The sequence below is a fragment of the Ornithodoros turicata genome, chromosome 1 (genome assembly GCF_037126465.1).
Source record: "Ornithodoros turicata isolate Travis chromosome 1, ASM3712646v1, whole genome shotgun sequence".
Lineage (NCBI taxonomy): Eukaryota > Metazoa > Arthropoda > Arachnida > Ixodida > Argasidae > Ornithodoros > Ornithodoros turicata.
Genome location: NC_088201.1, coordinates 133917771 through 133989859, shown reverse-complemented (window position 1 = coordinate 133989859; position 72089 = coordinate 133917771). Strand labels below are relative to the sequence as shown.

Here is a 72089-nt window from a genome sequence, read left to right as displayed (position 1 = left end):
GAGGTATGCCCTGTCACCACGATTAAAGGGGCTTCGCACGTTTTAAAGGGCTCGATCTGCTGCCGAACGTTTGCGGTTGCCTCTGTTATAATCTGAGTACAAGCCGTTCATAGTATCTTTTTGGCACCATGATACAAATCATTTGAGCCATTGTAAAGGGCCCTGCTGCCGCCTTTTCCAAATTTTGCGGTGGTTTCCGGTGCAATCACAGGAGAGGGGCATAACATAAGCCGCGGCGTCTTTATATGTGTGTAAAATGTCTGCCACTATGATTAAAGGGGCTTATGTCCGTTTTAAAGGGCTCTGCTGCAGCCTTTTATGGAGTTTGCTGCCGCATCTGTTATAATTCCAGTAGAATGGCAATGGCATAAGACGTTGCGAATACGTACATGACTTTGGAACTATGATAAAAGGGGTATCGACCGTTTTAAAGGGCGCTGCTGCCGCAGTTTCTGTATTTTGCGGTAGTCTCTGTTACAATCCCAGTAGAAGGGCATAACAGAAGCCATTGATGCCATGTCATTGGCAGCGTGATACAAGGAGTCTCGCCCGTTTTGAAGGGCTCTTCTGCATCCTTATCCGATATTTGCGGTCGCCTGTGTTATGCTCTCGGTAGAATGGCATAGTATAAGTTGTTGATAATAAGTCTTTGGCAGCATGACACAAGGGGTTTTGCTCGTTTAAGAGGGCTATGCTGCCACGTTTTCCAAATTTGGCGATAGCCTGTGTTATAACTCCAGCAGAATAGCATTGCACCCCCAAGCCACTGATAACTTTCTTTCTTTCGCTCCACGATACAGGGAGTGTCGCCCGTTTTAAAAGGCCTTGCCGCCGCCGTATCCGAATTTTGCGGTCCCCTCTTGCGCAATCCCGGTAGAAAGGCATAGCATAAGCCGTCATGAATATGCCTTTGATACCATGAGACAAGGGGTTTCGTACGTTTTAAAGGACTCTGCTGCTGCCTTTTCCGAATTTTGTGGTCGCTTCTGTTGCAATCCCAGTAGAAGAGCATCATAAGCCGTTAATAATATATGTTTGGAACCATGATTAAAGAGGCTTCAACCGTTCTAAAGGGCTCTGCTGCGGTCTTTTATGGATTTTGCGGTCGCCTTCGTTACAATCCCAGTGCGAAGGGCAATAGCATAAGCCGTCTCGAATATGCCTTTGGCACCATGATACAAAGGGTTTTGCCCCTTTTTAAAGGGCTCTGCAGGCGCCTTTTCCAAATTTTGCGGTCACCAGTGTTCCCAGTACAAGAGCCTAGTATAAGTATAGTTGATGCAGAATACACCAGTGGCTCTTTGTGGTGTATTCCTTGGGTGCCCCTGCCATCAGTGGAGTTGCAGAAAGGTTACTTTTTACTTTTCTCAAAGAAGTTGGCAAGTGATGCAATGTTTCAGAAGGAGACTGTGGCTCATTTCTTGCAGGTAGACGTGTAAGCGAATCATGGACTTCTCTATGCTTGCTGCACTTCGAGAAAAATTGGTTAATTACCATGAACAGTGAAATTCAAACGGCTTCGTAACGGATATGTATTTTCATCTATGATGTCTTTTCCCCAGACTTAGGCACCAGTGCTCGTAAGTGTCTGCTGCCGTGTAAATGTTCGAACTGCCGGCGATTTGCCGTGCAAGTTCACTTGTGCCATCTTGGCAAGGTTTTTTTCCCTTGCCATATCTTCGCGGCTCTCTCATGCTGAATTCAAAAGGAAGGTATCAAATTTTAGTCCGTTGCGCAGCTCGTATCAGCACCGAAGAGCAACGACAATTTCTTCTTTGTCATTTTTGTTGCGGCTGGCACTATCATGAATGCATATAGAAGCCAAGATGCGGTACCCGGCGTGATAAGATGTCTGCGTGATTTCGAGTGGAGCGAACCATAGGGGGTATATCTTTATGGATACATATCTATGGGTATGTGCATTGGTGGCCAAGCTGTATCAGGAAATCTCGTGAACTACAGGGCGGTGGTTGGAAAAATTCAGCGGGAGTGTACACCTCCCTGGGGGATGGGGGTGATGAAACCTCTGGAAAGGACCGCAATTATAGCAAAGCACCTTAGCGTAAACAGCTGAGCAGTATAGTCATTAGGCATTCGCATATACGTCTATGAAAAACTTCACTTGACACAAAACAAATGAGCTTGTATTGCAAATGAGACACTGAAAATTTGAAAGACGTTTCAAGTTCTTCGTACATAGTTCTTCACGAACGATTATCCCAACGTTCAGGAGCACTGAAATTGTCGGTTTACACACTGTATTGTTGATTTTGCTTGCATTTTCAAAGTGAAAAAGACAAAAAAGCAGGGAAAGAGAAATAATTAAAAATTTTCACACGATGACCCTCGTACATAACTACTCCATCTCTATTTTTTTTTTTTTCCTTTGCGCCTCTCTGTGCTCCGTATAGTTTTTCGCGCATGATATCCGGAGGGGCTGCTGCTATGCTGCAAGTATGCAACTTAGTGTAATAATTAAGATGATGTCATTCTCTGCACTTGTCTCCACTATATTTCTCAATTATCATCATAGGTGGGCATTTTCCTGCGGCCTCACTCATCCTCACCTCACGAAGCACGGACTTTATCAGCCTCACTCAGCCTCACCAAATTTTCCTCACCAGTAACTTAACCTCAGTCGCCCTCACCCTCACATTCCATTTCAAATTTTTCCCTCACGAACCTCACTTCAGGGCATCGGGATCCCGAAAGGCCTCACCATCCTCATCCTCACATGCCTTCACCTCATGAGGCTATTCACGACCCTCATGGCCTCACGTATCTTCACTTCATGAGGGTCCTCATCCTCACTTGTCCTCACCTCATGAGGGCTCTCATGGCCTCAGGAGTCCTCATCCTCACGTGCCCTCACCTCATGAGGGCCCTCATGTCCTCACGGCGCCTCACGTACATTCGTCAACTGGCCCCACATGAGACCCACATAAGGACCCACATGGCCTCTCGTGTCCTCATCCTCACGTGCCCTCACCTCATGAGGGCCCTCATGGCCTCATGTGTCTTCAAGTCACTAGGAGACACGTACGTGAGCCTCAAAAGAACTTTCCGTCATGTTCACATGAGACGTCGGCGTTTATCTACTGTGTCGGTAGTTGGTACTAATGATACTGCGCGGCATTAAACTGTTTACAGGGTTTCGTGCTGTGCTTGGATAAATGTGCTGACAGTTGTTACTGTCACAGTGAGGTTTAACGTTAGTGTTTGGCGTCAGTAAAGTGGAGCCCGAAATACTACAGTGCAGATGTACCGTTACGGAAATGATCGGGTGGTGGCGGGGAATAGTGCTTGAAGAGATCCTGCACTCGATTCTCAGAACCGTATGACGCTGCTGCCAGAATCGGAGGATACGCTCACAGCTGAAGTGTTTGGGCGCAACGATGGTACTTAATCGCACCTGCAATCAGGTCGTGCCTTTTTATTGTTGTTTTTTCTTCCCCTTCTTTTACATTTCAAAGGCGAGCTACAGTCACGGGGATTCCAGTTTTCCTGGCTTCGTTTTGAAGAGACAAAGAAAGATTTTGAAAATTCTTACAACTCCATGATGAAAAACCCGAGACTGGGGAAAAGACGAAAAACAGACGACGCACACAAACTCTCAATTTCATCGTCTGTTTTTCGTCTCTTCCCCAGTCTCGGGTTTTTCATCATAGATCTTTTTGATTGTTATTTGTTTGTTCTGCTTTGTTAGTTCCTTCTTTAGTACTTCCTTCATTATTGCTGTCGCACAGACTTTGTGGAGCCCGGTAACGGCTGCTTCATATTCAGCTTTATGCTGTTAAGAACAAGAGATGTCAAAATAAAAAGAAAGCCTCGTTACATTCCCAGCAGCGGTAACATTTGTTTAACATGAAAATACAAAAACACAGCACATGGCACCTTTGGCACAACACAGGACGCGTGTGTCCAGTTGCAACCATTCGAATTTAGCGGGGGAAAGCAGCTGCACGCGCTTTCAGAAACGCGGTACAGGGCCTCTCCAAACGAGGCTGCTATTCCAGTAAACAGGCAGAAAAACGAATCCACAAGAGGTAGTGGTGCGCTCAAAACACGACTTCGAAATCGTGTTCCCTATTCTCAGGGTTTTATCTTATGCAACAAGATAACGCGACCGCCTAAGAGAGTCATGACTTATCTGTAAGGTCACTAATGAAAAAGTCGCATGCCCCTTTGAAGTGAGATTCTTCATGGTAGCCTTCATACAGGGTGGTCCACCAACCCTGATAGAAATTCATAGTAAAAACGTAGGCCCTGGAGAGACATGCGGTGAAGGGATTTTTTCTGCCAGTAACTTTTGTCACATATTTGTAATTATTTTATTTTATTTGAATTGACGGAAAGTTAATTTCTTGAATCGAACTCCGAAATTTCCCAAGGCAATCTAACGTATTCTTAGCGGAAATGGGTACCCCGTCGTCATTTTACTCAGTACAGCGCATAACCCCACTCGTAATGCAATGGCAATTGCCGAAATAAATTCGCCGAAAATCGTGGAAATGAGAGCCCTTGGCACCGCCTCTTTTTTGACGGCTCTAAGTTTGAGCGCAAAGCTGCGAAGAAAGGAGGTTACATTGACACGCCACACGAGGGGGAAAGGGTTACAAACCCAACCCACAGAAGAGTTCCGCTGCCAGGTATCAGCTTTGCCCACGTCAGTTTCAGGGTCGCGCTCTTTTTCCTTTAAGGGCGAAACGCATTGGACGTTTTCTCAGCGTCAAAACGTCGCGCTTACGCCATGGCCTCGCACACGCAGCCAAGAAACGCCAGCGAAGCGACCACCCGAAACGCATGGGACGCGTACGGAGCGAGTGACGCATGCCACTGTTTCTCTATTCGTCGACCCCAAATATCTGTTACAACGGGCAGATGCTCTTCTTTCCTGTGGTTCCTGCGTTCCTTCATTCCAGATACCATTGAAATGTTCACGTAAATTTAGTGTGATGGATAATGTCCCAAAAATTTATGCGAGCTGCTCATACGCCACCTTGTCTGCCGCACGACGGCCATGGTTCTGTCTACTTCTCGAAAAACGCGCCCAGACGCGCGCGAATATCTGTAGTCGACAGATTCCGGCGTACGCCCTCCGCGCGCGTTGAAAAACTGGTTTTTACGAGGTCACACGCACGCCGAGCGCGCGCGCGTCTTGAAAACGTCGGAAAAACGCTCCATGCGTTTAGCCCTTTATTCGTGTTTTGCTCAGTGTGTTAGTCAGGGCTGGGCAGGAATTTGTATTATAATACAAATACATAATACTTGCTAAAAAATTGTATTATAATACTAATACATTTTATTTTCAAGTATTATAATACATAATACTATTACTTCCCTGTATTACTCAAGTAATACTAGTAATACTTTTGTGCCGTGGCAGACAGTTATTAGAAAAGGAATCCCAGACATATTTCTGAAGCCACCGGTCCGGTCACCGCATGTTTATTTCAGTTGATTGCACTTAAGAAGAAGCATCTTTTCAAATACGCCATCTTCTAACGATCGTCTGTTTGGTCTGAGTAGCAGGTTCGCAAACGTTCAACCGGCGCGGACGAACATAAATTAGTGTTGAACTTTAAGAAAACACTCTTAACTGATGGGTAGTCGTCCAACATGGACAAGTTCACGCGCTTAAAAATGTTCCCCGGAACGGGGGTTTTATCACTTTTAAAGTAGTCTACGCGCTTGTCATCGATGTACTTGAGGACTTCCAACTTCGCACGGCACAGTGGCGGCACTTGGTGTAGTGAAGCCGAAGAACGTGTCAGATTCCGTATGTCCAGGGGACGGCGGTGCCTGAGCAACTTCGGGTTCCCTTGCATCTTCGACGGCCTCCAGCAGCAATCTTTCCAAATCGCATTGCGTCTCAGCAGGTGTACACGTGTACGACCCATCACCTCAGACAGGACAGGTCATAAGTATTACGAGTTTTGCAGTAATACAATGCAAGTAATACTCAATTTTTTTGTATTATAATACGTAATACAAATACTAACGGTAATAGTAACGGTATTATAATACAATGTATTTGTAATACTGCCCAGCCCTGGTGTTTGTTTCCTTTTGGCTGCGTACGCGGCTGTTTTCACTATGACCGCTGATATAGCGGTCTCGTAGTTTTTCTGCACCACCTTATTGTCATGAACCTGTGTATGTGTGTGTGAGAGAGAGAGTTGTATGCGCGAACGCCTGTCAGCTCTCTTCTTTTTTCAATTGGTTTGTTTCAACCATGCTACGGATTTCTTCATATTCAACACACTTCCTGTGTACTTTGATTAGGTTATCATTAGCGTAAAAGCGTTCGAAGCGTTCGCCATCTGCTGCAATGCACAGGTGGGCTCTCCGAATTGTATCTTCCACGGTCCTTTTTATTTCGGATCTGGAAAGCGACGAGCAAAAAGCAGTGATTTTCCCCTGCTGGTCATCCGGCGATCGTGGTTCGCTTTTGTATACCTCGTCTTTGATGCGACCCCAGAGGTAAAAGTCTATCGGCGTTAAGTCAGGAGACCTGGCGGGCCATGACACTGGACCAAATCGGCCAGCCCACTTCTCCCGGAACATGTGACGGAGCAGCTGTACTGCACGCCGCGCGTTGTGAGGTGGAGCCCTATCGTGCTTAAACCACACGCGGGTCTGTACAGCAAGAGGCAGGTCATCAATAAAGCTGAACACGGCATCTAAAATTTCGCTACAGTAGCGGTTTGCATCTAGGAGTCCCGTGAAAAAGATTGGCCTCCGTGGCTCCGTTATAAATCCCGGCCCATACATTCAATCCCCACTCGTACTGATGTTTGCAGTTCCGTAGCCAGTGTGGGTTTGTCTGGCTGGCTCCAATAATGCGCGTTGTGTCGATTCACTTGAGCGCTATGGCAGAAGTGGGCCTCATCAGCCCAAATGACCCTGTTCACAAAGTTTCTGCTTTCCTGGGTCCGACATCCGATCCAGTTACAGAAGTCCAGCCGTTTCTGGTTGTCGCCCGGCTGGAAATGTTGATGAAGGCTCACGTGGTATGGGTAGAGTTTGTGCTTGTGTAGTATCCTCAACACACTTGATTTTGATGCCTGTACTCACTTTGCCAGGGTGCGCAGACTTCACGTGGAGATCATCTCCTACTTCTTTCGGGGCCTGGTCTGTTTGTGTCGACTCACTGGCAGAGATTGGGTGTAACAGGCTCTGGGTACCGGAATGGAAACTTCCTGTTGTGGACAGTCTCACAAATGCACGCCTTATGGTACAAGAGCTCACCACCCTAGTTCCTAGAAGCATTTCATTGTATTTGAGGTCTGCTCTGTCACAGTCCATACCTGCAGCCCCCAGAGCAATGATCATTCTTGTTTTTTCTTGGTTGGAATACACGGTGCTTGCCACCGCTGCCGTTTACTTGTTCACTGCATTCACTGAGACCGGAGTGCAAAACGGTCCAAAAATGTATTTCCTTCCCTACCTGTCAATACGTAAGGTGACCTCATTTTTGATCAGATAGCTCTGACTCCCGCACTCACCGCGGGTGTTTGTTCCGTGGGTAAGGCTTGTAACCCTTTCCCCACTCGTGTGGCCTGTCAATATAACCTCCTTTCTTCGCAGCTTTGCGCTCAAACTTACAGCCGTCAAAAAAGAGGCGGAGCCAAGGGCTCATCTCCACGAATTTTCGACGAATTTATTTCGGCAATTGCCATTGCATTACGAGTGGGATTATGTGCTATACTGAGAAAAATGACCACGGGGAACCCATTTCCGCAAAGAAAACGTCAGGTTGCCTTGGAAAATTTCGGAGTTTAATTCAAGAAATTAACTTTCCATCAATTAAAATGAAATAAAGATGTTACCAATATGTGGCAAAAGTTATTGGCAGAAAAAAAATCCATTGACCGCAGTCCCTCCGGGGCCAACGTCTTTCACTATGAATTTCTATCATCGTTGGTGGACCACCCTCTATAAGGAGGAATGAAACCTAAGAACGGAACATGGCGGTCCTCGAAGATTTTCGAATTTCCATTGGCCCTTCGCGCAGAGTGATGTCATCTGACGCACGCCTTCTCCGAGCGAGGGGATACAGTGGCTTCCCCTTCATCCGTGAGGCTCTTCACGAATCGACCCATGACCTCATCCATGAGGTTCCTCACGAAAGGCCTCACGGCCTCATTTGTGAGGTTCCTCACAAAGGGCCTCACGGCCTCAACCGTGAGGTTCCTCACAAAGGGCCTCACGGCCTCATCGGTGAGGTTCCTCACAAAAGGCCTCACGGCCTCATCGGTGAGGCTCCTCACAAAGGGCCTCACGGCCTCATCTGTGAGGCTCCTCACGGAATACTTTGTACCCTCACGTATTGATGGCCTCACGACGACTGGCCTCATGAGGGCCCTCACGGTGGGCCTCATGAGGGACAATGCCTCACGACTGTCCTCATGAGGAACTTTCAGCGTGGTCTGGCCTCACTCACCCTCACCTCATCGTCGTGAGGTGAGGGTGAGGCGTCCTCATGAGGGTCCTCATGAGTGAGGCCGCCCAGCTATGATTATCATATTACTTACAGTGTAGTTCCTAATGTATGAATGTACTTCCTAACGTCGACAGGAGCAGCACTACATCGAGCAAGGGTAAAAACAATGCCTGAAAACCTGGTTTCATTCCGAATTCTTCATTATTCGGGGGGGGGGGGGGAGGAGGTGTCAAGAGCCCTCTGGGCACAGAATAGCTGACTGCAAGCCATGCACATGCAGCCCGCGTGTGTGAGAGCCCTGGTTACCCTGATCTAAGCATTGCTTCATCTTTAGCGAGAAATAAATAATGTACTTGATAATGCACTTGTTTAGCGTTATCTCAAAATCAGCTAATGAACAACTTTATTTTTGATGTTGGGGTGTCTAATCGCCACCGGCGATATTCTACCCTGTTCCAGTTTCTACTCCCCTATACAGGCTATACTCAATCCCATCCCAGTCATCATACCATGGATTCATACAACTGGTTATTGGAAAATCTACAATAAACATTGGAGATCAAGTTCAAAGCTATAGGCTGGGATTGAAGGAACGCGTCGCACCATCAAACCGCGTTATCGTTGTTTAGTTTCAAGCTGATCTAAACTCGCTGATTGCAATGCAATTTATTTTTGGAGCACCTTACATTTTCTACGCATAACTATACTATGAATACAACAGACATCTGTCGACGTCTGTACGCCGCTCATAGCCGCAGTTACTTCGCGTCGCTAACACGCAAAAAAAAAGAAAAAAAAAGAAAAAACTGAACACAACAAGATCCGTACTGTGCATCCGATGCACCCTACATTAGTAGTTGTAAAGGACGAATGTCGCCCCGGTATAAATACCTTCACCCGCTGGATCACGTTACGGAAATGTTTCCTTTCCAGGCGGGGGGCTGTAGACGTGCAGTGTCATTTAGAGATGCGATAACACACCACCGAACGCGTTTCAAAATGAACCCCCAGAAAAAAAGGTCATTTTATGTTGTTTTGGTTTCATCACTGATTTGTCTTTCCCACACTTCAGCCAATCAAATTTTCCTACCTGCGGAAGGCAATATCTGACATGGGACTTTAAGTGAGAAACTGCAACATCTGTTGTAATTGTCTGTTGTTGTGGTGTTGTAAATTGCCGTGTGACCTATCCACCTGCGACTATACCTCCAAGTATGGGTAAACAGTATTGTAAATACACTAAAATAAAATTCACTCAGTGCTCTCTACTTCTTCACTGCCTCATGTGTCGGTGACCTTCTGTATTCCTATCCACAGTGCTGGAATTTGGGAATATACACACGTTCGATTCTGGTATTTAGTTCTGCTCCAAAATCTCTGGTCCAACGAAGTCGCGCTTGATCAAATCATTGCCACTCGCAGACGCCACCACTCGCATCGCCACAGCACTCGCAGACGCCAAATTGTCCATATCTTACATTTCATTTAGTAATAACTCTGGACATAAACGTGATATCACAGATGTCATCATTTAATTACGTAGTCTGTATATCCATGCTTAATGAGTCCGCGGCCCACACCTGTTTCCCTTGCTACAGCCTGCGAAGTAGCGTTTGGTCAAATCGTTCAGTTTCAAAGGACCGAAGAACAAGCAAGAGACAAGATCACACACAAGTCGCTCTGTTGTTGTTTCGTGTTTGTTCTTTGGTCGCCTGTGGATTTACACGAACCGGCCCAATCTATATACTTCAGACCTTTTGCCAAATCGTCGCCCAAATGACACTCACTGGCGCCAAATTGTCAGTTTCGTCTATTTTAGCTCGTAATAAGTCTTGATACCAACTTGATACTGACGGTCATCATATTACGTAGTCTGTGTATCGTGTGCAGACCGTAGCTGTTGTTCTTGCTGCACCCTTAGAACTCGCATTTAGTCAATCTGTCGTCAGAAGGCTATCACAGGTGCCCACCTGCCAATTTTATCCGACAATCTCCCGATATCTGGAAAGCCTCATGCTCGTTCCCACAGTTATACATCATTCTTATTCTTTTTCTTACGCGAAAGCTCCCTGGCGTGTCATCGGTGTTGTTATCAGGTCAGGGCGCGAAAAGGGAATCGTTCGCCCCCAGATATGTCCTCCTCTCCTTGCCCAAATCTGTTCCTCCTCCCGTACTCAGGCACCACCCTGTAAACTTAGCTTCCATGCGTAGTCCTCTGTTATCAGATGAAGCCGGGTTTCAGAGAGGGTGTCCCTGAATGCTGCTCTTAGGATGTAAAAGGGTGTATACGGTGAGTGAACATAGAGGGTGCAGAATGCTATCGTGACGTTGCACCTGAAATGCAGATCTGTAACACACAGCGTTGCTGTGACCCACTGGTGTGCCAACAGCAACAACAACAAAGTACATTTGTGTTGCTTGAGAATCGTAAGGATGTGCTTGCTTTTAACCCATGCTAATCTTCTCAAAATCCGCTTCACTGAACCGATATTTTGCGCTGTCGTGGAGCTGAACCCGAACCAAACAAAAAAAAAAGAGAAAAGAAAGAAAATAAAGGTTTAAATTCATCATTCATGACGAGTGCTAATTCTCTTGTCACACTCTTTTGGCTGATACGTCCTCAGGTCACTACATTCAACGAGAGATTACACCCGACGTGACTCGGTGACTGCACGTCCAACGAGTGTGCGTATACGTCGAAACCCTCTTGTATGTGAAAAAGTAAACGGCAGCACGTGGGTACAGGTTTGCAGCAGAATAAATACATAAATGGTACCGAAAAAACGTGGCCGATCTATTGGTGGATCCGACGGAAATGCGTTAGCATCAAAACCGTTTGGTAACTCCCCTTCACAACGGTGCACAACCTTTCGACGACTCCTCACAAACACCACACAACGTTTCAACGACCCCTCACAAACTCACTACCCGTCACACGTCCCTACGCAACGCTAACGCATGGTCTTTTCGGCCTTTGCTCCAAAAGGAACAGGCGTCTTTCTGTTGTACACATGACGCCGTGAACAAGCTCTCTGTTTTGTTTTGTCCTTTGGCACACACATTTCTTCCCCCATTGGAAGACAGTTTAGTTGTACACCCGAGGACTCATCAAATGCTATGTTTGACATCTTTATTCGATGGTTTCGTTTACGGTATTGCTCCAGCAGCATTGGTGCGGCAGAGGGTAAACGGACTGCACAAACTTTTGCACCTGCTTCGTGAGGTCAACCTCGGTTACGGGGAAACCATGGCGAGCGTAAATGGCTCCACCGGCTGCTCTGTTCCGCTCCCGCTTTGTCCCACACACGTACGCGAAGCCAAGTATCTGTAAGGTGTCACAAGGGTCCATTCAGGTCTCCGAGAGTAAGGACGCCTTCCTTAGGCAGGGGTCTTTAGTCACATCGCGCCAGTGTGCTTTCAAAGAAAGTACATCGACGACCGCTACCACAACCCCGTCGTCAGCCATCATGGTTAGGAACTCTGGCGTGAAGGTCTGTAAGCGATGGTTTTCTAGGCGCACGAACTCTTTCGCTGAGTTCCTGTTGAGATTGTCCTTTCTGTGGTGGAATTTCATGTCACCTTCCTTGTTGGTTATGAAGAGGCCGCTGATGCTCGTCAAGCGGCCTAGTACGACGTACACTAACTTTTGCGGGTGTGTTTTGGCGTAGTGGTACATAGCCTCGTGGTACGTTCCTCTTTGCGATTTGTGAATCGTAATGTCATTCGCCTGAACCACAGGGAGCTGTTTTCGCTTAAGGAACACGTGTTTCAGAATAATCTAATGGAGCTGTGTCGATATGTGTTGCAGTTATGCGGTGATCCAGGAGCTGTGCATGTTAGGTTGTACAATTCTAACTGGTCTGTCTTTTACTTTGATCTGGACTCCAATAGTTGGGGGCACAGCTTTCATAACCCATGGCGCGCCCACGCGGACACGTCTGAACACCACAGCAGCACTGCCAGCGCGCCGCGTCGCGCTCTTCACGTGCTATATCTCCTTCCCTCTCTGCTCACCTCGCATGCGCGCCTTGCAGTCCACCTCTCACCTGTTACCCACTTCCGCGCGCGCTCCACCTGTGCTCTCGCTCTCCGCAGCTACTCTCTCCATTTCTGTGGTTGCAGACAGACCACGCCGCGATTCTTTCGTAGCGAGGACTCTTATGCTAACATATAAACAATGGTTCTTTCTGAACTGGAAGAGAACCGAACCAAAACTATGTTATCGGTTCGCGAAATGATTCAGGTGTAATTACCGCTAAGATGAGCCCATACACGTTCACGACTCGAAACGGACATGCACAAGGGCTCAGTGTATACAGGGTGAAGTCATAGAATTTAAAAAAGAAAGGCCGAACAGACCACTTTAATGTTTACAAACAAGAGGCGCTATATGCGCGTAGGAGGGGTTGGTATGGGCAAAACAAACTGAACGCAGCGTGTGTATGCTTTCCGCGAAAGCGACATCGGTCGTGTTGCACTGCTGCACCGCTCTCGCCTGTCTCCTTCGGCAATACCCGAATAATTTAGAGCTCTGAAAAAGTCACACAAGTGTCGCTACAAGACCAACAGACAGGTCCAGACATCCCAGCCACGAAATATGCCGCCAATCGCAATTGCATTGTAGTTTATCTGATATTTTCACTGAGCCAATTAACTGCTGATATTGTGCCACCGTATGCAAGTCAATGGTTCCATACAATTATTTCAAAATACGCTAGCTGTTTGGTCGGGACGTTTGTGAAAACAGCGGTAATTTGCTACGGTGCACCGATTCATGTTAGCGTTGTTTATTTGTACGCAGGTATCGTGGGGGAATGTCGCACTGACGATGTCATGGAATCTTTTCGTTTAACTGGGGTGTAGGGGTGGGGGCGGCAGCGATAAACGATTACTTTGTTCTGCGTTGCGCAGAAACTAATAAAAAGAGATTTCGCCTCTACCTTCCTTCATCGGGTCGAGTGCCCGAATTATATACACGGCTTTGCGGCATGTCTACTTTGCATGAAAACGATCACTCCAATTACTGTTTTGCCCACACCAAGCAGACGATCTGCTGACTGCAGCGCTACCGCTAGAGTGTGACGTTATCCGCGCGAACTGGTCTTACATTTAAACACCTGAGCTCTATGCTCATAAGGGTTTTCGCTGTTCATTATGGTGGTTTGATTTCCTTACTTGAACTCGAAACATCGCAAAGCAATCGTAGTTTTTTTTTTTTTTCGTCGCGAAATGGACAGTCCATGGAGATAATACAATATTACAATGAAAATCCAGGGGTCTATTACAAGCTTTCTCGGTCCGGATTGTAATGCGGCAGGCTTGTACAAGGAGCACCTCGCATGCAGACCCAACAGAAGTAACTGACAGCGCAACGCCAGCATCCGAGCAATATTCCGAAGCAGAGACAGGAATCAGGTGAGCATACCGACATCCGGAATCAAGAACTCATAGGTGTGACCCAGAACCCATATCAATCAGAACCAAGAGCCGGGAGGTAGAACTCGAAGCCGATGCAGACGGTCAGCCCGATGTTTTTTTCCTCGCAGAACACAATGCCGGTGCACTTCTATCCGTGCCCCTTACGTCACACAGTCTGCACGTCCCCCCCCCCCCCCCCACACACACACCCGAGATTCTTTTTCGCCCAGGTGTGAACACAACCATGACAATAACCCCCCACGTCGCAAGACATTGCACAACTCTATACTGATCAATCTCTTCGCAAAATCTCAATTCCCCATCCCAGAACATTGTCCCAAACACTTTGCACTTTGTTTGATGCTACTAAACAGAAAAGCGAAATGTCCTTGTCCCCTGGACCTAATCTGTCCATTCTCCAAACCAAATTCCCCGTGCTCTACTCTCATTGACTGGTGTACACTGTCGGCTGTTGGAATCAAAACCCATGTTTGTCTATACATTGTTGACGCATCCATTGCTCATTTTGCATCATTTTGTATGGGAGTCGTGTAACCAGGAGCAAACCTCAGTTGCCTTTCACCATTTAGCACAATCAAATTTGCTCGATCTGTGCCGAATAGCACGTACGACTGTATGGGCCCCATTTGTTGAGTGTTTTGCAGACTTCCGCTCAGTTATCCTCGGGCCCGTCATATTTCCCACCCACATACTGGCGCATTCATGCAGCACACCACCACCTTCCTCGACAAATATGGCGTCGCAATACTTTTGACTGCCTCGAGTAGCGAATGCGGCGTCCCGTCAGCCAAGTGTGCCACTCCATAACGACCAGTTACCTGGTTGTCTTTCACCAGACCTCTCCTCAGCATGACCATGTTTAAACCGGTATCCCGGAGTACCTTGACAAACTATCCATTCATTCTACCTTTACAACACCGTAGCGATGTACACCAGTCGCCATTTCTGGAATGCGCAGCATTTACTACGGACAACGGACATTTCGGCGTCCGCACTTTTTTTTTCTTTTTCGTTACAGTGCCTTTCCGATGGCTGATTTTCATCGCCCGAGCTACTGGATGTCCGCAGTACTTTAAATCAGCGTGGCCAACCACGGCGAGCAGTTTTCAGCTTCACCACCATGACCACCACCACCAATGGAAATCTGTATAATACGGAACTGTACAGTTTTGATAAATAATTTGCGACAGTGTCCCGTTTTGTGGCTATAAAAATTGAGAAATTTAAGCACGCGCGTGTTTAGTAACTGTGTTTCCCACATCTGTTGTCAATACAAGTTTTATATTGTCAGCTGTTGTGACGACTGATGCCCCACCAAGCAAACATGAGCTCATCTTCCTTCAGAATTTCTTCAGAACTTCTGTATGGCAAGGAAAGGGCGAATGGTCGCAATCTACATATTACACTGCCTCAGTACCTAAGCTCCGTTAACCTTCTAGTTCTGTATGAAATTAGATCTCAAATCCAGTACGATCAACATAGGCTAGAGGTAGAGTTAGTAAGGTAGAATATGAAGATGGAGGCTCTTACAAAACACAGGAGCCGGCTACTCCAAAACACTTGAGAATAAAAATCAGTTAGCCTAAAAAGTTAGAGGCGCTACATTGTCCACAAGAAATGTCATTAAAGCAGCTGTCGCACGCTGTCTAAGATCCCTCGGCCATTCTTCGAGGAGCTTCACTAAGTCTAGAGGACTGTGGTCCAGTCTTTCCAAGGCGGCTCTGGGGTCATTACAGGACACCGTATCTGGAGCAGTTAATTAATATGTGTTCAGTGTTCGCTAGATCAGTGTTTCCCAAACTTTTGGCGATGACGGACCCCCGGAAGCGATGAGAACCAATTCACCCCCCCCACACACACACACACACGCACGCACACACGCACACATCGTCAAAGCCAGTGCATAACCAGCAACCTCGTCAGCTGCTGCGTGCTTTCGATACAGCTTCAGAAACGATTCCGGACTGGTTTCTTCTTCTTGTTTGTATGTGTATGACGTGGACAAACGTGCATTGCAGGACTCTTCTATCAGAAATTAGAAGCTAGCCGTTCAAGCATGCTTGTAGAAATTTTGGAAGTTCTGGGTGTTTGGAAATCGGGCTGCATGTACGAGCGCGTGTTTGTGGGGACGAAAGTCCTCACTGAAATGTGAGAGACGGTCGCGGACCACCACGGACACTCTCGCGGACCCCCAGGGGTCCGCGGACCACACTTTGGGAAACACTGCGCTAGGTCATCACACGTGAGGCTGTTTGGCGAGTTTACATTTTCTATCTTGAACGATCGTTCAAGATAGAAAATGTAAACTCGCCGAATGTAAACTCGGCACTGTAATGCTATTTACGCCGAGTAAGAACTATAGTTAAAGACAATTACTTTCTGTACATTATGCTGTGAATCAAGCAACGTTACGTATGCACATAGCCAAGGACAACGACATATACAAGGGAATTGCACGAAGCGGAACTGATTTTTCACTAACACTTTTTCTCTTTTTGCTGTCCTTGCGAAAGGGCTATCGTCGCTCTTCCTGATATGGTTAAGCTTTTTTTGTGTACTCCAGTATTAAGCCAGAAGGGATATTTAAAGAAAGGAAACAGCTTCCTAAAGCGGTATATTGACCACTTCGTGGAGGAATACTGTAGGTACACAATGTACATTTTGCCGGTCGGTGACAGTTTCCATACGGAGCACATGAGAGATAGATGAATTAGGGAGATAAGCGGGGCTTTGAACGAAAACGTGCATGACTACCGAATTGTTATCGATTACACCTCACTTATATACAGCAGCCGACGAAATTCTCCTCGTGAGATATCTACTGCTCGTGAAGATATCTACTGCATCTGATAGTACTGGGGCCTTTGTGTTGTAAACAGGGAATGTGTGATTACTCTGCAAATTGTTTCGTCCTTTCTGGGCTGTGCGCTTACTCGTGCTTCACACTCTGTATATGCATGAAAATAGACTCTGTAATGATTAGGCTGCGTCTCGTGGCCATTCAGGTTGACTGTGGCTCTATGTACCTTCTACCCGCCACCTTCTTCGGAAGAAGAAGCGACATGAACTATCATCAACTCCCCCTCTTCCTCCCTTTGATCAACAGCAAGGACGCATTCTTTCTGCTCTCTGATTTACCTTGGTTTCCGCAGTAATCTTCAACCTCTATCAACTTCTACGGTGCACCCATGACAGGCAGCGGGTGGTGTCGCAGGACACCTGGAGCCCGCGACATTAAGGCCGCGACTGACCCGGCCCGACCCGATCTGCCCAACGGGGGTGACAGGAGTCGCTCCCCGGTCAGACGACACTTAAGTGAAGACCGTTTGCTTGCGCCAGGGACCTCGCAAACGGAACTTCTTGATGACCCTCAAGATGAGGGGGAGTCCTCACTGCGAACGAATGGTGACACTCAGTCCATAGATGTTTTGCCTGACCCTACTCTCAAGCCTACCCATGAGACTGATGCATCGCTGTTCCAGCTAGTCACGTATAAGAAGAATCGACCAAACGGGATCCCGGTTGTGTTCAGATGTCTCACTGAGTCGGACTCCTTCTGGAATGTTAACCCCAACTTAATAGCTCGTGGAGTGCTCACCACGACGCAAGAGAAGGTCCTCCGCCACAGAATCAATAAATATGGCACTCTCGTCGTCCATGTCTAATCCGAGCCCTCCGCACAACGGTTACTGGGCCTTACGGTACTCGCCGGAATAGCAGTCCAAGCGTCTATCCCACAGTCCTACTTACGTACCACCGGCAGATTCACTGGCGTCCCTCGTTGTTACAGCGAGGCCCAGCTCCTTGACTACTTTTGTTCAAGTGGTGTCACTGAGGTTCAACGAGAACTAGCTTATTCTCGGGAGAGTGACGACTCTGCGAAAGCCATCATCAAGTCTAGATGGGTAGAAATCCAGCGAACCGGTAGAGATGTAGGAAGGGAGTTGCCTCAGGACAGAAGCCGCCGATATTTCGAACAGAGACTGTTCTTCTTCTGGGCCCAGAAGAAGAACAGTCTCTGTTCGAAATATCGGCGGCTTCTGTCCTGAGGCAACTCCCTTCCTCCATCGTCAAGTCTAGTGTGCTCTTAACCTTTCAACCTGGCTACGCGCTGCCAGCGGAAATTCCTCTCGGGTTCACATACTTCCCCGCGTCAGAACACATTGAGCCGCCTACTCAATGTTTTGCTGTCAGAAGTTTTGTCACATTGCTCGCGACTGTCGCGGTGCCCAATGATGCAAGGTGTGCGGAGACCCACATGCTTATAAACAGTGCACTTCGCGACGCGAGCTCACGTGCGCAAACTGTGGTGGTCAGCATAATGCCACCTACCCAGTGGCGTATCTAGAGCTACCTGCGCCCATGGCAACATGGTCAACATGATGTCCTTGGGCATGCGTTTTCGTGTGGTCCGCACTAGGTTTCACACTACAACCTCTCTAATGGCGGTTGCTTTAGATCATTTATGAATGTGCCAGGTTGAGTGCCCGACCTGGCACATTCACACCCGACCACATAATGGCGCCCCTGTTCACCTGGCGCCCATGGCACCTGTCCACACCTGCCACACCCTAGATACGCCACTGCACCTACCGTGCCTGCACCGTCGGGAGAGCGGCAGTGGCCGCGAACCGACGGCGAGTACTAAATACTTCTCCAACAAATGGCTGCTCGACTCCTGGCTTTACCTCTCGTACTGCCGATTTCCCGCGCCTGACTGGCAGGCCAGCGCTACCAGCACACGTTCACCACGGCTCGACGCAGTCCTTTGCCTCTGCTGTGAAGCAACCCATACCAAAAGCTGCACGCCAACTGCCCAAGGTCACAGGACGACGAACTCCTGGTTCTGCCGCAACTGTAATCTGGTACAACTGTAACAATGCTTTTCACCGCCTTAAGAGCAATTGTCCAGCAGCTCCCAGCAGCAGACTTACCTGCGGTCCAAGCTATGCTTGCCCTTGAACCTCTTCTACGCAAAGGCCCATCCCCTTCTGCGCACAATGAATAACGGTCGCCGTCGCACTACACTAGCCCACTACCAGACAACCACGATCTAAAATGGAATTCGCGCAGCTTGCCCTCGAAATTATCTGACTGCCGCCAGTTCGTGTGGCGCCATAAATTCCCGGTACTGCGCATTTCAGAGTATAGCATTAGGGCGGACTTCCATCTCTCAAACTACCTCACCTTTGTGTCTGAGCCTCGTGGACAGACTAATCGTGCCGCGATTTTTGTCCGGACCGACCTCCCAGTGATGCAACGTGATCTGCAGATGGATGGGATCGGGGACTACGTCTGCTGCTTGGTTCGTGTCGGTTCACTTGACCTCACCATCGTCTCTCTATACATTCCACCAGCACTCATATACAATGTGGCCGAGTTGGGATCACTTATTAATGGCCTCCCTACACCTTTCGTGCTTTGCGGGGATTTTAATGCACAAAATGCCGTCTGGGGCAGCACGCATACGGATACCCGCGGCCAGGGTCTTGCAGACCTTTTTACAGACAGAAACCTCTGCGTGTTAAACGACGGCTCGCCAACCTTCATCCATTCAACCTACCTCTCCTCCTGTCTCAACCTCACCGTCGCGTTGGCGTCCCTAGCCCAACCGGCTCCGCTGGAGTGTCGATGCCGACACTCTTGGCAGCGGTCACCTACCTGTGCTAGTTGGCATCCCACGCGCCCGCCGCTCGCCTATCTCACACTCCGTCAAGTGGACCAATTGGCATCACTTCGCAGGGGCACTCGAGTCAACCCTTTGAAGTGATATATATGGCTATGGCTATGGCTATGACCTACCGTGTTCCACTTCAATTCAGCCGTTGATGCGGAATATGAGCGGCTCCGAGCCCTTGGACGATGTGCCGAACGGCGGGCACGATGCAAGACCGGCAGGCAGCAAAACGTATACAAAGAGCTATACAGCGTCGTCTGCGGAAGCTTTCCTTTCGCCCCGTACCCCCCTGTCTACCTACCTCTCCTCCTGTCTCGACCTCACCGTCGCGTACGTCACCTGGTAGCGTACGTCACCGTATGTCCCGGGCGGCCTGACCTGTCTCAAATCTGGGGCGTGCTCAAGGGACTCTCGACTCCTGTAGTACAACGTCACCCGTTCCGCTCCCTCTCTTTGGCCATGTCGCGCACGAAACTGCAAATTGCAGAGGAGTTCTGTACCCGCCTCACCTTCACCCGCGAAACTGTTCCTGAAGTAGCGCAATGTACGACTAACGCAGCCCTAGACCTGCCTTTTACTCTCATGGAGTTGGATGCTGCACTAAGTGCATCACCACAGCATACCTCACCTGAGAGAACCAGATCTCGTACAAAGCACTTCAGTATCTTCCCTATGCGGGGAGACTATGTTTCCTACGCATATTTAATGACAGCTGTCGGCAAGGGCGATTTCCCGAGGAATGGAAAGCCGCAGTGGTAGTTCCCCTGCTCAAACCCGGCCAATCTCCTCACCACATGGACTCCTTCCGCCCGATAGCCCTTATCAGCTGTGTGAGGAAGACACTGGAACGAATGGTCTTCAAAAGGCTCAGCTGGTACCGAGAGAGCACAGGTTTTTTCCCGGCCACAATGATGGGGTTTCGCCCAGAGCGGTCGTCGCATGATAGTGTCCTTACCCTGGTCAGTGAACTGCAACAAGCTCGTGCGGATGGCTTCCTGTCCACCGCTGTTTTCCTAGACGTTAAGAAGGCGTATGACAGTGTGCAACACAAGGCAATTTTGAGAGCACTCCAAGATGCCAACGTAGGAGTTCTCTTCCCACAATGGCTGCGAGACTTCCTCACAGACCGCTCTCTCTTTGTACACACTACGGACGGGGATATTGCTTCGCATCACATCCAACGAGGCGTCCCACAGGGTAGCTACTCAGCCCCCTATTGTTTAATCTCGTCATGGCCTCCCTTTCAGCACAGCTGCCAAAACGCACTTACTCTATGCGGACGATATTTGTATTTGGACATCTGCCCTTCGTCATGATGCGATCCAACGTCGTCTGCAAGGCTCCTTGGACACAATATGTCATTATCTCGCCTACCGAGGCCTAACGATCTCACTTGCAAAGACTGTAGCCATGGCCTTTTCAATGAAGTAATTTCACAAGTACCTATTATCCCTTGCTGGGTCGCCCATCACATTTGTCTCAACCTGCCGTTACTTGAGTTTTACCGTTGACCGAGGCTTGACATGGTCTCCTCACGTGAAGACACTTGTTGCCAAAGCTTCAAGCCTGGTTAACGTCCTTAAGCGTGTCGCAGGTGCGTCCTGGGGCCCCTCCAGCCGTGACCTCCACCGAGTCCATACGGCTCTTCTCTTGGGGAAGCTACGGTATAGCCTCCCTATCCTCCATGGAATCAGTCCCACCCAAGACCGATAGCTTCTCAACCTTCAAGCCCGCAGCCTCCGTGTCTGCCTAGGGGTCCCTTGGACAACAGAGACCTACTCCATCCTCGCAGAAGCTAGAGAACACCCTATTCCTACTCTACCGGACTCAACCACCCTGCGCGTATACGCCCGCTGTCTCACCCACCCTTCCCATCCCCTTTGTCAGAGTGCAGAAAGCTGCCCTGCTTCCGCCTTCGGTACTCCCATTTTCCGCCCAAGGGGTTATCTCCCGCCCACGACACCTACTCCCTCCTTTGCGCCAGCTATGTGGACCCTTGAACGTCCGTCATCCCGTCATTCAACATGCAATCCCGGACCTTCCTTGAAAACATGAAGCTCCTCCAGTAGTAGCCCATCAGCTCTCCTTGGCACATATCAACTCCACGTACCCCAGTTGTCGTGAAATCTTCACAGATGCATCTGTGATGCGTGACACATCAGGGGCAGCCTTTTACGTCACAGATACGGACCACGCACAAGCCTACACGTTGCCCTATCCTGTGTCCTCTACTGAGGCGGAACTGTATGCCATCTTCGCAGCCCTAGAGTACATTGCTGGTCTGCCACCTGAGAAGTCCTGGGTTGTCCTTACTGACAGCAGGGCGTCCCTCCTCCTTTTGCTGTCTTCCCAACCCACCATCATACGTGGCCTGCCGAGCATGACCATCTGCCGAGCATGACCATCCAGGCACACAATCGGCTCTGTGCAAATGGTCACGTTCTTTCTCTGCAGTGGATTCCCGATCATGTGGGCTTATCTGGTAACTCAGGCGCAGATGCGGCTGCACGACGTGCTGCACAAGTGCCCAAGCAGCACACAGACATCGGGCCGACATTGAACCGATGTCCACTTGCCGACACTCTGGATGTCGGCCCGATGTCCGATCTGCAACATGCCCCGGAGTTGGGCCGATGTCGCGCACCGACATGATGCCGACAAAATCTGCCGCTTTGTATACCGTTGTCAAGCCGGATCAAATTGTATATTCATAACGAGAGACTTTGTCTTTGTTCGTTGTTTTGCGTCCCCTTGTCTCGGGTTAAGTTATGGTTGTACATTCATATTTATGTGATGCTGGATAACTGTGTACTTTTCCTTGCTTCTAGAAAGCACAACAAGTCAGTCATAAAGGCAAAGATTGCACATTTATTTATCTTTCGTCAACCTCTCTTTTCTCCCGCCTTCCCTGTCTATGGCACACATGAGGTACCTGCCGATTCTGGAGGTGATTTCCTTGTCGGTGACCTCAATGCTGAGGATATTCATCCGCTTGTGGACAGCCGCTTTGAAAAAAATAAAACAGCACATATTAATTTACAGAAAATGTATATCACATTCACAAACAATCACCACAAAAAAAGGTTGTTCATCTATTAGAGTTGCAGTTTTCATGCTTCCATATAATCAATGGCACAACCACGAAACTAATGAGGCTCTGTTACATTCCTAATGTAACACATGAGCAGCAGCGAAGGATAACTACCACCGAAATACCACTCACCAAACACACACGTGAAGTGATGTTTCTTGTGAGATAGCATTGAAGGGTGTTTCAGGTGTACATGTCTTCATAATTTTTGGTGTTGCTGATATCATAGCAAGATACGACCATAAGGTGCAGCTCCTGCATTTCAATCAGCTCATACATGTCATTGGGATTCTTACTAATACCACACAAATAACGTGTTAAGGATAACCTTATCTTGAGAAAAGCTGTGAAAATTTCACCTATTCATGAGAAAAAATGTTGGACTTAATAATTTATGTACACATATGAAGAAAATGCACTAGCCCAGTCTATTAGTTGAGCATACAAATCATGGGTTTCATTCTTCTCATGGAATCTTGCAGAAGTTTCCCAGGCGACTGCCAACAGCCGATTGATCTACATGTTCACGTTGAGTATCAGGATGAAACCACAGTAACAGGTTCCGAGAAAATACACTGAAGGAACCTGATGAACTGCAAGATCAGTCTCATGTTCATCACTCAGCACAGCTTTCATTATTTAGGAAAGATGGGCAATATAAAAGCAAGGCAAAAACATGCAAAATGTGACTTACCAAGCACGCACGCGAATAATTGCGTACCCTTGAAGGCCCGTTTACCATTACGGCCCTCAACCGTTACCTGCTGCTGCAGGGATTTTCGTGTGCAGGTCTCCATGATGAGGCGCACCACATCATTGAGGTTGCTTCCCCCTACAACAGCAAGTCGGCTCATCTAAACAATATGAAAATAGTTCGTTACATTTTACCACACAGAGGTCACTCACAATACAAAAGGGCAAAATGCCATACTAACAATAGCGTAAGTAGTTGGTAGTCTGTGTAGACGTCACAGTAATACTGATTCTACTACTACAACTACTACTACTAATAATAAGGGCAGATTGACAGAGCGTACATGTAAGTGACTGTGTAGGCAAAGTATTTCTGGCCTGTATTGCATAAATCGATCAAGTTACCTTGACAACCTTCAGCATATTGCTTTTCCTCAGAGTTTGTAAAGATAGCTTGGGAAACTCTCCCTCCCCAGTAATATTCTTTGTATACTACTCTGATTGGCTAACAACAAAAACGGTTGTACACTACTGTAGTCCTCTATGTGACATCGTCACTTGTGTGTGTGCAGTAGGCGCAGTGACACTTGCTTAAGATATTGTAAGTATGGTTGGGCTATGCCAAATAACATGAGGTTTACTTATTTGTGGCACTTACTACGGCCTTCCTTGTGGCGCTGTCCTGGAGTTCCTCTTCAAGGGCGTCCCACTCCTGGATGGTGGACAGTGGCTCCTTGAAAAGCTCCTCGAGGATACCGCTGCTGTCCCCAGTTTGCACTGTGGCTCCCCCTTGCCCTTCAAGCGCAGCAACCCTCTGCGAGAGGTCCCTCAGGGCTCTCTATTTCAATGAGAAGCCTTAAAGGGACGGTCTCGTACAGATCGAGCGATTCCGAAACTTAGCTGAAATTATATTCAAGAGTGCTACAGACACACAGTCGCGAAGTTTCAACCAGAACAACGAAGTGGTTTTCGAGAAATTTGAAGGAATATGCCGTGACAGCAGACGACGGAAGTCGCAGCTGGATTCAACTCCCTCTCATGCAACGTCACATGTGACGTGGTTATGGTATTTATGGTGGCAGGTCACCCATTGGGCGACCGAAGCGCAATGCACAATACAGTCGGGGGTGTATGCGCTTTGCGCTTGGAAGTTGTCACGCGCGACGTCGTAATGTCTGATAGCAAATTTAGCAATAGTGACGGGTCCCTGACCCCTGGCCTATGAAAAAAAAAAAAAAAAAAAAAGCCCTTTTCAGGACCATCCAACATATCTGCATCAAAGACCATGCTTTTGCATCCAATAAGCCCTTATCATCATTGATGATTATAATATTTCATATCAAAAATACCTAGACGTGCATTACGAATGTGCAAGATGGAACAGCCGTATTTTTGCTAATGTTATGGCGGTGTGTTCATGAGCCCATACTGGCTCAGATTTTGATTGTGTCAGGGGTTGCACACTAAGATGTCCAGCACGTTGAATATAAAAGATGTGGAAATGTTTAAAAACTTTCAAAAATATCAAAAATACCTAGACGTCCATGACAAATTTGTAAGATGGAACAGCGGTTTGCAACATGTTTACTTGTCGTCAGTCTTATTTTTGCTCATGCTACACCGGTGTGTTCATGAGCCTATACTGGCTCAGATTTTGATTGTGTCAGGGGTTGCACACTAAGATGTCCAGCACGTTGAATATAAAAGATGTGGAAATGTTTAAAAACTTTCAAAAATATCAAAAATACCTAGACGTGCATGACAAATTTGTAAGATGGAACAGCGGTTTGCGACAAGTTTACTTGTCGTCAGTCTTATTTTTGCTCATGCTACACCGGTGTGTTCATGAGCCCTACTGGCTCAGATTTTGATTGTGTCAGGGGTTGCACACTAAGATAGATGTCTAGCACGTTGAATATAAAAGATGTGGAAATGTTTAAAACTTTCAAAAATATCAAAAATACCTAGACGTGCGTGACAAATTTGTAAGATGGAACAGCGGTTTGCAACATGTTTACATGTCGTCTGGCTTATTGTTGCTCATGTTACACCGGTGTGTTCATGAGCCCATACTGGCTCACATTTTGATTCGATATCAGGGGTTGCAGGCTAACATGTCCAGCACGTTGAATATAAAGGTTGTGGAAGTTGAGTGTTTATGTAGTCATCTTTTATTGTCCCTTATTGTAATGTACGTCCACAGCACTGACCAATTGTGTTAAAATTGGGTTGTTGGTATCGGGTAGTCATAATGATGTTCAAGCAGCAAGCTCTGAGCAACCTGTCGTCCTGTCCTGTCAACAAGGTTGTCTTGTCTTTTGCTGGTTGAACATCAAATGATCACAACACTGATTTGTGGATATAACTTACATATTTATATTATGCAATACTTTTCTCACATCAGCAATGTGCAGGGAAAAATTAAATAGAGCTGTGAAGCCTGCGAATTGGAGTTGTTATATTTGTGACCCATTAATAGGTGTTGATTCTGGCACAGGAAGGAGTGCCACTCTCATCAGTTAGTGTCAGCTACTGAAGGGGTACAATACAACATTATTGAGCATAGTTTGGCGATATACTGCTCCGGTAGGGATAATACCTTAGAGAGGCTTTATGCAAAACAAACAGATGTAGCCTGCTGGGTCAAGCACTTCCTTCTCGCAATACTACCGAGGTACGCGGGACTGCCGTTTCGTGCGGTGCCGACAATTTCTGTACACGTCACTTTTGGCTATTATCAACAGAGTAATACCTACATTTCAATACTGCGCGTATCCAGTTCTTTGGACACCGTTGCCGCTAACAGTTGACTGCGTGACGGTCGACATCTTTTAGTTTGAGCTGCGTCCGGCGCCGTCCCATACATATCGTGCTCGCAGAACGTCTCTTACCTGATATGCATCGTGAACGAAACGTGCGGAGTACGCGCACGCGTGTGACAATCAGACCTTTTTTTGATGATGCTTCGAGTATGTGACTCCCAACAGGTGCTTTTCTATATCCACTTTCATCACATTGTCGTTTACAAAAGAGTTGTTATACACCCGGGTTACGTTTCCACCACTTCCATACGGAATATTCTTTTCGCAGGTAAGACGAACTAGAAGTGCTCAAAATACCGAACGATACGAGACAAGTTAGTAAATAAGCGTCAACTGCCTTTATTAGGTGGAGTCATTCACGTAAACTCCCGCTCGAAATGAAGATGCGAGACGTATTGACATTGTTGTTCGGCCACATTTTACAATACGCGTCTTTCGTTTGACGAGACCACATGCAGCAAATTTATTGCCGTCGCCGTGATCCTCGAGCACCTTTTGGAAGTCGTCTGCTCTCACCGCTGCAAAAAGGCGCGAGAGCAGACGATTTTTTCATCCAATAAGCGGTCTGCCATCGTAGCGGATATCGCTGTTGCCAACAGAAATCGCAATGTGCTGGCGCTGTTCTTATTAACTTAATTCGTTTATTTAATAACCGTGACGATTCTGGACGAGCGAATTCACAGTATTACGTTTTCAGCAATGAGGAATCGAATGGTACGCTTTGTGGATGGGCCAGGGTGTACGGGACCGTCCCTTTAAGGATTTCCTCTCGTATGCTGGAAACATGATATGAAAACGCATGATCTTGACATGCAATATTAAGCCAGTATGTGTTCGAAAAAGAGGTAAATGGAAAATACATCGAAAAGCAATCACTCTACGTTATCATGCTGCAAACTATACTACTGCACTGTCTGCTGTTCATGTATGACTGTCCTTTGGACAGTTTAACAAGCCTCAGTGACGACTTCATCAAGCCTGCTAGAGCTGCAGCAGACGAGGACACTGGGAGGCGACACACATAACAGCTGACTCACGACTAGTATATTAGGAGCACACAATAAACTTTAAGCACTTAAAATTTTAGAAAAGCCTGCTTGCATTCTGAACACTGATAACAGGGGAATATTGTGTGAACGCCTTTACGGCATTGTACAAACCGTTGTTTACGTTTGACCCTGCACTCACCCTCTTGTAGCTCAGTGTTGACTCTTCTACAGAACTGGATGGGGACAGAAAGATGCACCACCATATTGTGTGTGAGGACTGTGTTCATTATTGTGAGCAATGCTGTGCACATAGGAAGGATGGTCATTCTCCCCAAAGCATCCCTCTCTTTCCTGTCTTCAGGCTTTCTCAATTTCATCACAAGCCCTTTCGCAACTGCACGTATTACATTTGGTGATTTGTTAGAATAAAACAATGTTAAACTATAGGGAACCTTTTTGAATAAGGGCTTGATGAGTTTGCAGCGCATCCTAGCCATGTGAGAGACATGTCACGATGGCCGTGCAGTCTTGTTCCAATAAACCGATGAACACATTTTACATTCATCCAAACTACCGAGTGTTTTCCTTTTCCTCCACTACAATATACATGGCTTTGCCAGGAGCTAAGCATCAGTTCGGATTATCCCTAAGTTTGAATTAAGTGGACTCAAATTAATGGGATTGCATTGCAATGTATCCACATATCCTACGCTTTCACTCAGCCACAGCACACAACCAATACTTCTGTTCGGCTGTGTGCCCTAGATGTGTGTCGAGAGAAACATCTCGCTGTGTCCTGGTCTCCTGCAGCACTAGCATTGCAGGACAGATTTTTACCAATTACCCCACATGTCAAGTCCAGAGTTCAGAGTGACTTACGGGTGACACCATCTTCAGTGTCGTGAGCTGCTGTTGCAAGTCTGCTGCAACTAGGTGGAGAGTCTGAAATATACCCATAATACAGACATGTAGATTTTGTGAAGTGCAACTAGGATACTGCGCGATGAAAAAGAAAAAGAAACTAATGTCACGTAGGCTTACACTGTCCCTGGGAGTGTGTGTCCTGGTTGAACGAGACACTGCTTGGACCAAGTGGCATCACAGGCTCGCTGTTTGTATTGCTGGCCTCTCGCTGTGAAGTCACAAGGGCACTGCTCGATGGCCATTGTGTCTCGTGCACTATGTAATAAAAACAATGGAAAGGAGACCATCATGGAGAGCAAAGCTCCTGCAAAGGGTACCGGTTCTCATACCCTATATGCATAAATTGGCCCATAATTTAAAGAAACTTGCAACAGGCATTCTATTCCTGCGACACTTTCTGCACCAGAAAAATTAGGAAAATTTTGCAATATGAGCTGTCGGTCATACAGGTCATAAAAGGTCATTCTTGTGATCAGCGTACCAGAGAAACAATAGAGGCACTCCAAATAATAATAAAAAAAGAGCAACAGTGCATTGGTAATGCTCGTATCACTTTGTTTGATAACGAGGTGAAATTCCTAAAAATATGGGACAAGGCGAAGGATGTTGAGTGCGTGGATTATGATTAGTAATATTAAAATTCTTGCACGTATTAGGTGCGTAAGAGTGATATTTAAAGACAGTATTATGTTGCCAATAAATTATTTTGTTGGAAGTGTAGCACCTGTCCTGTCGTCACTTCTTTCTGTAACGTTCCCAGCGCTAGTTCATCATCTAGATAACATACGTTTTTTAAATATAATTCAATGTTACATTTTCGGGGTCAACCTGTATATGTGCATATACTTGTCACTGTACCTGCACACAGACAACTATTTTTTATGATGACACTGCGCTAAACATACTTACGAGGACTGCAAGTCAGGCCGTCTCTGTCACAGGCTGAAAAAAGAGGCACGGTTTTGTAGATCAAGATATTCGTATGGTGCACCATGTTTCTAACAGAAAACAATGAACTAATAAACAGAAGAATGCAAGTATTCCCTACGTGGTGATGGGAGCCTCAGCCTTTTCTTCGGCGCAGGGTTCGGGTTCCATGGTTCGGGTTCGGGGGTTCTATGAAGCGCACCAGACATTTGTGAAAACATATTTTGTGTCAACTTTTGCCCGCAAACAGATAAATTACTCTCTTTGGAACCCCGAGTGACGTCGTCATGCTTATCAATGCTGCTCCTTACGCCTCTGCAAATTCACCAGGGATTTTTGCCAAGCTGCGAAGGACTCAGGACGCTAATTTGTGAATGTCCTCCTATATACGTTTACGTGGTGTAGCATGCAAAATTAAGGAAGCATGTTTTTCATTTTCAGTCAGTGTAATGTGCTATTATATAATTGCATATTTAATTACCGCTTCTATGAAGCGCACTAGACATTTGTGAAAACATGTTTCATTGCAAGTTTGGCCCTCGAATAGATAACGAACCGACACGACAGAACACGACCGACATTGCCAACTTCAGCAGGATATTCATTGCAAGTTTGCATTCTCGGCTGCATCATGTCGCTGGTTTCGATCAACATCAAGCCGACATTGCCAACTTCGGGATGATATCTCTTGCAAGTTGGCATTGTCGGCTGCATGTCACTGGTTTCAATCAACATCGAGCCGACATTGCCAACTTCAGCGTGATATTTGTTGCAAGTTGGCATTGTCGGCTGCATGTCACTGGTTTCAATCAACATCGAGCCGACATTGCCAACTTCGGGATGATATCTCTTGCAAGTTGGCATTGTCGGCTACATGTCGCTGATTTTGATCAACATCGAGCCGACATTGCCAACTTCAGGGGGATATCTGCTGGAAGTTCGCATTGTCGGCGCCATGACGTTTTTTTTGTGTCAACATTGAGCCGACATTGCCAGCTTCTGTTGTATATCGGCCACAAGTTGGCAGTGTCAGAGATATATCGGGCCGACATGCCCAACTTGCCCGATGCAACATCGGCCCGATGTCGTGTGCTGCCTGGGTGGTGACTCATGCTACGGTTCATCTGCCCCTTACTGTTTCTGCTTGTTGTATATCTATACGCCACCGGTGTGCTGCTCGGGCCCAAGCGTTCAGAGCTGAGGCTGCCTCATACAACAGTCACCTGCAACCAATCGACCCCGCAGTGGACTTCTTTATTACGTGTCGCTGCACTCGTCACGAGGAATCGCTCCTGCACCGTCTTCGTCTAAACGTCGCCCGCACACCGCTGCAACTGTTCAAAATGGGTCAGTCTAGCACTCCCCTCTGCACTAGCTGTGGCGTGGTGGGTGATATTCCCTACTGCATCCTACACTGCCGGCAACACCTTCTACACCGTGACGCCCTCTGTCGTCGTCTATCCCAGCTTGGCTACGGCACTATGACACTGGCTTCCTTACTGGGTCCCGTTCGTCAGTCGACCCAGTCGGCAGAAACCACTGCGCTCCTCCGCTTTCTCCAGGCTTCGAACATCGTCAACGCCTTGTGACTGTGTGACCGTGTCTGTGACTTTTCAGTTGGTTTTGTGTTCTTCCTTTCCTTTTCTTCTTTGTCTTTTCATTTTCTTTTCTTCCCCCATTTTTCATTTTTTTTTGGAATAGCAAGCCGACCTCCGTCTGGCTGACCTTTCCTTTCTTTTTTCTTAATAAACATATTCCCTCCTTCTTCGCAACTACGGGGAGAGCTGCATTAGTAACTAAATCAAATTGACACAAAAGGAAATTGTTGTCTTCTAATTCTTTATTGCACTTCTGTTCTCAAAGTGTTATCCTATTCTTATTTATTTTACAATTTACTACTGTTCACTAGGGCTTACTGTGCTACTTTTTACTATTTACTTGAAGTGATGCTTCATGGCATGCACTTTAGCGATGTGTCCTTGCGAGAACCAACCTCAACAAATATGCCTCGTTCAATTAGCGTTAAGACGCCTTTCACCAAAACTGGGGATAAAAAAAAAAAAAAGAGGTTGTTGTGTGAGGGTGTCGATGTAAGAGATAAGGTTTGTTTCTCGTCGGCGAAATTGTCTGGTGTCGATAAGCAGTAAGAGTAGGAGGGCGTGATATCTTCATGTTTACATGGTTTGCAGGAGAAATAATCCGCACTCCGGTGTTCCTATCGTGGATACAACAAGGCACAGGTTTTAGTACATCGTAAGGGATAGTCTTGATGGTTCTACGCACGCCCATAACCGAAAGAGAGCTTCGCGCAGTGCGCAGAACCACCAACGCTATCTGTTACGTACGCTATCGCCTTTGCGTACGTAAGGGATAGTTTTGATGGTTCTACGCACGCCCATGACCGAAAGAGAGCTTCGCGAAATGCGCAAAACCAATAACGCAATCTGTTACGTACTATAGGCAAAATACAAGACTTAGTTTCGGTGTCACGCTTATAGGTTGGCAACCATGCTACAGGGAGGGAGAACATACAAGGTATATATAAACTGGTAGCGAAAATAAGCGAAAATACCAAATCAGACCCATCGGCAAAGCCACCAGCGAGAGGCGCGAGCGATCCTGGTTGTTGACAGTAGAGGTACTGTCGTAAACACAAAAACTTTACAACATGGGCGTGGCTTGTGTGTGTACTAATAGGTTGTTCATAATTTCAATGTAGAAAAACTTTCTGTTGTCCTGCTCGTGCACATATACGAAATCATCTACCACCCGAGTACATTTCCGTGTCCTGCTCTCTTTGCGCATGTGTCAGAGTGGGCGTGTTTATCCGTGCATCTCTGTATCCGTGCCGTGTGTCCGTGCATTGTAATACTGAGTTGGTACACTTCTTGGGTTAAACAGGAAACGACGTTCACATCTCGGAGCTGTAGACCAAGAACCACTTGTGTAAACAGATAAATACAATGCATCCCCTGTTGCTGGCCCCGCGAAAAAAAAATTCGTCATGGGACGAGCGGCCATGATAGCGTGAGTGTTAGCAGGAATCAGGTGTGCACCAACGATGCCATGTTTCGTTGCAATTTACCTATAATAGCCACTCACTGAATAAATGCAAGCGTCTAATCACTACGTGTACGTGTAGCTCTAGGAGAGAAATGGAACTTAAGGGAATCTTGCTAATTTCTGTGTGGTCATCACGATGCCCTTCAGTATGGAATTGTATAAATCTGTGATAACTCTATGTATTTCGAACTGATATATTTAATTAAACTTGTTGTGATTTATTTTTCTATATTCTTGTCTGGTGTTGTTGCTTGGGTGAGGAAAAGGGTATACAACGCAAACAAAGTGCACGAATGTAAACGTGCCATGCCTAATTATGCACTACTTATTATTCATAGTGCTGACGTCATTTATTTACAATCGTAGTAGTCCGCTCAACGGATGGATGGCGCTGACTGTCTCTATCATGGCGTCATTCTGAAGACACAGGGGCCTATGGGAGTTGCGCTACCTGCTTAGATATACCTTGGAACATACACTTCCCAAGGAGCAACGAACAGAACATGATCACGCGCAGCAACGCTCTACGCGTACTCCTACTCATAAGTTAATCTACTCCTATGTGTGTGTATAATGCAAGACAAATAAACCCTTCTCGTTTGAAGCCTACAGAAATCAGAAGTGGGATCGACTCGCCATTTTCATCATCAGAACAAGGTGGGCTTTGATTGAGTTGGATTGCAAAGTATGCTCACGCGCCGTGCAACACGTAACGTGGACGCTCCGCGAACGATGGACGGGACGCTGACAGAATCCAGCACTACTGTTGACCAAAACCTGGCGAACGTAGTCGACGACAACGTACAAGTCGTTAACAGCCACAGGAATGGAGAAGAGGGCGCGGACAGCGATGCGACACCATCAAGTGGGCTTTACGGCACGATTCGCATGGGACACCACACTCACAGCAACGCTGATGCTGGGACAAGTGCACCGAACAAACGGCAACAACGCGGACGTTTTTGATATTCAGTCACTTATGCAAGCCGCAGTGCAAGCAGCGGTTAGAGAAGCTATGGACGGGGCTCGACAACTCTACGAATCACCCTCCGGCCACCGCAACGTACTGTTGCCAGCGATGAGTCATCACCTCGCTTCAGCGAGCGCGAACTTTATACCGACATGTGATCCTGCTACGAACACTCAGCCGACGGTGGAAGCGTGAATCAACAAGGTAGACGGACTCGCGGCGGCTTACGGCTGGAATGATAAACACACTTCTTGCTTTGCGCTTAACGCAATATACATGGGTAGAGTGGAAAAGCAAGCTTCGAGAAGCGTTTCCATCAAGTGCAAGTTTTCAACAGCTACTGCAGTAAATGGAGGCCCGAAAAAGAAACCGGGACGAAGCCATCGATATTTACTTCTACGACAAACTCGCCAAGGCCAGAAGATGCGGACTGGACGATCCCGCTTGCATCGAGTATATTATCACTGGCCTCAACGACGAAAACGCAAGGTTTGATCGCTAAGTGTGCGTGAATTTGCAAATCCCCAGGAACTCCTTCGTTGCCTGAAACTATTGGACGAACGAGTGGACATCGTCAAGCACTCGCGTTCCGTGGGTGGCCAAGACTCCAGTAAGAGTGCGAAACAGAGCACCGGTCAAGCCGCATCATCCAAAGGAAAAGGAAAGCCAAAGTACAACGAGAAAGGAGAACCTCTCTGCTTCAATTGCTCCGAATACGGACATCTTTCAGCCGCATGTCCATAGCCACAGAGGAAGCCACGCTGCGAAAAATGCGAACGAACAGGGCATAAGACTAAAGACTGTCGTCAGGACAAAGGCAAGGGTTCGGCAACGCTGCAGTCAGCAGCTGTGCTCGCACAAAACGTGGTCACAGCGGAAGGGCCAGCGAACGCGAAGTATTTCATGACGGCTCTCCTGGACGGTAAAGAAGTCGAGGCATTTGTTGACATGAGCAGCCAGTGCGTCAGCTTCGCAAGACTAACGCAGACGAATTATCTGTTCAGCGATCTCTCAGCTTCATTTGAGATCCACGGCTACGGCTCTGGCAAAATAATTCCCATCGGCAAAGCGCGACTGGAACTGAGAGCTGATGAAGCCACAGCAACGATGGACGTCTACGTCGTCCCAGACAATGCCCAAGTAGTTCCGTTGCTGATCGGGCAACCCTTCACAGAGCAAGCACACGTCACCGTCATGCTCAGGGGTATCATGCTGCGGATCTTCGAAGAACATGCGCACCTAGACGAAGATGGCACCCTGCAGGACATTAAAATACCCGCTCTTACGCCACGACATGTCAGCCTTTGGGCGAAGAAGAGAACAGTTATTCCTCCGAACTACGTCGGACTTATCACACTGTACATGAAAGATGAGAACATGGGTGACGTCTACGTCGATGCTCAGTATCGATCTGATCGAGGTTATGAGCACTGCATCCTTAGTTGCATGCTTCGCGAGGATGAACAACAGGAGTACCTTCTGCCGGTCGTAAATGTATCCGAGCACGAACTTTCCATTCAAGAGGACGACAGAGTAGTAAGAGCACAGTGGTGTAAGCCAGAGGATACGCCAGCGGTGGTCGAGGTGCTGTCCAACAACGAGGGCCATAGTAGCGAGATCAAGGCTTCCGAAATAAACGTGGGCACATCTGTAACCCCTGCCCAAGCACAAGAACTAACTAAACTCTTGAACGACTACAGGGATTGTTTTGCACAGTCAATGTCTGAAATCGGTTGTACGGCGCTCACAGAAATGCGGATCGACCTCATCGAAGACAGCGTCGTCCCGTCCGTACCGTCTCGCTCACTCGGAAAGGGAAATGGTTCGAGGTATTGTATGAGAACTGGAGGAAGCCGGCATCGTAAAAGAGTCAAACTCTGACTTCGCAAGCCCTATTCTGCTGGTGACGAAGAAAACTGGTGAAAAACGATTGTGTGTAGATATTCGTGCGCTCAACCGTATCACAAAAAAAAAGAAAAAAGAAAAAGAAAGCTACACCCTTCCACTGATTGACGACCAGCTGGACAGATTGCACGACAAAAAGTATTTCACCACGTTAGACCTAGCATCGGGCAATTATCAAGTGCCGATAACGGAGTCGAGACTGTCGAAGACAGCATTTGTAAGTCCAGACGGGCGTTACGAATTTACCAGAATGCCCTTCGGTCTCGTCAACGCACCAGTTGTCTTTCAAAGGATGATGAATGCCGTACTTGGTCCACTGAGACACACGATAGTTATGGCTTACATGGACGACCTACTGAGCCCTACACGGACTGTAGAGGGGGACCGACTTGTCTCCGTTAGGTGTTGAGTGTCCTCAGGGACGCAAATTTGACACTACGACTGAAAAAGTGTTCGTTCTTCCAAGAACAGACGTTATACCTGGGCTATGAAATCTCTGAATCAGGAATCAACCCAGACCCGAACTAGCTTGTAGCATCGCGGAATTTCTAGTCCCACGTAATCAGCACGAACTAAGACGATTCCTCGGACTGTGCAGCTACTTCCGCAGATTCATAGCACGATTCGCGCTCATTGCAAAGCCATTTAGCCACTTAGCCTTGCTTTGCAAGGATCAGACATGGTGTTGGTCGTCCGACCAAGAAAGCGCGTTCCTTGAACTTAAACGAAGGCTGATGGAGAAGCCAGCACTGGCCTTATATTCACCTATGGCCAGGACCGAGCTCCACACGGATGCTTCAAGCCACGGCCTTGCAGGTGTGCTTCTGCAGGAACAATCAGACGATCCCCCCCATCCGGTTGTGTATGTCAGCCGCCGAACTACACGTGAGGAGGAAAAGTATCACTCGTACGAACTGGAGGCATTGGCTGTCGTCTGGACTGTGGAAAAGCTACGCCCTTACCCGCTTGGGTTGAACTCCACGGTGGTCACTGACTGTCATTCTCTTCGAACGGCTTTCTCGAAGAAACACATCGTTCCCCGGATTGGTAGATGGTATCCTCGGCTTCAGGAGTACCGCTTCGAGATCGAGCACAGACAAGGCGAAAGGATGGGCCACGTAGACGCGCTAAGCCAATGCCACCTAGACTAACAAGGCCACTCCATGCGAACGTGACGTCACCACGATCGGTCCCTCGGCTCTGGGGAGCAGCAGCTGTAGACTCGCAAGCACGAAGAGAGGATTGCAAATGCGCCTTCGCATGCACATCGTGCTTTGGTTTCTATTATTTCGTTATAACAGTGAAGCAGAACAGCTGCAGTGGTGCAATAAAAGCCGCGCGAATGCTATCTTTGCGGAAGAAGCAACACTGAACATTTTATTCCAAACCCAAGACATTGTAGTCCCAGCATAAGGGGAAGTTGCTTTATTTTTCACAACAAGCTAAATTAATGAACGAACACAATAGACGTATAAGGAAATATACTACATGGTGATTGACTTCAAATTAACAACAAATGTAGCGTAACTATCACATACAGTTGTCCAATAAGATGACTGTCGTGCAAAAGTATCGAGCTGAGACTGAGGTGCAGCTTTGCTGTTCACAAGTTATTATCCATATTTACAACCTCTATGTACAAGCTTCAGTGTTGGTGTCTTCCTGTTCTTCCCTGCTGGCTTTTGCTCAAGTGGCATGTCATTCCTTTTCTTGCAGTAATTCTTGCAGTATTTGTTGCTGCACAGAGAATGTGGCGGAGTACCAGACCTGGCGCGTGGCCATTCACACAGAAGTCGAAGTCTTCAAAGGTATCCAGCAGTTATTGCGTCAGGTTCACCACCAATTGTGTTTGGTTCCTAGCTGCATGAAACCGCACAGCATGTTTCTGAGACATCAGTTTTTCTACTACAAGCTCGGTATAGAGAACTGAATTCACCACAAATGGTTGAGGGAACTTCAGGCCTCCTCTCGTCAGGTTCTCAATCATTGAACTTTCGATTACGAGTTCTCGGTGCGTTAGGACCAGATTCTCTTCACATGTCTTGCAAGCTAACTTCTTTAACGTCGAATGAGCGCATAGCCTGCGACGTAGGTTATAGCAGCCATGACATCTCTTTTACTTGCTGTGTCTTCATCTGTGATTTCAATGTCAAAGTCTTCATCATCAGCAGCAGGTGAGTTTGACATTTCTCCCATTTCTTCATCTAAAGGCAAAGACATCATCTTCTGCAGTCTCAGTTTGTTTTCAGACTCGTAGATCTGCCTTACAGATATGTGATACTGTGTTCCAGATAACCTTCTATATTGGCCAAATCTCTCTTCGAGACTGTCTGTCTGGAATTTTCCAAGGAGAACATATGTGAAGCCGAGTTCTTCAAGGCAGTACCTTGATACTTCTGTCAGTGCATAGCATGTGATACGAAAAGCTTGGTGGGTCTCCCGTGTTAATCTGCCCGAGTCAAGGTTCTGCCGCTCCCATTCGTCAAGTCATTCAACAACACTATTCGAAAACACAATCTGGGGCTCAGTCATCGAAGTCACTGGCTGTTGGACTGGATCACGAATTCACGAATCACGGAATTTTGAGATGCTCAACTGAGGTAGAGCAGCAACGATGTCTCGCAATGTTGCAACCTTATGCTTTTCGTTCTCTACCTCAAAGCACTGTATAGACTGTTTGATGACTTCTCTCAATGCAGCAGCATCCAGTCGTGCTCTCTTCTGGCAAGGCAATTCTCTTGATCCTTCTGCTTTTGTCAAGTAGGATGGACAGTCCGAGAAGATTGTAGGGATGACATCAAATGTGAGACGCCACTTCTCCAGGGGTATACCGTTAGAACTTTGCCAGTCTTGGGGTCTTCATAGCTTGAAGTGGTCACAATGGCTTCAAAGTGTCGTTCACGCACCTGGAAGTGAATAAAATGCGCTTAAAAGCATGTTTCATTTATTGCATCTGTTGTAAATTAGTTGTCTATAGCGTTTCTGCTCTGCGGGTAGGTTCTATTCTCGAAATTATTAGCTCTAATTCAGTACACTAGTTGTTGAGTTATTCCCAAACGCGTCGAGAAGACAATCTACAACGAGAAGGCGATGCTTGGTGGAGACTGACGGCACTACACTTTATTGAGACAGATATTGCTGATAGATACGTCAACATATGTACGGTACTTCCACCTGTGATCTTCAAGACTTACTTTGGAAGCTTCTGTGAAGACGAAGTCTTTCCTTGGTGTGGCTCTGACCCATGCTTTCCTTCGTTTTTCATCCCTCGGGAAGGAAAACATTCGAACTTTTGGTCCACTGTCGTAATTCCCAGAGCATCGTGGGACACTGCACCGACTCGGCATGTTAAAGCTAGAAAGCTGAATCGACGATAAACGTTTGAACCACTCAAAAAGACAACCACATAGACAGACACAAGTATTTGGACTATGCTTGCGGAAACAGGAATGAACGCAGCGCTCGTGCCAAGCTCGTGTCGTCACGAGGTCACGCGCTGAGTTGCTCGTGCGTTGTCATCATATGCAGGTAGCTACAGGAGAAACAATCGGTCTCGCTCCGGTCCAACCAGCGTGATGTCAGGGCGCGGGTGAGAGGAAATGATGCAGCCTTATAGTCTAGGTGGCATTGGCTAAGTAGGGCTCCCGTGGGAGAACCCGAAGAAATAGACGGGTAGTGGACACTGTACATATGCTAGCGACAGCTGTCACAACTGAGGACTGGTTGGCAGTGGCGCAACGTTCAGATTCGTACATCCAGAAGATAAAGGAGAGCTTGGCTAGTGCGGACCGAACAAAGGAAGCGAAGAGAGTAAAGCAGGACTTTGTACTCCAAAACGGAAGACTGTTCTGAAGGCTAGAAGACGGAACAAGACACTCTGCTATGGGTGGTTCCAGCACGAGCACGCTGGCAAATAGTATGCAAATACCATGACGAAGCAGGACACTTCGCCCTTGATAAAACAGTGGAACTCCTACAGTGTAGCTACTGGTTTTCTCGCATGAGACGTTACGTGAAGAGCTACATGCTTAGAATGCTTGTACAACAAGAAACCATCGGGGAAACGGCCAGGAGAGCTACACAGCATCGAGAAGGTGGCAGAATCCTTCCATACTATACATATCGGTCACCTAGGCCCCTTCGTGGGAAGCAAGCGTGGAGATGCCTACGTGATCGTCCTGGTGGACGCTTTCACTAAATTTGTGATCCTTCGTGCCGTGCGTAACACCAGTGCCGTCCTTGCTACGAGATTCCTCCAAGACATTGTGGGCATGTTTGGTGCTCCGGCTAGGATCATAACGGACCGCGGAACATCATACAAGAGTGCACTTTTTGAAAAGTACTGCCATGACATCAAGAGCATTCACATCAGAAATGCCACGGCGACGCCCAGGGCAAACGGCCAAGTGGAGAGATACAATCGCTTGATCACTCCGTCCATTTCTAGCCTTACCAAGGATCCAGACGGCAAGGACTGGGATGAGACCCTACCGCAAGTGCAATGGGGAATAAACGCTACATACAACACGTCAACTCGAACATCCCCGTTCAGCTTACTGTTCAACTATGCACCGCGACACCTGACGGGCGACCCTGTACGATAGACGCCCAAGGAAGAGCTTGATAAGGAGATGTTAGAAAGACGAGCACAAGCGGCCGAAAACATCGAGAACGACCAAAGGTACCAGTAAGGCCTCTACAACAAGAAGCGCAGCACAGCGCCCGAGTACAAAGTGGGAGACCTAGTACTGATTGAAAGAGAACCTCCCGCTACTGGAGAATCCAGGAAACTCAACGAGAAATACAGAGGACCGTATGAGGTCATTGAGAAACTGCCGCATGATCGATACCGAATTCAATCCTTGCCCCAGACTGGCCACAAAGGTCGAAGCTACAAGGGCATTGTCCCGGTATAGACAAAATGAAAAAGTTCGACATTTCACGAGAAGACTCCGCAAGTTCGATAGAGTCGTCCGATGAAGACGATCAGGAACCAAGACGCTCTGCGAGATTGGCCCAGAAGATGAAACCTTACGCTTTATTTGTTCGATCGGGTCGATCGAAAGAAAAGGATGGCCGGAATATAGGCAAAATACAAGACTTAGTTTCGGTTTCACGCTTATAGGTTGGCAACCATGCTACAGAGAGAAAGGGGGGATATGTTTATTAGGAAAAAGAAAGGAAAGAGGGAGAGGGAGAACATACACTTCCCAAGGAGCAACAAACAAAACATGATCACGCGCAGCAACGCTCTACGCATACTCTATGTTAATCTACTCCTATATGTGTGTGTAATGCAAGACAAATAAATCCAACTCATTTGAAGTCTACAGTACGCTATCGCCTTTGCGTACGTAAGGGATAGTTTTGATGGTTCTACGCACGCACATAACCGAAAGAGAGCTTCGCGCAGTGCGCAGAACCAAAAACGCTATCTGTTAAGTACGCTATCGCCTTTGCGTACGTAAGGGATAGTTTTGGTGGGTCTACGAACGCCCATAACCGAAACAGAGCTTCGCGCAGTGCGCAGAACCAAAAACGCTATCTGTTATGTAGGCTATCGCCTTTGCGTACGTAAGGGATAGTTTTGATGGGTCTACGCACGCCCATAACCGAAAGAGAGCTTCGCGCAGGGCGCAGAACCAATAACGCTATGTGTTACGTACGCTATCGCCTTTGTGTACGTAAGGGAGAGTTTTGATGGTTCTACGCACGCACATAACCGAAACAGAGCTTCGCGCAGTGCGCAGCACCACCAACGCTATCTGTTACGTACGCTATAGCGTTTGCGTACATAAGGGATAGTTTTGATGGTTCTACGCACGCCCATAACCGAAGCAGAGCTTCCCGCAGTGCGTGGAACCACCAACGCTATCTGATACGTACGCTATAGCGTTTGCGTACATAAGGGATAGTTTTGATGGTTCTACGCACGCCCATAACCGAAACAGAGCTTCCCGCAGTGCGTGGAACCACCAACGCTATCTGATACGTACGCTATCGACTTTGCGTACGTAAGGGATAGTTTTGATGGTTCTACACACGCTCACAACCGAAACAGAGCTTCGCGCAGTGCGCAGCACCACCAACGCTATCTGTTACGTATTGCTATTGCCTTTGCGTACGTAAAGGAGAGTTTTGATGGTTCTACGCATGCCCATTACCGAAACAGAGCTTCCCGCAGTGCGCGGAACCACCAACGCTATCTGTTACATACGCTATCGACTTTGCGTACGTAAGGAATAGTTTTGATGGTTCTACACACGCCCACAACCGAAACAGAGCTTCGCGCAGTGCGCAGCACCACAAACGCTATCTCTTACGTACGCTATCGCCTTTGCGTACGTAAAGGAGAGTTTTGATGGTTCTACGCACGCCCATAACCGAAACAGAGCTTCGCGCAGTGCGCAGAACCACCAACGCTATCTGTTACGTACGCTATCGCCTTTGCGTACATAAGGGAAAGTTTTGATGGTTCTACGCACGCCCATAACCGAAACAGAGCTTCGCGCAGTGCGCAGAACCACCAACGCTATCTGTTACGTACGCTATCGCCTTTGCGTACATAAGGGAAAGTTTTGATGGTTCTACGCACGCCCATTACCGAAACAGAGCTTCGCGCAGTGCGTAGAACCACCAACGCTATCTGCTACGTACGCTATTGCGTTTGCGTACATAAGGGATAGTTTTGATGGTTCTACGCACGTACGCACGCCCATAACCGAAACAAAGCTTCCCGCAGTGCGCGGAACCACCAACGCTATCTGTTACGTACGCTATCGACTTTGCGTACGTAAGGGATAGTTTAGATGGTTCTACACACGCCCACAACCGAAACAGAGCTTCGCGCAGTGCGCAGCACCACCAACGCTATCTGTTACGTACGCTATCGCCTTTGCGTACGTAAGGGATAGTTTTGATGGGTCTACGCACGCCCATAACCGAAAGAGAGCTTCGCGCAGTGCGCAGAACCAATAACGCTATCTGTTACGTACGCTATCGCCTTTGTGTACGTAAGGGAGAGTTTTGATGGTTCTACGCACGCACATAACCGAAACAGAGCTTCGCGCAGTGCGCAGCACCACTAACACTATATGTTACGTACGCTGTCCCCTTTGCGTACGTAAGGGATAGTCTTAATGGTTCTACGCATGCCCATAACCGAAAGAGAGCTTCGCGCAGTGCGCAGAACAACCAACGCTATCTGTTACGTACGCTATTGTGTTTGCGTACATAAGGGATAGTTTTGATGGTTCTACGCACGCCCATAACCGAAACAGAGCTTCCAGCAGTGTGTGGAACCACCAACGCTATCTGATACGTACGCTATCGACTTTGCGTACGTAAGGGATAGTTTTGATGGTTCTACACACGCTCACAACCGAAACAGAGCTTCGCGCAGTGCGCAGCACCACCAACGCTATCTGTTACGTATTGCTATTGCCTTTGCGTACGTAAAGGAGAGTTTTGATGGTTCTACGCATGCCCATAACCGAAACAGAGCTTCCCGCAGTGCGCGGAACCACCAACGGTATCTGTTACATACGCTATCGACTTTGCGTACGTAAGGGAAAGTTTTGATGGTTCTACGCACGACCATAACCTAAACAGACCTTCGCGCAGTGCGCAGGACCACCAACGCTATCTGTTACGTACGCTATCGCCTTTGCGTACGTAAGGGAGAGTTTTGATGGTTCTACGCACGCCCATAACCGAAACAGAGCTTCCCGCAGTGCGCAGAACCACCAACGCTATCTGTTACGTACGCTATCGCCTTTGCGTACCTAAGGGATACTTTTGATGGTTCTACACACGCCCACAACCGAAACAGCGCTTCGCGCAGTGCGCAGCACCACCAACGCTATCTGTTACGTACGCTATCGCCTTTGCGTACGTAAAGGACAGTTTTGATGGTTCTACGCACGCCCATTACCGAAACAGAGCTTCGCGCAGTGCGCAGCACCACCAACGCTATCTGTTACGTACGCTATCGCCTTTGCGTACGTAAGGGATAGTTTTGATGGTTCTACGCACGACCATAACCTAAACAGAGCTTCGCGCAGTGCGCAGAACCACCAACGCTATCTGTTACGTACGCTATCGCCTTTGCGTACATAAGGGATAGTTTTGATGGTTCTACGCACGCATATAACCGAAAGAGAGCTTCGCGCAGTGCGCAGAACCAAAAACGCTATATGTTACGTACGCTATCGCCTTTGCGTACGTAAGGGATAGTTTTGATGGGTCTACGCACGCCCATAACCGAAAGAGAGCTTCGCGCAGTGCGCAGAACCAATAACGCTATCTGTTACGTACGCTATCGCCTTTGTGTACGTAAGGGAGAGCTTTGATGGTTCTACGCACGCACATAACCGAAACTGAGCTTCGCGCAGTGCGCATAACAACCAACGCTATCTGTTACGTACGCTGTCGCCTTTGCGTACGTAAGGGATAGTCTTAATGGTTCTACGCATGCCCATAACCGAAAGAGAGCTTCGCGCAGTGCGCAGAACAACCAACGCTATCTGTTACGTACGCTATCGCCTTTGCGTACCTAAGGGATAGTTTTGATGGTTCTACGCACGCCCATAACGGAAACAGAGCTTCGCGCAGTGCGCAGAACCACCAACGCTATCTGTTACGTACGCTATTGTGTTTGCGTACATAAGGGATAGTTTTGATGGTTCTACGCACGCCCATAACCGAAACAGAGCTTCCCGCAGTGCGTGGAACCACCAACGCTATCTGATACGTACGCTATCGACTTTGCGTACGTAAGGGATAGTTTTGATGGTTCTACACACGCTCACAACCGAAACAGAGCTTCGCGCAGTGCGCAGCACCACAAACGCTATCTCTTACGTACGCTATCGCCTTTGCGTACATAAAGGAGAGTTTTGATGGTTCTACGCACGCCCATAACCGAAACAGAGCTTCGCGCAGTGCGCAGAACCACCAACGCTATCTGTTACGTACGCTATCGCCTTTGCGTACATAAGGGAAAGTTTTGATGGTTCTACGCACGCCCATTACCGAAACAGAGCTTCGCGCGGTGCGTAGAACCACCAACGCTATCTGTTACGTACGCTATTGCGTTTGCGTACATAAGGGATAGTTTTGATGGTTCTACGCACGTACGCACGCCCATAACCGAAACAAAGCTTCCCGCAGTGCGCGGAACCACCAACGCTATCTGTTACGTACGCTATCGACTTTGCGTACGTAAGGGATAGTTTGGATGGTTCTACACACGCCCATAACCGAAACAGAGTTTCGCGCCGTGCGTAGAACCACCAACCTATCTGTTACGTACGCTATCGCCTTTGCATACGTAAAGGAGAGTTTTGATGGTTCTACACACGCCCATAACCGAAACAGAGCTTCCCGCAGTGCGCGGAACCATCAACGCTATCTGTTACGTACGCTATCGACTTTGCGTACGTAAGGGATAGTTTTGATGGTTCTACACACGCCCACAACCGAAACAGAGCGTCGTACAGTGCGCGGAACCACCAACGCTATCTGTTACGTACGCTATCGACTTTGCGTACGTAAGGGATAGTTTTGATGGTTCTACACACGCCCACAACCGAAACAGAGCTTCGCGCAGTGCGCAGCACCACCAACGCTATCTGTTACGTACGCTATCGCCTTTGCGTACGTAAGGGAGAGTTTTGATGGTTCTACGCACGACCATAACCTAAACAGAGCTTCGCGCAGTGCGCAGAACCACCAACGCTATCTGTTACGTACGCTATCGCCTTTGCGTACATAAGGGATAGTTTTGATTGTTCTACGCACGCACATAACCGAAAGAGAGCTTCGCGCGGTGCGCAGAACCAAAAACGCTATCTGTTACGTACGCTATCGCCTTTGCGTACGTAAGGGATAGTTTTGATGGGTCTACGCACGCCCATAACCGAAAGAGAGCTTCGCGCAGTGCGCAGAACAACCAACGCTATCTGTTACGTACGCTATCGCCTTTGCGTACCTAAGCGATAGTTTTGATGGTTCTACGCACGCCCATAACCGAAACAGAGCTTCGCGCAGTGCGCAGAACCACCAACCTATCTGCTACGTACGCTATCGCCTTTGCGTACATAAGGGAAAGTTTTGATGGTTCTGCGCACGCCCATTACCGAAACAGAGCATCGCGCAGTGCGTAGAACCACCAACGCTATCTGTTACGTACGCTATTGTGTTTGCGTACATAAGGGATAGTTTTGATGGTTCTACGCACGCCCATAACCGAAACAGAGCTTCCCGCAGTGCGTGGAACCACCAACGCTATGTGATACGTACGCTGTCGACTTTGCGTACGTAAGGGATAGTTTTGATGGTTCTACACACGCTCACAACCGAAACAGAGCTTCGCGCAGTGCGCAGCACCACCAACGCTATCTGTTACGTATTGGTATTGCCTTTGCGTACGTAAAGGAGAGTTTTGATGGTTCTACGCATGCCCATAACCGAAACAGAGCTTCCCGCAGTGCGCGGAACCACCAACGCTATCTGTTACATACGCTATCGACTTTGCGTACGAAAGGGATAGTTTTGATGGTTCTACACACGCCCACAACCGAAACAGAGCTTCGCGCAGTGCGCAGCACCACAAACGCTATCTCTTACGTACGCTATCGCCTTTGCGTACGTAAATGAGAGTTTTCATGGTTCTACGAACGCCCATAACCGAAACAGAGCTTCGCGCAGTGCGCAGAACCACCAATGCTATCTGTTACGTACGCTATCGCCTTTGCGTACATAAGGGAAAGTTTTGATGGTTCTACGCACGCCCATAACCGAAACAGAGCTTCGCGCAGTGCGCAGAACCACCAACGCTATCTGTTACGTACGCTATCGCCTTTGCGTACATAAGGGAAAGTTTTGATGGTTCTACGCACGCCCATTACCGAAACAGAGCTTCGCGCAGTGCGTAGAACCACCAACGCTATCTGTTACGTACGCTATTGCGTTTGCGTACATAAGGGATAGTTTTGATGGTTCTACGCACGTACGCACGCCCATAACCGAAACAAAGCTTCCCGCAGTGCGCGGAACCACCAACGCTATCTGTTACGTACGCTATCGACTTTGCGTACGTAAGGGATAGTTTGGATGGTTCTACACACGCCCACAACCGAAACAGAGCTTCGCGCAGTGCGCAGCACCACCAACGCTATCTGTTACGTACGCTATCGCATTTGCATACGTAAAGGAGAGTTTTGATGGTTCTACGCACGCCCATAACCGAAACAGAGCTTCCCGCAGTGCGCGGAACCACCAACGCTATCTGTTACGTACGCTATCGACTTTGCGTACGTAAGGGATAGTTTTGATGGTTCTACACACGCCCACAACCGAAACAGAGCTTCGCACAGTGCGCGGAACCACCAACGCTATCTGTTACGTACGCTATCGACTTTGCGTACGTAAGGGATAGTTTTGATGGTTCTACACACGCCCACAACCGAAACAGAGCTTCGCGCAGTGCGCAGCACCACCAACGCTATCTCTTACGTACGCTATCGCCTTTGCGTTCGTAAGGGAGAGTTTTAATGGTTCTACGCACGACCATAACCTAAACAGACCTTCGCGCAGTGCGCAGGACCACCAACGCTATCTGTTACGTACGCTATCGCCTTTGCGTACGTAAAGGAGAGTTTTGATGGTTCTACGCACGCCCACAACCGAAACAGAGCTTCGCGCAGTGCGCAGCACCACCAACGCTATCTGTTACGTACGCTATCGCCTTTGCGTACGTAAGGGAGAGTTTTGGTGGTTCTACGCACGACCATAACCTAAACAGAGCTTCGCGCAGTGCGCAGAACCACCAACCTATCTGCTACGTACGCTATCGCCTTTGCGTACATAAGGGAAAGTTTTGATGGGTCTGCGCACGCCCATTACCGAAACAGAGCATCGCGCAGTGCGTAGAACCACCAACGCTATCTGTTACGTACGCTATTGTGTTTGCGTACATAAGGGATAGTTTTGATGGTTCTACGCACGCCCATAACCGAAACAGAGCTTCCCGCAGTGCGTGGAACCACCAACGCTATGTGATACGCACGCTATCGACTTTGCGTACGTAAGGGATAGTTTTGATGGTTCTACACACGCTCACAACCGAAACAGAGCTTCGCGCAGTGCGCAGCACCACCAACGCTATCTGTTACGTATTGCTATTGCCTTTGCGTACGTAAAGGAGAGTTTTGATGGTTCTACGCACGCCCATAACCGAAACAGAGCTTCCCGCAGTGCGCGGAACCACCAACGCTATCTGTTACATACGCTATCGACTTTGCGTACGTAAGGGATAGTTTTGATGGTTCTACACACGCCCACAACTGAAACAGAGCTTCGCGCAGTGCGCAGCACCACAAACGCTATCTCTTACGTACGCTATCGCCTTTGCGTACGTAAAGGAGAGTTTTGATGGTTCTACGCACGCCCATAACCGAAACAGAGCTTCGCGCAGTGCGCAGAACCACCAACGCTATCTGTTACGTACGCTATCGCCTTTGCGTACATAAGGGAAAGTTTTGATGGTTCTACGCACGCCCATAACCGAAACAGAGCTTCGCGCAGTGCGCAGAACCACCAACGCTATCTGTTACGTACGCTACCGCCTTTGCGTACATAAGGGATAGTTTTGATGGTTCTACGCACGCACATAACCGAAAGAGAGCTTCGCGCAGTGCGCAGAACCAAAAACGCTATATGTTACGTACGCTATCGCCTTTGCGTACGTAAGGGATACTTTTGATGGGTCTACGCACGCCCATAACCGAAAGAGAGCTTCGCGCAGTGCGCAGAACCAATAACGCTATCTGTTACGTACGCTATCGCCTTTGTGTACGTAAGGGAGAACTTTTGATGGTTCTACGCACGCACATAACCGAAACAGAGCTTCGCGCAGTGCGCAGCACCACTAACACTATATGTTACGTACGCTGTCGCCTTTGCGTACGTAAGGGATAGTCTTAATGGTTCTACGCATGCCCATAACCGAAAGAGAGCTTCGCGCAGTGCGCAGAACAACCAACGCTATCTGTTACGTACGCTATCGCCTTTGCGTACCTAAGGGATAGTTTTGATGGTTCTACGCACGCCCATAACCGAAACAGAGCTTCGCGCAGTGCGCAGAACCACAAACCTATCTGTTACGTACGCTATCGCCTTTGCGTACATAAGGGAAAGTTTTGATGGTTCTGCGCACGCCCATTACCGAAACAGAGCATCGCGCGGTGCGTAGAACCACCAACGCTATCTGTTACGTACGCTATTGTGTTTGCGTACATACGGGATAGTTTTGATGGTTCTACGCACGCCCATAACCGAAACAGAGGTTCCCGCAGTGCGTGGAACCACCAACGCTATCTGTTACGTACGCTATCGACTTTGCGTACGCAAGGGATAGTTTTGATGGTTCTACACACGCCCACAACCGAAACAGAACTTCTTGCAGTGCGCAGCACCACCAACGCTATCTGTTACGTATTGCTATTGCCTTTGCGTACGTAAAGGAGAGTTTTGATGGTTCTACGCACGCCCATAACCGAAACAGAGCTTCGCGCAGTGCGCAGAGCCACCAACGCTATCTGTTACGTACGCTACTGCGTTTGCGTACATAAGGGATAGTTTTGATGGTTCTACGCACGCCCATAACCGAAACAGAGCTTCGCAGTGTGCATGGAACCACCAACGCTATCTGTTACGTACGCTATCGACTTTGCGTACGTAAGGGATAGTTTTGATGGTTCTACACACGCCCACAACCGAAACAGAGCTTCGCGCAGTGCGTAGAACCACCAACGCTATCTTTTACGTACGCTACTGCGTTTGCGTACATAAGGGATAGTTTTGATGGTTCTACGCACGCACATAACCGAAAGAGAGCTTCGCGCAGTGTGCAGAGCCAAAAACGCTATCTGTTACGTAGGCTATCGCCTTTGCGTACGTAAGGGATACTTTTGATGGGTCTACGCACGCCCATAACCGAAAGAGAGTTTCGCGCAGTGCGCAGAACCAATAGCGCTATCTGTTACGTACGCTATCGCCTTTGTGTACGTAAGGGATAGTTTTGATGGTTCTACGCACGCACATAACCGAAACAGAGCTTCGCGCAGTGCGCAGCACCACTAACACTATATGTTACGTACGCTGTCGCCTTTGCGTACGTAAGGGATAGTCTTAATGGTTCTACGCATGCCCATAACCGAAAGAGAGCTTCGCGCAGTGCGCAGAACAACCAACGCTATCTGTTACGTACGCTATCGCCTTTGCGTACCTAAGGGATAGTTTTGATGGTTCTACGCACGCCCATAACCGAAACAGAGCTTCGCGCAGTGCGCAGAACCACAAACCTATCTGTTACGTACGCTATCGCCTTTGCGTACATAAGGGAAAGTTTTGATGGTTCTGCGCACGCTCATTACCGAAACAGAGCATCGCGCGGTGCGTAGAACCACCAACGCTATATGTTACGTACGCTATTGTGTTTGCGTACATAAGGGATAGTTTTGATGGTTCTACGCACGCCCATAACCGAAACAGAGCTTCGCGCAGTGCGCAGAACCACCAACGCTATCTGTTACGTACGCTATCGCCTTTGCGTACATAAGGGAAAGTTTTGATGGTTCTACGCACGCCCATTACCGAAACAGAGCTTCGCGCAGTGCGTAGAAACACCAACGCTATCTGTTACGTACGCTACTGCGTTTGCGTACATAAGGGATAGTTTTGATGGTTCTACGCACGCCCATAACCGAAACAGAGCTTCCCGCAGTGCGCGGAACCACCAACGCTATCTGTTACGTACGCTATCGACTTTGCGTACGCAAGGGATAGTTTTGATGGTTCTACACATGCCCACAACCGAAACAGAGCTTCGCGCAGTGCGCAGCACCACCAACGCTATCTGTTACGTACGCTATCGCCTTTGCGTACGTAAAGGAGAGTTTTGATGGTTCTACGCACGCCCATAACCGAAACAGAGCTTCCCGCAGTGCGCGGAACCACCAACGCTATCTGTTACGTACGCTATCGACTTTGCGTACGTAAGTAATAGTTTTGATGGTTCTACACACGCGCACAACCGAAACAGAGCTTCGCACAGTGCGCGGAACCACCAACGCTATCTGTTACGTACGCTATCGACTTTGCGTACGTAAGGGATAGTTTTGATGGTTCTACACACGCCCACAACCGAAACAGAGCTTCGCGCAGTGCGCAGCACAACCAACGCTATCTGTTACGTACGCTATCGCCTTTGCGTACCTAAGGGATACTTTTGATGGTTCTACACACGCCCACAACCGAAACAGAGCTTCGCGCAGTGCGCAGCACCACCAACGCTATCTGTTACGTACGCTATCGCCTTTGCGTACGTAAGGGAGAGTTTTGATGGTTCTACGCACGACCATAAACTAAACAGAGCTTCGCGCAGTGCGCAGAACCACCAACGCTATCTGTTACGTACGCTATCGCCTTTGCGTACATAAGGAAAAGTTTTGATGCTCGGAGAACAAGGAGCAGTCTAAACAAGGACAACGACACAAGAAGACACACAAACAGAGGCTCCACTATCAACAAGTTTTTACTGAACAACACAAGCACATTTATAACCAATGGTAAGGACGGGAAAAGGGGGCAAAACGGAAGACACGTGGGGCCATATACACGAGGAACAATCAGATCTAACTACTCACTTCCAGCCTTCAGTCTGCACTCCAAGAACCCAAACTCTTCCCTAGTTAGCGATATTGACGGCTCACTGACACATTTATCAGACCCATACTTCATTATCAAAAAGGCCTCGAAAATTTCTCTTTCATTCTTGGAGTTGGAATGCAGACTGAAGGCTGGAAGTGAGTAGTTAGATCTGATTGTTCCTCGTGTATATGGCCCCACGTGTCTTCCGTTTTGCCCCCTTTTCCCGTCCTTACCATTGGTTATAAATGTGCTTGTGTTGTTCAGTAAAAACTTGTTGATAGTGGAGCCTCTGTTTGTGTGTCTTCTTGTGTCGTTGTCCTTGTTTAGACTGCTCCTTGTTCTCCGAGTCATGTACCAACAAGCCCATCAAGCTACTCTAGTCAAAGTTTTGATGGTTCTACGCACGCCCATTACCGAAACAGAGCATCGCGCAGTGCGTAGAACCACCAACGCTATCTGTTACGTACGCTATCGCCTTTGCGTACATAAGGGAAAGTTTTGATGGTTCTACGCACGCCCATAACCGAAACAGAGCTTCGCGCAGTGCGCAGAACCACCAACGCTATCTGTTACGTACGCTATCGCCTTTGCGTACATAAGGGAAAGTTTTGATGGTTCTACGCACGCCCATTACCGAAACAGAGCTTCGCGCAGTGCGTAGAAACACCAACGCTATCTGTTACGTACGCTACTGCGTTTGCGTACATAAGGGATAGTTTTGATGGTTCTACGCACGCCCATAACCGAAACAGAGCTTCCCGCAGTGCGCGGAACCACCAACGCTATCTGTTACGTACGCTATCGACTTTGCGTACGTAAGGGATAGTTTGGATGGTTCTACACACGCCCACAACCGAAACAGAGCTTCGCGCAGTGCGCAGCACCACCAACGCTATCTGTTACGTACGCTATCGCCTTTGCGTACGTAGAGTTTTGATGGTTCTACGCACGCCCATAACCGAAACAGAGCTTCCCGCAGTGCGCGGAACTACCAACGCTATCTGTTACGTACGCTATCGACTTTGCGTACGTAAGGGATAGTTTTGATGGTTCTACACACGCGCACAACCGAAACAGAGCTTCGCACAGTGCGCGGAACCACCAACGCTATCTGTTACGTACGCTATCGACTTTGCGTACGTAAGGGATAGTTTTGATGGTTCTACACACGCCCACAACCGAAACAGAGCTTCGCGCAGTGCGCAGCACCACCAACGCTATCTGTTACGTACGCTATCGCCTTTGCGTACCTAAGGGATACTTTTGATGGTTCTACACACGCCCACAACCGAAACAGAGCTTCGCGCAGTGCGCAGCACCACTAACACTATATGTTACGTACGCTGTCGCCTTTGCGTACGTAAGGGATAGTCTTAATGGCTCTACGCATGCCCATAACCGAAAGAGAGCTTCGCGCAGTGCGCGGAACCACCAACGCTATCTGTTACGTACGCTATCGCCTTTGCGTACATAAGGGATAGTTTTGATTGTTCTACGCACGCACATAACCGAAAGAGAGCTTCGCGCAGTGCGCAGAACCAAAGACGCTATCTGTTACGTACGCTATCACCTTTGCGTACGTAAGGGATAGATTTGATGGGTCTACGCACGCCCATAACCGAAAGAGAGCTTCGCGCAGTGTGCAGAACCAAAAACGCTATCTGTTACGTAGGCTATCGCCTTTGCGTACGTAAGGGATAGTTTTGATGGGTCTACGCACGCCCATAACCGAAAGAGAGTTTCGCGCAGTGCGCAGAACCAATAACGCTATCTGTTACGTACGCTATCGCCTTTGTGTACGTAAGGAAGAGTTTTGATGGTTCTACGCACGCACATAACCGAAACAGATCTTCGCGCAGTGCGCAGCACCACTAACACTATATGTTACGTACGCTGTCGCCTTTGCGTACGTAAGGGATAGTCTTAATGGCTCTACGCATGCCCATAACCGAAAGAGAGCTTCGCGCAGTGCGCAGAACAACCAACGCTATCTGTTACGTACGCTATCGCCTTTGCGTACCTAAGGGATAGTTTTGATGGTTCTACGCACGCCCATAACCGAAACAGAGCTTCGCGCAGTGCGCAGAACCACCAACCTATCTGTTACGTACGCTATCGCCTTTGCGTACATAAGGGAAAGTTTTGATGGTTCTACGCACGCCCATTACCGAAACAGAGCATCGCGCAGTGCGTAGAACCACCAACGCTATCTGTTACGTACGCTATTGCGTTTGCGTACACAAGGGATAGTTTTGATGGTTCTACGCACGCCCATTACCGAAACAGAGCTTCGCGCAGTGCGTAGAAACACCAACGCTATCTGTTACGTACGCTACTGCGTTTGCGTACATAAGGGATAGTTTTGATGGTTCTACGCACGCCCATAACCGAAACAGAGCTTCCCGCAGTGCGCGGAACCACCAACGCTATCTGTTACGTACGCTATCGACTTTGCGTACGTAAGGGATAGTTTGGATGGTTCTACACACGCCCACAACCGAAACAGAGCTTCGCGCAGTGCGCAGCACCACCAACGCTATCTGTTACGTACGCTATCGCCTTTGCGTACGTAGAGTTTTGATGGTTCTACGCACGCCCATAACCGAAACAGAGCTTCCCGCAGTGCGCGGAACTACCAACGCTATCTGTTACGTACGCTATCGACTTTGCGTACGTAAGGGATAGTTTTGATGGTTCTACACACGCGCACAACCGAAACAGAGCTTCGCACAGTGCGCGGAACCACCAACGCTATCTGTTACGTACGCTATCGACTTTGCGTACGTAAGGGATAGTTTTGATGGTTCTACACACGCCCACAACCGAAACAGAGCTTCGCGCAGTGCGCAGCACCACCAACGCTATCTGTTACGTACGCTATCGCCTTTGCGTACCTAAGGGATACTTTTGATGGTTCTACACACGCCCACAACCGAAACAGAGCTTCGCGCAGTGCGCAGCACCACTAACACTATATGTTACGTACGCTGTCGCCTTTGCGTACGTAAGGGATAGTCTTAATGGCTCTACGCATGCCCATAACCGAAAGAGAGCTTCGCGCAGTGCGCGGAACCACCAACGCTATCTGTTACGTACGCTATCGCCTTTGCGTACATAAGGGATAGTTTTGATTGTTCTACGCACGCACATAACCGAAAGAGAGCTTCGCGCAGTGCGCAGAACCAAAGACGCTATCTGTTACGTACGCTATCACCTTTGCGTACGTAAGGGATAGATTTGATGGGTCTACGCACGCCCATAACCGAAAGAGAGCTTCGCGCAGTGTGCAGAACCAAAAACGCTATCTGTTACGTAGGCTATCGCCTTTGCGTACGTAAGGGATAGTTTTGATGGGTCTACGCACGCCCATAACCGAAAGAGAGTTTCGCGCAGTGCGCAGAACCAATAACGCTATCTGTTACGTACGCTATCGCCTTTGTGTACGTAAGGAAGAGTTTTGATGGTTCTACGCACGCACATAACCGAAACAGATCTTCGCGCAGTGCGCAGCACCACTAACACTATATGTTACGTACGCTGTCGCCTTTGCGTACGTAAGGGATAGTCTTAATGGCTCTACGCATGCCCATAACCGAAAGAGAGCTTCGCGCAGTGCGCAGAACAACCAACGCTATCTGTTACGTACGCTATCGCCTTTGCGTACCTAAGGGATAGTTTTGATGGTTCTACGCACGCCCATAACCGAAACAGAGCTTCGCGCAGTGCGCAGAACCACCAACCTATCTGTTACGTACGCTATCGCCTTTGCGTACATAAGGGAAAGTTTTGATGGTTCTACGCACGCCCATTACCGAAACAGAGCATCGCGCAGTGCGTAGAACCACCAACGCTATCTGTTACGTACGCTATTGCGTTTGCGTACACAAGGGATAGTTTTGATGGTTCTGCGCACGCCCATAACCGAAACAGAGCTTCGCGCAGGGCGCGGAACCACCAACGCTATCTGTTACGTACGCTATCGCCTTTGCGTACCTAAGGGATACTTTTGATGGTTCTACACATGCCCACAACCGAAACAGAGCGTCGCGCAGTGCGCAGCACCACCAACGCTATCTGTTACGTACGCTATCGCCTTTGCGTTCGTAAGGGAGAGTTTTGATGATTCTACGCACGACCATAACCTAAACAGACCTTCGCGCAGTGCGCAGAACCACCAACGCTATCTGTTACGTACGCTATCGCCTTTGCGTACATAAGAGATAGTTTTGATGGTTCTGCGCACGCCCATAACCGAAACAGAGCTTCGCGCAGTGCGCAGAACCACCAACGCTATCTGTTACGTACGCGATCGTCTTTGCGTACGTAAGGGATATTTTTGATGCTTCTACGCACTCCCACAACCGAAACAGAGCTTCGCGCAGTGCGCAGCACCACCAACGCTATTTGTTACGTACGCTGTCGCCTTTGCGTACGTAAGGGAGAGTTTTGATGGTCATACGTACGCCCATAACCGAAACAGAGCTTCGCGCTGTGCGCGGAACCACCAACGCATTTGTTACGTACGCTATCGCCTTTGCGTATGTAAGGGATAGTTCTGATGGTTCTACGCGCGCCCTTAACCGATACAGAGCTGCGCGCCGTGCGCAGCACCACCAACGCTATCTGTTACGTGCGCTATCGCCTATGCGTACGTAAGGGATAGTTTTGATGGTTCTACGCTTGTCCATAACGGAAAGAGAGCTTCGCGCGGGCGCAGAACCACCAACGCTATCTGTTACGTACGCTATCGCCTTTGCGTACGATGTACTAAAACTCGAAAAAAAAAAAAACGCGAAATGGGGAGGTTTCATAGTTGGGGGTCTAATATGAGTGATGATGATGATCGGAGTGGCGATGGCGATACTGATTGCGATGGTGGGAATGTCCCAGGGCGCTGTCGGTGTCACAATGCGTCTTTTAGGTCAGCCAGCATCACAAAACCAACTACATGATGTAAGGCCGCCCTGGAGTGGGCCGTGGTGTCCCAAAAGCCGAAGATGCACGACAAGTTGAAGGGACGGCAACCAAGGGTGGCAAGTGGTGATTGGAGTGTACGCCTCTCGTTGATAAAAGTCCGGCAGCGTATGAGTATGTACTCACATTCTTCTATATTCCTGTTTTACATTCTTCTAAAAAAATGTCGGTAGCGCTTGCAAGGCAGCGCAATCTCTGGTACAATACGCTTGTCACAAGAAGACACTGCAATGAATTCTAATACTGATCGGCAACATATCTGCCTTCTGTGGAACAGTGCTAACGCAAGTTAAAGGTCAGCTCCGGAGGAAACTCGCTGCTACAGATTACAACAAAAACTCGCAGGCACAAAGCTTGATGCGTACTGAATGTACTTCCAAAATAGTTTGGGCGAATACCCTGTATTTACTGCGAAATCTGTTTCTTGGTTTTCCGTCCGATCGTCCGCTTGAACAGCTGACGTCACGCTGAGCTTTCGCTTTGGCTCTTCTTGGCTTGTTTACTGGCTTGCAGTTTCGCAATCGCCAGCAATCACCACTCGTCAGGCTGAAAGCGAAATAGAGAGTCGTGTACGTACGGGCACCTTTCTCCGCGTCTTAATTTGATCATCTTTTTACTCCGGCTAGTCAGTACACACAACCTCATCTAAGTTGTCACTTCGTGAGAGATGCAGCGTGAGTGAATTGTGAGAATGCCGTGCTTCTCGCAGTACGAGCAGGTACGCTACTAAGAAAGATGTTTCGTGCCGTTCCCAGTTGATTTTGTTTGTGATTGAGTGGTACGAAGCCAGTGGTTGAATGTTCTGAACTTATCAAGGCAACTGTCGTGTGTGCTCGAAGCATTTTGCATCAGAATGTTACGAGGTCGTTCACCTGACGGCCGATTTGGACTGTAAAAGTCGTTGAAAAGGGATGCGGCACCTGCCTCGTTCGACGACAACAAGGAGGATAGCACCAAAGGACCCCAGGCAAAAATCTAGAGTGGGACCAGCCCAAAGTGGTTTTTGAGACAGGTCTCATGCTGGTCCCCACTCCCAGGTGGTCCCAGCAGGGAACCACTCTGGGATGGGGACTGCTTGGGATCTGGAACCAGTCAGGAAGTGGGACCACTTGACGGATGGGATTTCAGTGGGACCCGTCTAGGCCCCGATCCCAACCCAGGCAAAAATCTGGAGTGGGACCACTTAGTGACTGGGACCAGCTGAAATTGGAACCAGCTTCACGATGGTCCCACTTGAAGTGGAACCAGTGGAATTGATCGAGTGGTCCCCTCTGCTAAGTAGTCCGGGATCCTGCCACTTAGCAGCTGGGACCACTGAATGCATGAACGAAATTAATGCGTAGAAATGCACATATTACTCAAGTAAATACAGTTTATTTTGCTAAAAGCATACACTGAGCAGAAAGAAAGAATCAATACATATCTACATGCACATACTACGTAGTATAAGTCTGATCACTCACTGTGTCTAGACAAAGCATATGCCTACTGTGCCACGCACTCACGGACCACAGGGAGCTTTCGTTCGTTGGCCACCTCACATCTTGTATTTTCTCAGAGAAGGTGACACATGACACTCCTGTTTTCCATGCAGGTCGCGACATACACCCCCGTCCCACCGTACGTTCGGAATCTTCTTATCCTGTTTCTCTTCAAGTTCCTCCTAAGTTTCTTAAATGAAACATCTAATTAATAGTAATCAAAACATCACGGTCATCACTCATACCTGCAAACATTCGCGACGTGCAGTCCGATTGGCGTTTCACAGTGCGTTCTTGCCCCTACGCCGTTTACGTCTTCTCTGCGTCAAAACTCTTCCAGGAAATGGACAATGTGTTACACAGAAACCACTGTCATCGCATTGTCTTACAAAGCGCACTAAAACACACGCAAATACTGCACAGGAGGGAGGTACACCATCCTTGCGACGGCAACGGAAGACAAAGCCAACTTGCCGCGACGCGGCCAAGTTCCAACCAGTTCCAACTTCCAACCGCCACCTGCCAGTCTCGCCTCTCGCCCTCTCCTCTCTCTCTCGGCTCTCGCTGAGCCGCATTGGTGGCCGTGGCGTCTTCACATTGCATCAGACTCTGCAATTACCTTTTCTTCTTTTTTTTCGTTGTCTTTCTTCTAGTTATTTAGTTAGTCTAGTTAGTTAATTTTTGTTGTTGTTTAGATGTATTTTTTGACATTTCTCTGGTACTTAATACGGTATGATATTCATGCACCTTCAGATGAGAATATGTGCACGAATTGGAGTTACAGGGATACAGTATATTTCATCGCAGACGCGTGCACCTGGATAAACAGCAATAAAAAGAGGTCACGCATGTGCTAAAATAGAACAGAGTAATAGATCAAACAAAACCAGAAGGATATATGGCAAGTGTGGACAAGATGAAATCTCAAAGGGGGAAGCTGGGAAGCTGCCCAACTTGGAGTCTCAAGTGACCATTCTGGGAACAAAATGGTAACTGTGAGGCTCCAGTTGGAACTTCTGGAACCATCTGAGACCAGAGTGGTACCACTGATGTCAGCAAAGTGGAACCAGCCACCCCACTTGGGAATCCAGCTGGGATCATCCACATTCAACTGGAATCATTCCGGGACCATCAAACATCCAACTGGAACCAGTCCAGATTCAACTGGAACCATTCCGAGACCAGTCCAGATTTTCGCCTGGGACCAAAGTTGCGGGTAAGTGTCCGCACCAACTTGCACTACGGCTTGCACACAATGTGAACATGTGAACGACAAATATGGGACTGCTAAGCCCTATAATCCGCGGTTGTATGTAAAACTACGCAGTTTCTCAGAGAAGCTGGTTGAGAAATTACATGAGTTTGGAGAAGTCTGAGCTTGGGCACAGGGAAGACAAAACAGTCACAGCAGCTGAAATCAGCAACAACTTAGGAGTTCCTCTTTTGAGACACTTTGTGTCTGTCTGGACTTCTGTGTGATCACACTCAGCCTTTTCCCAACCATGGAACTACCTCATATCCTGATGGTAGCATATTGTTGTTCCTCTTTAAAACCCAGGCTGTGTCCGTGAGTGCTGTATATTCAAGTTGTAAATTAAAGTTATTACGTGCCAGAAATTCCATTCTGTCCTTCTATGCTGATGAAGTTGACTCCGGCAACCGAGTACCTTGACCAGCAAGGGATGACTGTCAGCATGCTCATCGCATTGGCAGAAATAGGTGAAGTCATGAGAAAGACTCATCTATCTGTGAATCATCGTTTTGACACATAGCACATTGCAAGAGGGCCACATTTGCTTTGTAGCACACCGTCATAACACATATGTATGCTGTCCATTGGTTGACAACATATTTCCTATTAGAAGGGGTACAGCTGGGGGCAAGCTATGCTGTCAACATTGTTGATCACATTTTGTAGCTCTTAAATATGTAGATGCTTTTTTGCACATTTCCTAACAATATTAGCCTTAACAGGTATAATTATAATTTCTGCTTCCCCTTGCTCAGGCCCCAGAAAAGAGGTACATACAGCAGCAATGGTGAAGCAACGTCTGGTGCCACAGTATCGTGAACATGCAGATGTGTGCGCACATGGACAAGCTATGATAATGGAAACCTGGTTCCGGTAAAATGGCTCATGATACTCTGGCATGTCATGGATATTTGGATCATAACGTTGCTTCACATATTCATGAGCATCAAGGTCACCATGCAAGATGTGCACATCAAGACATTAGGAAGCAGCTTTGGCCTCACGAAGGTGATTTACAGTATTTCAAGCTAGCAGCGATTACTAAGCAATTGTCCTGCATTACTCACTTACAGGAACTGGAACAATCGAAGTGTTATAGGGGATAGTTGGTGTACTTCCACTTCTGAAAGGCATCCCGCCATTGTGTGCACTAAAAGTTGCCTTGTCTCAGTGCTGTTACTCGGTCAAGTAGCTAAGTATGTCATGGTACGTAGGTCATGTATCACAACACCGCTTCCACCTTATCTGTGTGCCACATATTGTATCTACATATGAGGAATGTGTGTGAGAAAACTACTGAAACAGATAATTGCATTGCTTCTTTACTGCACAAGCCTGTTCTGTCTGTTTTAGGAATTCTAATAATGCTAATTTTCATGTCAGGGTATGTCCAGGAGCTTTCTGGTGCTCTGCTCGATCTCTGTGGACGATGGCTGTTCATGAGCCCCCGAACAGAAGGAAGAGACTACACAAGGGGGGCTCACCGCAAGAGTTACAGTGAATGAGTCACTACAACGCTAACAACTCTGCAAGGCATTAAATGCAAGTCGACAGCAGAAGGGCTTCAGTGAACGTGTACAAACAGTCTCATACCTAGGATTTTTGCATTTCATTCGCCATTAATAGGTAGCTTCTGTAGAAGCGCAGGGGATGGGAAAACAAACACAAGATTTCGGTGCACACAGTAAATGGTGCTCCATGTTCCTTAGCCATTTTTACTACATGAAGTGCCAGAGAAAAATCAAAGGGGTTGCGACACTTTCATAGATGTGGTTTGTTACATCATTGGTGCATCATGCATTGCGCTCCATAATGCTGATAAATCTTTTTTTTTTCGTGTGTCATACTTTGCGAGATAAAAGTTCTCAAACAGATGCCTGACTAAAGCGCGAATGTCAAAGACCTCAGAGATACAGCCAATTCCACTGATAGCCCTAAGGTCTGTGACGTCAGAGCTGCTTCAGTTTTGCTATTCAAGGTGCCCATTCTCTACGCTCTATTCCCACCTTGGTTTGTAAAACACACATTGGTACGAAGAAGCTTTTATGTTCACGTGGGATGGTAGTGTTGCAACCCCTTTCACTGGTTTGTGGGGAATGACCTCATTCTGCACCTAAGACTTACCACAGAACACCTCAACTGCACCTGTATTCTGTCCATCTTGCACTGGACTTGTTTACCTGTTGCGAGGGATTATGGGGGGGGGGGGGGGGAGCCAGATAGTTTTATGATCACTGTGTTCAATAAAATTATGGTCTATTCAATGTTACGTGTAAAATTACAATATCTGTGGAATGTGTGGAGATGTGCATTGATTCAAGAAGTAACTGCTCCTGAAACCAGCATGCAGATCCAGATGTAATACTGGTGTAGGTGACATATGGAAGCACTCATCTTCATTTCTTTTTTCTTTTTTTTTGTGCTTGATTAATGTGATGACTCATGGCTGCACTGCACTAGTAAACCAGCCGAAATAAGGTGCAAGATATCGCTGATAATTACACTTGCACGGTGTCCTTGTACTGTGCTGTGTATTTTTGTTTTCGTTTATTTTTCCCTTCCTTTCTTTTTCTGTTCAGCTCTCATAAGCCACGTATGCCCTCATGTAAGTATCTTGTTCTTGTATCTGGTGCTTGCTCTCTCGACAGTGTAAAATTTCGGCAAATACTTTCATCGCGAATCTACACTAAGGTTGTCATTCAAGCCCATTTCTTACGTACGTACCTGCGGTGTGTATACGATAACATGGCGTTGCCAAACACAACTCGTTCACCCGGTTATCATGCCAAGAAATGTGATTACTGTTCTTGTAACGTCAAACGCCAGGTATTCGAGAGTGAGAAAGATATGCGCAAGTGATGCAGCAGTGGTGAGCCGTAACTATAAGAGAGTGAAGTCTTCAATTAAGCAATGAATTGACTTACTTTATCAAAGACACCTACAATGCGAATAAAAATATGTTTCGTATGTAGGCGTAGTACAGTTCGGTTGACGATATACGTGACATTCATTGCGTTCTTAGCCAGTTTGCCACTGGCCGGAACGCGAGAGCATAATTGCACGAATCCTAACTGCACAAGTGGTATCAACAGCGTGTTTTGGCATTGGCAGATCATCCAAATAAAAAAACGGTGCGATCAAGAAGCCTACGTCGGTCGAGCAGACGCTCCCTGCCACCATCGCTTGTTTACATTCCCGTATGCTCCGTAGAGAGGAAGGGAAGTCTTGAAGAACACTGATATCACTTAAGTCGGCGATATAGACCACGTGAACAGCTGCCGTCATAAAAATGGCGGTCCCCATGTCTGTTTCGAAATGGTTAATTTACGATTATTTAAAATATGGGGCTGTTTTGTGGAAATGAAGGATGGTTTCAGACACAGTTCGATATGGGCTTCCAGAATATTGTTACAGTTTCAAGAAGTCACGGTATCTCCGGAGCTGACATTTAAAGACAACGAAAATTAACCCCTGCTCATTGATGGCTGGTTTCTGCCTGGACCAACATAATGTCCGAGGTGTCATCGCGAAATAGATTTTATTTTGGGCCTGACTTTTTCGGGTAAATGGTTAAATCCGATTTCGCCCGATTATTCCTTCCCTAATGAGTTTCGGACCAATTCGCATTTTGTCGTAATTTTCTCGCACGAGTTACGATAAGTTCTGTCGTACGCCAATCAGTCAATCTAATCATTCAAGAGCCAATCCGTGCAGGGCTTATGCTGCGACATGCCTAACCTGAAGAAAGCTGGAAGGGTTCGAAAGGAAAGTTAGGTAGCAAGCGAGCTGGTGGTGACGATCCATGACTTGAAAACCCGAGACGAGGTAGGGACGATAACAGACAAACACAAACACGGTCTCAACCTCAGCTGACACGTTTATTGCACAACAACATTTAAATAGACACTAGGTGGGAGAGTGGGGGTAAGCTAACAAGTTCTTCAAAGCGGGAGACAAGGTCAAAGAAGCTTTGCTGAAACAGTTCCCATAACTGAGGATACAAAGGGTTTCTCGAAGGAGCCTTCTATGAAGGTCAGCCTCCCTGGTCAGCACCATTTTTAGATTCCATAAGGGTTCACAGCTGTTACACTCTTGTCAATCTTTAGAAGGGTTCGCTCGTAAATGCTTTCGCATTTAAAAATGCAACCAAATGCCACATGTTGACACCAGAAAAATACAGCGACACAGTGCCAATAAGTGGTCTAAAAGGCTCAGGCTGGAAGCCAATCTTTCTACAAGTCTTTTATTCAATGGAAAGCATTGTGTTCCTTTGAACGATAATCTGCACGAATGGTAATTTTCAAGCCGAATGGCTTATGCAGCCAATAGCCGAGCCGAACACGTGTGCAGTAAAAGCCAGCTAACCTTGGCTAACCTCTCTCCAACAAATTCTCATAACGAAACACATACTGAGGCACAGGACATGTGCCTGATATGTGCGAGTATACGGATCGTCGTATGTATCAGCGCTGACATAAGAGAGTTTTAGCAAACCGTTACGCGGCGAACGGAAGGAACGCTATTCTCCATGTGAGCAAGAGCGCATGCGCGGGAACGGAAGCGCGGCTCCCGCGTTTTATGTCCCTGCTGGAAATAGTCGAATTCAAAATAGCCCAGAAATCTTATTCGGTTTAAGTGGATACCACATTCACAATTCTCATTGAAAGGAGCCAAAATTTCCTATTCCGAATCGACAATTTTGGACAAATACCATATTGAGAACTACTGGAATTTAGTGGGTTTCAAAGGGAAATCATTGTAAATGTCAACGGGGATGAATTGGAACCACGCTTAATCACACCCATTGGAGGCCAGACTAGTTTACCATTGGCCAATGTGCTGTAGCCCAGATTTTCCCATTAAAGTCACATGGAAATTCACCTTGACGATGCACCTTTTGAATGTGTAATAACATTCAATTCTGCTGCATCGAATGAGCATAACGCATGTTTTTGCTGTAGAAAGGAGTTACACTAGATGCCGTTTCTGCGTGCACATTTATTTCTTCATACATCACAATACAGTAGATATTAAAATAATACAAGTGGGACATATAAAAGTGAAAGTTATTTCAAATGTTTTGTAAGCGTGAGTATTCACCAATCAGTTGAAAATCGCTAGAAGGACATAGTGAAAAACAAGAGTAAAAACTTGATTCAGCACTTACATGTTTTGAAAGCATACTGTCCATCATCAACACACACAAAATAAATCCACAATCAGTAACTTCATAGTGATGTGGCCCAAACGTCCGTACAGCGTCGACGAACAAAACGGAAGGTCTTGAAGCACTCAACCATCATGGTCTTCTGTGCTTCGTAGGTGATTCGCGATGCCCCGTCCAGCTCGCGTTTCATGCGTGAAAATTAACCCCATCCAACTTCGGTAAGATTCCGTTCTGGCCACCTGCTGACAAACGCCTACGCCCCTATGCCAGCTGCGTCGCACCAGCCTAACCTTCAAGGAACACAATTTTTAAAAGATTTTGTTTGAAGAAAACAAAAGCAAAGTTTGAAATAACGTCAGGCTCCAACAGCTCCCCATAGAGCCCATAGTTTGAGATAATTCACACAACACTGGGCACACGACCAATGAGAGTACAACGTTATTCATAGCTATAGTCGGCCAAACAGGGGCCTTAACTTTGGCTGACCTTTCTGCCGGTTCCAGCTACCATCGACTTCTACCGGATTTCACGCCTACCGCCGTTACCCAGTATTCAAAATAACCGAAGCTTCTTTTGGCTAAAAGAAATATTTATTTGACACAAAGCACTGATTCAAAGATGTGATACATGGTTGCACAGTGAATACAAAGTCCACTGCGTTGTTGACACACTGTAACCAAGTTCGAACTTGAAGCAAAACGAACACACAGTTCATTTCTTAATACCAAGGCAGTTTTATGAGTGCGTACCATTTTATGATGAGCATCTTCTTTCGCTGCTTGCAGCGCGGAAGACGCTTGGGTGGCACGTAATCCTGTCTTGTAATCTGTAATCTAATGTCTTGTAATCTTGTCAGCCCTCAAAATCGGGAGACTCTTTTCGGCTGTAGTTCGTGTCACACAGGCTCCGCCTCATGGCGTGCGTCATATGTCACGTGAGGAGGGAAAGAGAAAGCAAGGGATGGGGCGGGAAGACCAAAGACGGGGATGTCAGATTGGTATGTGCCCGGCGGCAGAACTGTTTGCAAGTAGGGCAAATCATGCGATTTTTTGGGGAGTTCTAACTTCCAAAAAGGTATTAAGAGCGGTTATATGTACGCAGCCTGCCAGACTGAGAACAGGATAAACATTCCGTTAAATGTTCCGTTGAAACAGTCAGCACTTCCAACACGTCATGAAATTTTTACGTATTTACGTATTAATCACGTATTTACGCCGTTACCTGTGTACCGCTGTCCGACGCGTGGTACCCATTACGGTTTCTCGAATTCAGCATACGTATTCGCCGCACGGCGATTTTCACATTTATTTTACTTCACAAAATAGTATAAATTATCATAGCTATGTGGAACTTTTGTACGTGTTTCCTGTCATATCAACTTCTGTGAAGTAGGGTAGGGTACTTTGGCTACCAGGGTTAAACATTCCATGTCATAATAACTTCTCTATCATTTATTGTTGCGTTGTACCTGCTTCCGAATTTCGAGGCTATTATATTAAATGAAATACATTCATCATATGTATGTTCCTCTCAGCCTATTCTTTTGCTATTTTATTTTATTTTATGTTTCCAGAGATTTGAGCACACATTTGAATCGTACATCACAGGCACAACTGCTTGCTCACACCTGTCGCACTTAGTCTAAATTGTATTATGCTGCAGTTGCCCGGGTGTTAAGGTGACGTGACAGAAGGCGAAAGTTCAGGGAGGTCAGAACAGTCCTCTTGCGATTTTTAGCTTTTTGTAGCGATTTGTAGCAAAATTTTCCGAAGTTCAGAGCAGCAGACACTTGTGTTGCTGTTCGGCAAACACTAAACCCATCTTGCGTTTCCTCTCCATTTTTTTTCTGTGGTATAATAAATATATCTCCCCCCTCCCATCTTGCCTGCGAAGAAAGGACTAGAGAACGAGTTACTCTTTTACTTGCAATCTGGAATGATCTGCTTGGTTTAACAAACGAACAAAAGTTTTCCTTGTCGTATGAATTATTTTGAGTGTAGATACCCAGCGCTGTCGCCGATCGGCTTCTCTATTTTGGCCGGGGAAGTGCCAGTGCAGTGTATTACGGCTCTGACCCGGGCGAAGCGGTGAAACTTCAGACACTTCCCAGTTTCGCTCGAGAGGAAGAACCACCTGAATGCACTCAGTGTAATGAACCTGTATCGGTTTTACACAAACTCATCTCATGTCCATCCAGCAAGGCTATACAGTACTACGCGTAAAACACATTTACCTTATAAAAGTACGAGCACATGTGCACATTCCTCATCTCTCCGCAGCTAGAAGAACCCCCAGCGACCAGCGCGCGGGCAGAAGCGACCTTCTCAAGTGAGATATGACGTTCGCCGATAGGCAAAGCCCGTGTGACTCGAACTACAGCCGAAAAGAGTCTCCCCTCAAAATCCGACGGCGCGGAAGCGTGTTCTTCACTGTCCAACCGCTCCAACTCACGAGGCATTCCAGTTCCGGAGTTGATAGACTGTTCGTGGGATAATAGTCGTGCCCAGGAACAGTAGAACACGCGTAGAATCACATCGACGCATGCATAAACCAGCGAACACATTTCCACAAACTGTTCTGCCGATTGACATCACCGGAACACGGAACACAAGAGGACGCCGTGCCGGCCGATTTTATGATGAGCATCTTCTTTCGCTGCTTGCAGCGAGCGGAAGGTGTGGCACGTAATCGCAATCCTATCTTTGTTGTCAGCCCTCGAAATACGACGGCGCACGAACGCGTTCTTCACTGTCCAACCGCTTCAACTCACGAAGCATTCCAGTTCCGTAGTTGATAGACTGTGCGTGGGATAATAGCAGTGTCCAGAAACAGCACAACACGCGTAGAATCACAAACTGTTCTGCCCATTGACACCACCGAAACACGGAACACAAGAGGACGGACGCCGTGCTGGCCGATGCGTGCCATTTCGAAACTATATGCTAAAACTGCTGAAACGGCCGCCGGGACACCGCACGCACATGCCCGCGTACAAAATGCGATTTCAAAACATTGTTGACCAATCGGAGCGCGCACACAGTCTGGGCCAATGAGCTTTCAACGTTGTAGATTGGCTCAGTGATACATATTCTACAGCCGCATCCTCGGTTACCTGAGGAGGACTGATAACGTAGCGAACTATTTTCAATGCGGATAAGCTACTATGCTGTGCGGCACGGAAACGTGTTACAACGCGCCCGCTTCGGACTCCGCGAGCGGCGACATCGGCGAACGGCCTGTTCAGTTGATTTGTTCGGAATAAATTTTCATTTACTTCATTAATTAATTTATACTATGTCCGATTGTCGCTCAGTTTTCGCTTGCAATATATGTTGATACGGTGCGTATTCTGGAGTTCCATTTGTTTGAATCGGACGCGTTCCTCGAATTAGTTCATGTTCTACACGGACGAACGGCGTTCGTCCTAATTATATTATTGCTTAATTTGAGAGTGATGATGTACCATTGGTCACCATTACGCTCGTTACTTCAGCAACTGGCTTCTCACTTATTGTATTGGCGGCCATGCAACATGTTGGATCCCACTAAATCAATTGGAAAGCAGTTTCTCATTGGTACACATTAGACCAATTCCTCATTCCTTCTAATGGTGCAGACTGAATTGCACAACATGTTGGATCTCATGAAATCATTTGGAAGTCAGAGTTTCTCACAGACGACTATTAAACCATTTCGTTCAATTGGTTCCATGCTTCGTGATGTGGTCTTCGCCACACAACATGGCAGAGCCCGGTTTCGCGAAGCAGCTTCCCTGCTTAACTTCGACTTCAGTCAATGAGAAATAGTCGGCTTTTACACGTTGAACGAATTCGCAGTCTGATTGCTCATCGAGCCTAATTAAAATTGCGGAGAGAAGTCAACAAGATCATGCCCACTATTTCCAGCCGGGGTTGGAACGATCGGCTCATCCTTTTGTGTTCCGTCCTCTACGTTGTTCTCACCGCACAAAACAAAACGGCTGCTTGCAACACCTCGTCGACTGTGCCTCAAATCAAGACTACAAGACTTGCGCTTCAGTATGAGGGACTACACCTTTTTGTTAAGAGAAGCCGTACACCTTGTACCATTCGGAAACACGGACTTATGGTCTCTGGAGGCTGCCAACCAAGTCCGAGTGAGCAGTAGCATCCGTCATCACGACGGGTGATAGGCGAGAGCGATGAACTGACCGGTATAGGGGTTGTCCGTTGTCCTTTCGTTCGTTGAAGAAAGAACAAATTTGTTTGAAAGGGCAAAAAAAAAAAGAAAAGAAAAAGACACAGAGCACGAAAATGCAGTTATACGAGGGGTGTTCAAGTCAAACCGGGACTTTCTGTCTCCTGGGTGTACAAATGACTCGCGCTACGTCTTTTTGGTCATTTTCACACGCGACAGGCCTCCGCGTTCACCACGTGGCGGTCCAAAGTTTGTGCAAAACAGGAGACACGTGCTGGACAAGATGGCCGACAACGAGGTGAGCGCGCACATCGAACAGCGAATTGCCATTAAGTTTCTCGTGAATGAAGGCGTAAAGTCATCTGAAATTCACAGAAGACTTCAGGCTCAGTATGGCCACGATACACATAGCCGCAACAAAGCGTTTGAGTGGTGCAGACGGTTCCGAGACGGCCGTACATCAGTGCAGGACGAACCCGGCCGAGGCGGCTCAGAGCCCAGTGTCAGAGTTCCTGAGAATATCCAACTTGTGGAGCGCCTGATCCTCAAGAACCGACGGATAACATGTCTCGATATCAACAGTGCATATAGTGCGATCAATAGTGCATATTACTGCCAGATTCTCAGGGGTGTGCATAAGGCGCTGAAGCAAAATCGGCCGGGCCTCATCACCAAAGGAGTACGCCTCCTACAGGACAATGCACGCCCGCATATCGCGCATCTCACGACACGCACCTTACAGGAACTTGGCTGGGAGTTGCTGCCACATCCCCCTTACAGTCCAGACCTCGCCCCCAGCGATTTCCATCTCTTCGGTCCACTGAAGGCGTTCCTTGTGGGCCCAGCTGTGACGACGAGGTCCAGAATGCGGTTCGACCAACCGCTGCTACGCGCCGGTAAGGATTTCCACGCTGCTGGCATCCAAGACCTCGTGAAACGCTGGGACAAGTGCATTAGTGCAGCTGCAGATTATGTGGAAAAATAAAACTAATTTCTCGCCTGTGAGTTCATTTTACTTTTGCGAAAAATGAAAAGTCACGGTTTGACTTGAACGCCGCTCGTATCAGGTATTTCATTCATAGACGGATGCCTGGACAACTTGTGAATGGTAGTTCATGTTACCGTCGTTGGATGGCAACACAGTACTCACCGTACCACTTGTAGCTTTGCCTGAGGATCTCTTGTTATCCGTTTGACGGTAGCGAAGTGCGGCTCCTCGTTAGCATTCCGTACGTTACGGAATGGTCTACGAAAACTCTCTATAGTTTTATACCGGTATAAGTTATAGCGGTTATATACCGGTATAAGTATATATAGTTTTCTACCGAATATAATCGGTTTGGGAGAGACGCCGCTTGGAACCGAATACACAATTACTCGTGTTGGTGAAACTTTGCACAGCCCTGGAATACATGTTACGTGTTCTTGATGTTCTTTGAAAGCAATGTATTTGCACACGGGCTACGTATGGGTATAGTATGGGTCCCCAGCTTGTTCTTCCTCTTCCTTACAAGCAGAAAACGACGACAAAACAGAAACGTACAGCCCGTGCCCTCGAGTCCGCGTGTCAGTAACCGGCATTCATTTGCAGCAGCGACAGAGAAGGAGCTCACTGTGCTTCGAACACTTGCCAATCGCAGTTATGCAGCCCCAAATGGGTACAGCTCCAATGGGTTATGGGCAGCCATACGGTACAGCACTTCCAAGCTCCTTTGCTTCACCAATGGCGTTCCCTCCACCACCAGAGGAGGAAGAAGAGGAAGAAAGCGACAGTATCGGCAAACCCAAGGTCGAAGGGATGTCACCAGCAGCCCAACGCACCGTCCGTCTGGTCGTCGTGCTGACTGTCACGGCTGTCCTCATCGGAGCCATGTCCATCGGTCTGGTGATGGGTAAGAGTGCATCATAGCAAACGTCTCTTACCTTCAGCACATCGGGAACGCTATCTTTGGCGTGTAATTCCGTACCAGGACCCGTTTAAAAATTAAATATTTCGTACAAATGAAAGATGATCACATACTGAATTGAAAATTATAACAATTGTAAAATTGTGACTTCCGAAGCACTTCTGTTGCAGCAGAGAATCCGCTTTGCTAAGTTTAATGGACGTGACGGCTCTCAGCTTGTGAATGGCAGAAACGCGTTTGAATTAGGTTAGGTTCTTGTATGTCCCTGGATTGGTCTCTATTTTTCTACGTCGAAAACCATCAGCCTTGTCTTCGGAACTATATCGCAACCGTGTCCAATTTGAAACAAATCGGGCACGCTCTAAACGACGGTTGGTATTGATCGTGCTCTGTTTATAGGGGATACATTAAAATGCGAAGTCAAAATATTTAGAACCTTCGGCGAACCATCTGCGAACCTGCAATCCCGCCTTCGACAGTCTCTCTGCATTTTCTAGGGTAGAAGGTGAGCAACACCTTTCTCAGCAACTATCGATTCATTCAAATGGGATGTCGCCGCGGTGGCTTCGCATGGATCACCTTTGAGCTTTCTAGTCGCGGCTCCGCACGGGTTTAGTGCCTGTTCTCTCTCTATGGATGGGGAGTGTCAAAATAACAGGAGTTTAGCTTGCATCACGTTATGGACATAGCGGTCGCTAGTGTTTCGATTCCGTCGTCAGCTCACCCATGTTAAGTTTGACGTACGGGCCCTCGCGTTGCGGATGTCATAGCAGATATAGTTGAGCAACCCGCTGCCTAGCTGTGTGGAGTCCGTGCGGAGAAAGTGCTAGCTAAGGAATTGATGGCGCTAGGAAAGCGCCACGATAACGCGCGCGATTGACTCGTTTGATCCAGAATCTGGCAAAGCAACCAGGAAATACTCACTCAAATTCGCCACAGGATTGCATTGAATATCGAGCGCAGTCTGGAAACGTTTCGTACGGCTACGCATTGTGGCTGTGCATGACAGGCAGCAAAGGTCATTGATGCATTTCGTGCTTCTGTCACTAATAGCGTGTGATTAATCATACGAAGTTCCTGAAATGCTGTGCGATTATTTTATTACTTCCAGCCGCCATAGCAAAGCGCATAATAAAAACAACCGTGCAAATAGAGTTGGTTGAACACAAAAACGTCCTCGGGGGAAGTCGTGGCTGTTTCGCATCAACGTTCCTGGAATTTATGGCCAGAGAAAGTGTTGCAGGCAAGGGTGGATTTAAAGGTGTACAGCCGGAGTCCGTTCCATATGTCATGATAATCAATCAATGATCATATAATCAATTTTCAGGGTACAGCTCCCTTAGGGAGACCGACAATGACGAGGTCACCGACGAGGCACCGGAGGCCCATCCTACAGACAAGAAGTGCGACTGCAAAGAGCCACCTATATGTCCGAATACTACATTAAACGATACAGTTCCGAAGAGGCCGGACTCTCATCCTTCAGTTCTGACGACGACCACCACGACGACTACTACCACGACCACGACGACTACCACGACGACTACAACGACGACTACAACGACCACGACGACGACCACGACGACTACAACGACGACGACCACGACCACGACGACGACGACGACGAAGAAATCTGACAATAATGGCTGAGTGCTGGGTACAGGACCCGACAAACCCGCCCTTTGAAACGGCGGTACTGTCCTGTGACAATGAAGTTGTAGAACTAAATAAAAAGCATGAATTTTTATGTATGGGAGCACTTATTCGCAAAATCTCGTGAATTCTGAAGTCCGCACTACTGTGTTCCCATACATCCGCCCGTCAGCGTCTGTGTGACGGACACACTTTTGCAACGCCAACTACTACGTGAGCTACGTGTAGTAAAAAGATCCAGCACGGTTACCGGGGATTTCTTGTGTCGCTTTCGAAGGGACTTGTGTCGATTCGCACACGGAAGCGTGGAAAGACAATAGACCTCTCCCTCTTTGTAAACAAATGACGTCATAGTATTCCACAGCGCCACCAATCTGATAGAGCTGATCTACGCTCGAAGCTAAAGGCGAACAAGTTCGCGCCCGAAAGGCACAGTTTTGGAGGGAATACGATGGTGCCTGAAGGGGACGCTGCCTTCGGTCCTCCTTTTCTTTCAGTGTGAGGCAGCAAACAAGTGTCCATTCATGGAATGCAGCGTTCCCCTTCCGATTCGTTTTGGTTTCAGTCTGTCTACCAACGGCATAATGACGTTTATCGGGTACAGGTGCATACTGCGGACCAGGCTTAGCCGGTTCTGAGACGCTCCACTGTTATGTCTCGATTTTCAATCGGCAGTAGGCTACGGAATACTCGAGGATTACAATGGGCCTAAAAGAAGCAGGAATCTACGCAAACGGAGCCCTCGAGCATTCCGTGTATCTGAATAGGTTGACCTCTTTCATAATTCAACATTCCGCATGTGAAACCATGGTCGTGCCA

General features: G+C 47.7%; 2 protein-coding genes across 7 annotated transcripts; one reads left to right on the top strand and one right to left on the bottom strand.

Moving 5' to 3' along the window:
• Positions 1-22421: 22421 nt before the first annotated feature.
• LOC135378619 (uncharacterized) lies at positions 22422-33129 on the bottom strand. Of its 3 annotated transcripts, XR_010418504.1 has the most exons (7): positions 29130-33129; positions 28991-29023; positions 28199-28336; positions 28037-28099; positions 24005-24184; positions 22786-23485; positions 22422-22567 (listed from the first exon to the last, which is right to left on the bottom strand). XR_010418504.1 is itself a non-coding variant. In XM_064611692.1 (5 exons), the coding sequence occupies exons 1-5, from the start codon at positions 29227-29229 to the stop codon at positions 24144-24146; spliced, it is 375 nt and encodes a 124-aa protein (XP_064467762.1). In that variant the 5' UTR covers positions 29230-33129; the 3' UTR covers positions 22422-24143. The 3 variants fall into 3 exon arrangements, 1 of the variants encoding a protein (XP_064467762.1); XR_010418503.1 differs by having other exon boundaries at positions 22786-24184; XM_064611692.1 differs by having other exon boundaries at positions 22422-24184.
• On the top strand, positions 32564-71364 carry LOC135378618 (exocyst complex component 5-like). 4 transcript variants are annotated; one of them, XM_064611691.1, is made up of 3 exons: positions 32564-36754; positions 69302-69602; positions 70945-71364. In XM_064611691.1, exons 1-3 carry the CDS (start codon positions 36581-36583, stop codon positions 71265-71267), a joined length of 798 nt encoding a protein of 265 aa, XP_064467761.1. In that variant the 5' UTR covers positions 32564-36580; the 3' UTR covers positions 71268-71364. The 4 variants fall into 3 exon arrangements, 1 of the variants encoding a protein (XP_064467761.1); XR_010418502.1 differs by lacking the exons at positions 69302-69602; positions 70945-71364 and adding an exon at positions 37238-37863 and having other exon boundaries at positions 32564-37120; XR_010418501.1 differs by lacking the exons at positions 69302-69602; positions 70945-71364 and adding an exon at positions 37646-37863 and having other exon boundaries at positions 32564-37546.
• Positions 71365-72089: the final 725 nt, after the last annotated feature.

What these genes read in the sequence shown, in the direction of transcription:
- LOC135378618 (XM_064611691.1), top strand. Translation starts at nt 36,581, where the DNA reads ATGTACAAGCTTCAGTGTTGGTGTCTTCCTGTTCTTCCCTGCTGGCTT. An exon ending in AGAAGTCGAAGTCTTCAAAG is followed by an intron (nt 36,755 to 69,301) that starts GTATCCAGCAGT and finishes ATTCATTTGCAG; the next exon opens with CAGCGACAGAGAAGGAGCTC. An exon ending in GTCCATCGGTCTGGTGATGG is followed by an intron (nt 69,603 to 70,944) that starts GTAAGAGTGCAT and finishes ATCAATTTTCAG; the next exon opens with GGTACAGCTCCCTTAGGGAG.
- LOC135378619 (XM_064611692.1), bottom strand. Translation starts at nt 29,229, where the DNA reads ATGTTTTCACAAATGTCTGGTGCGCTTCATAGAACCCCCGAACCCGAA. An exon ending in CGGCCTGACTTGCAGTCCTC is followed by an intron (nt 28,337 to 28,990) that starts GTAAGTATGTTT and finishes TTTATTACATAG; the next exon opens with TGCACGAGACACAATGGCCA. An exon ending in CACTGAAGATGGTGTCACCC is followed by an intron (nt 24,185 to 28,036) that starts GTAAGTCACTCT and finishes TCATTGAAATAG; the next exon opens with AGAGCCCTGAGGGACCTCTC.